Genomic DNA, 72089 nt, shown 5'->3' with positions numbered 1-72089 from the left:
ATTGAGGATACTCAAATAAGTTCAAATATGCATAAAATGAAGAGTTAAAGAACTTCCCTTGATTGTATTTGACCATGGGTTGAGGTTGTTTCATGAGCAAGGCATTGTGGTGCACAAATAGATTAGGGTTTCTTTTGAAGAACAAGGCCTCAAACCCAATGACTTGCTTTGATCAAAATGATGAATTGAGATGCTAGGGAGGCATATTTGATGGATGAGAGCTTTGGGAACCATTACCATGCTTGTTTTCATCTTTTCTTGGGTATGTCTTTGTACCAATGACCTCCTAGAAGCTTTTGACCTTGTGATTGCTCAAGCTACAAACAAAAGATATTAGTGACATATTTTTGTGCTTTTGGTTAGTAAATAAAAATGGGAAAGCAATGATATACAATTCAAGCATGCTTGGTGATCTCAAACCATTCACAAGGAGTCCTACCCAAAGGCAAGGGATCAAGATGCTTAATGATCCTTGAGGCTATGCAATGCAATGTTATGATGCCACGAGGGATCTTAGGGACAAAATTGGGGTCTTACAGATGCCCCTATTTAAGGTCATTCTAGCCGGAGAAGCGAAGGTTAAAATCTTCGTCTCGACGAGGTAGAATGGGCTTAAATAATAACAAAGAGACGAATTTTGGTCCCTAAGAGACCTCATGATGCAAATGTATGTATGTAAAGGGGTAATACTTTGTGGAGGGATATGTGTCCACAAAGGAGTAAAGACAAACAGGAGACACTGACAATCCACATGAGTGATACCTCCCATGGGTCAAAAACCTGGGGACCCTTATGGGGATAAAAAAGAAATGCGTGAGCAGGGCACGACTCAAAGTTGGGGAGCGGAATTCCATAGGGAATAAACCAATGGAAAGACTCGAACTGACTCGAAGAGACCCGTATTGGGGGATATGCCAATACAGCGAAACTATCCACAATGGATACTTCGGATAGAAATCTGGACGAAAACAATCCACTAAGGGACCTCGCTGGGGATGTCTAAGACGACTCTCCTGGGGAAGCAGCGAGATGAGGGTTACCGGTTAATGGGTAACAAGCTCAACGAGACATGTGATCTGAACACCGGTATAAGGGTGAGAGAACAACATGCTCGGGAAGAATGAATATCTAAGACCGGTATAAAGGTGAGAGATATCAAAGCTTCAAAACATCTGAGGAAGACCTAAAAGGTATATTTCAACTCAGGAAAAAAATCTGACTCCACAGGGGACAAAAGTCATAATAGAGAGCAGAAGGAAGGAACACCAAGGATATCAGTTACTGGGCATATAATAGGTGACCAACCAAGGCGTGAATTGGGGAATATTCCCAAGACACTCATCATCTGAAAGAGGGCTAAAAGCAAACACGATTAAGGGATGGACATTCGATTCCAAAACAGGGATACGAATCTTACTCAACAGGGGAAGAACAAAAGGTTTCGACCACAAAGCGCATGAGATATATTATCTATTACCGTCAGAACGTAGATAATACACTCGCATGGAAGATTATCCACAACCGGTTACTGGGTTAATAAAGGATAAATCGACCGAAAAGAAGAGGCATCAGGATACCAAAACTAGGTATATAATGATGACCAATTCAGGAGAGAAACAATCGTCATCAACAACAAAGGGTAAACGAGAGATGACTTGCTGGGGATAAATTGCATAATCAAGGCAATTATCCAGGCAAAAAAGGGAATATCATTATCGAATATTGGATGAAGATAACCGCCAAGGAGGGGATTACACCTACCGGATACTGGGTAGGAAACCACGGAAAAGTAACCGTCATCGATTATGATGAACCAAAGGTTAACTCTGCAAAGGGGAGAAAATAGGGTTTACAACTACCGGTATCAGGGTAGAAAACCACAGATTCTGCCGGGGATAAGATGAATGATTACTAATTATTGAGCAATTATTCATTTATACCGCGGGGAAACAAAGGAAACAGCTTCGAGGGGCCAATTTAGGATCAAACCAAAAAGGCAAACTGAATCAAGACTCGTCCTAATGAGGATACAACTCAATAGGGAAACCCATCCCAATATATGTGTTGGGGGGAAACAGAAACTACCATCATCCACGAGGACATAGCTCGGTGGGGAATATGGAAGAAAGGATAGACGCTTTCTGCCTATGGAGCTGACTCTATATGGAGAGATCAGACACCCACATCTGCTTGGGGAGATCTATATCACCAATTAGCAAGAGACAACAAACAAACGATATATGGCAAAGAATGCAACATGAACATCTAAATGTTATGATTTATGCATGCATATGCGTGGTTTATGTATGATGAATGCTGACAAACAGACATGTCTAACACACACAGGATCCAGGAATCAACCACCCGGTACTACCCCTCAAGAGGGAAAACCAAAATCACCAGAGAGCAAGTGATCTGCCGGAGCTCGGAGATACCAAGAAACAACAAAATCTCTGCAGGGGAGGAATCAATAGTCAACTCGGCTGGGGATAGGAGTTACAATGCAACCACATCCACCACATGAGCAACTCTACTGGGGAGTCTACCCGGTGGATACAGGGATTCTAGAGAATCAACCTGTTGGAGATCAAACCACCCTTGGGAGAGCACTGAGGATCTCTTAAGTACCCTTTCGTCATTGTGAATGTTCACTTTGTTTAAAAACAATTTATAAAAAATTTGATTGTTTAAAACAATGATATTTTCTCAGTTAAAGCATGTGAAACATTTGTTGAATAGAAACAAATAAGAGGGCCGACAATTGGATAACAGGCTTAAATTTATTTGATGGAATGGTAGTCTGCAAATGGCAGGACTCCATAGATCTTTACAAGTTTGAAATTGGTGATATATATTGGAAACGGTCTACATTGAACATAATGACCGTTTCTCCACCAATTCCGAATCCGATGTATTTGAAGCTTTAGTTGATGATGACTGAGCGAGCGTCTCTGACAGATGACGGTTGTAGAACAAAGTCTTGTCAGGATGCAGTTACTTGCCAAATCCCTAATTTTTGCCTAGATTGCCCCAGGATGAGGTACTCAATCTAGCGGGACAAATATATATATTTTTTATGTCTCTAACTTTTGCCTGGACCGCCCTTTCGGGTTTTGAATCCACCGAGATGCTCATTTTTACCTAAGCCGCCCTTTCGGGTTTTCAACTTAGCGAGCTATTCTGTTTTTATTTTAGGCGAAGTATTTCTTGACTGCATCTGAATTCACAGGACGAGTGAAATCCTCCCCATCCATAGTTGTAAGTATCAAAGCACTGCCTGAAAAGGCTCTTTTAACAACATATGGACCTTCATAGTTTGGAGTCCAATTGCCCCTGGAATCGGGCGCGAAAGACAAGACTTTCTTGAGCACAAGGTCACCTTCTCGGAACACACGAGGCTTGACCTTCTTATCAAAAGCTTTCTTCATTCTCTGCTGATATAACTGACCATGGCACATGGCAGTCAACCTCTTTTCTTCTATCAAATTCAGCTGGTCATAACGACTCTGAACCCATTCAGCATCAGTCAACTTGGCTTCCATCAAGACTCTCATTGATGGGATCTCTACCTCTACTGGGAGTACAACTTCCATGCCATAAACAAGAGAGAAAGGGGTTGCCCCTATTGAAGTGCGGACATATGTACGATATCCATGTAAAGCAAATGGCAACATCTCATGCCAATCCTTATACGTGACAACCATCTTCTGGATAATCTTCTTGATATTCTTATTAGCAGCTTCAACAGCCCCATTCATCATGGGTCTGTAAGGAGAAGAATTATGATGTGCAATCTTGAACTCACTACATAGTTCTTTCATCATCTTGTTGTTCAAGTTAGATCCATTATCAGTAATGATCTTATCTGGCACACCATAACGGCATATAAGCTGATTCTTGATAAACTTTACGACCACCTGCCTGGTCACACTTGCATATGACGCCGCTTCAACCCACTTGGTGAAGTAATCAATTGCTACGAGAATAAATCTGTGTCCATTAGACGCTTTCGGCTATATCATGCCAATCGTGTCAATTTCCCACATGGAGAAAGGCCATGGTGATGAAATCACATTCAGAAGTGTCGGGGGAATATGAATCTTGTCCACATAAATCTGACACTTGTGGCATTTCTTCACATACTTGCAGCAGTCAGACTCCATTGTCACCCAATAGTAGCCTGCTCTCAATATCTTTCTAGCCATGGCATGTCCATTGGAATGAGTACCAAATGAACCCTCATGGACCTCAGTCATCAACAGGTCTGCTTCGTGTCTATCCACGCATCTGAGCAGAACCATGTCAAAATTTCTTTTATAAAGCACTTCGCCATTGAGGTAGAAACTGCCTGACAATCTCCTCAAAGTCTTTATATCTTTCGCAGATGCCCCAGGCGGGTAAACCTGGTTCTGAAGGAAACATTTGATGTCATAATACCATGGCTTATCATCTTTCGCTTCTTCTACTGCAAATACATGAGCTGGTCTGTCTAAGCGCATCACAATGATATTGGGGACTTCGTTCCAAAGTTTTACCACAATGATCGAAGCTAACGTAGCAAGAGCATCTGCCATCCGATTCTCATCTCGAGGAATATGATGGAAGTCAACCTCAGTAAAGAACGTTGAAATCCTCCTCGCATAATCTCTATATGGAATGAGACCAGGCTGATTCGTTTCCCATTCACCCTTAATCTGATTAACAACGAGGGCCCAATCACCATAAACATCAAGATGCTTGATCCTAAGATCAATGCATTCCTCCAATCCCATAATGCAGGCCTCATACTCAGCCATATTATTCGTGCATTTGAAGGTTAGCCTTACTGTAAAAGGAATATGTGTGCACTGAGGAGTAATGATTACTGCCCCAATACCATTCCCATACTGATTTACAGCGCCATCAAACACCATACTCCATCTGGAACCAGGCTCTGGCCCTTCATCGAGTGTAGGTTCATCGCAATCTTTCATTTTCAAATACAAAATTTCCTCATCCGGGAAGTCATACTGAACTGACTGATAATCCTCGATCGGCTGGTGTGCCAAGTGGTCAGCCAAGATACTACCTTTGATAGCCTTTTACGCTCGATACTTAATATCATACTCTGATAACAACATCTGCCAACGGGCAATCCTCCCAGTTAATGTAGGCTTCTCAAATATATACTTGATTGGATCCATTCGGGATATCAACCAAGTCGTATGATTTATCATATACTGGCGTAAGCGCTTAGCAGCCCAAGCTAAAGCACAACATGTCTTCTCAAGCATTGAGTATCGAGACTCACAATCAGTGAACTTCTTACTTAAATAGTAAATAGCATATTCTTTCTTTCCTGATTCATCTTGTTGACCAAGGACACAACCCATTGAATCTTCAAGAACAATCAGGTACATGATCAATGGTCTTCCTTCCACAGGCGGAGACAGGATCAGAGGCTCAGACAGATACTCTTTAATACTGTCAAAGGCTTTCTGGCAATCCTCGGTCCAATCATGAGACTGATCTTTCTGGAGGAGCTTGAATATCGGCGGACATGTGGCAGTCATGTGGGATATGAATCTGGAGATGTAATTCAAGCGATCAAGAAAACCTCGGACTTGCTTCTCAGTTTTGGGCGCAGGCATCTCTTGTATTGCTTTGACCTTTGCAGGATCAACCTCAATACCTCTCTCACTAACAATAAAGCCCAATAACTTGCCAGAACGGACTCCAAATGTACACTTGTTGGGATTCAGACGAAGCTTATACTTCCTCAAACGCTGAAACAGCTTCAACAGGTGCTCTACATGTTCAACCTCCGTTCTTGACTTAGCAATCATGTCATCAACATATACCTCAATCTCCTTGTGCATCATATCATGAAACAAGGTGGTCATAGCTCGTTGATACGTGGCTCCGACGTTCTTCAAACCGAAGGGCATCACTCGATAAGAGAATGTTCCCTAAGGTGTGATGAATGTTGTCTTCTCCATATCCTCGGGTGCCATCTTAATCTGATTATATCCGGAAAATCCGTCCATAAATGAGAAGACATTGAATTTAGCTGTATTGTCTACCAACATATCAATATGTGGTAAAGGGAAATCATCTTTCGGACTAGCTTTATTTAAATCTCTATAGTCCACACACATCCGAACTTTTCCATCTTTCTTAGGCACAAGCACAATATTGGCCACCCATTGAGGATACGTAGAAGTCACCAGAAACCCTGCATCAATTTGCTTCTAAACTTCCTCTTTGATCTTCACTGCCATATCAGGATGAGTTCTTCTGAGCTTCTGCTTCACAGGCACGCACTCAGGCTTCAAGGGTAGGAAATGTTGCATAATATCAGTATCTATACCGGGCATGTCTTCATATGACCAAGCAAAGACGTCGACATATTCTCGTAGCAATTCAATCAACCCCTTCTTAACAAATTCTTCCAGGAGTGCCCCAATCTTTACCTCTCGCACACATTCTTCAGACCCCAAGTTGACTGTCTCCAGATTCTCGAGATGCGGTTGAATGATCTTCTCTTCATGCTCAAGTAAACGGGTGATCTCGTCAGGAATCTCTTCAACGTCATCTTCCTCTGCCTCAAATACAGGGAATTCAAAATTGGGAGATGGCGTTGGATCATTATGTTCAATGGGTCTAGAAATCAACCTGCATAATGATTTTGGATATGAAAAGCTTTAGAATTCAAACAAGGCAAATCATTATGCAGATGAAAAGATCAATTTTATTCTATTTTTTAGGGTTTTATGTGATCACCAATTTCATGCAAAAAAACGAAAAGGGAAAATAATTTGGAAAAACAAACATTTAACATGAATTTATTGAATGAAAATATCATTGTATTTATGTTGCCAACAATGTCATCACTCCTCCTTTTGGCATGGGAGAAGGGTTTTTTAACAAAGTGATCATTACGTTGACTTGTGGACAACTGTAGGAATATCCACAGTGACCCAATTGTTGCAGATCCCTCCAGGGATAATGAAATTGTCAGAATCCTTTGCATCCTCTTCTAAGACAGCAGCAGCTTCCTCATCCTGACCAGTGTGGATAAAACCTCCACTCTTGAACAATCCTTGCGCGTTGAAGACCCCAGAAGAAAAGCCAATGCCAGCCCGGGACTTATTGTCTTCTAACTCGATCATTTTTCCTAAACCAGCAGTTGCACCACACTCGATGGCCAACTTTGCATCTTTGTAGGAAGCAAATGAAGGAGTTATCTTCTCAACAGGCTCAGCTATAGATAAAGCTTGGAAAGGAGTTCCAACTTCATCCTCAGCATCTATGTATGAGAATGATGACAAGTGGCTAACCAGGAGAGCCTTTTCTCCCCCTACCACTACCAGTTTCTTATTCTTCACAAATTTCAGCTTCTGGTGTAGGGTGGATGTCACGGTGCCAGCCTCGTGAATCCATGGTCTGCCTAAGAGACAACTGTACGATGGGTGTATGTGCATGACCTGGAAGGTGATCTAGAAATCACTTGGTCCAATTTTGATTGGGAGATCAACTTCCCCAATCACAGTTTTACGCGACCCATCGAAGGCCTTCACAACTACTCCACTCTGCCTCATGGGAGGCCCTTGGTAAGACAGTTTTGAAAGAGTGGACTTTGGCAATACATTCAGGGATGACCCAATGTCCACCAGCACATTGGACATGGCGCCGTCTTTACAGTTCATGGATATGTGTAAAGCCAAGTTGTGGTCTCTTCCCTCCTCAGGAAGATCAGAGTCACAGAAACTCAAATTGTTACAAGCGGTAATGTTTGCAACAATGCTATCGAATTTCTCTATTGTGACATCATGATCTACATATGCCACATCCAAAACTTTCTGCAGAGCCTCTCTATGTGGTTCTGAATTCAGAAGTAATGATAACACGGATATTTTGGATGGCGTTTGTAGAAGCTGGTCTACAACATTGTATTCACTCTTCTTGATGAGCCTCAGCATCTCATCACAATCTTCTTTCTCATTTCCACTAGGGCCAACAGAAGTAGGAGCTTTTAGTAAAGAGGAGGGTTTAACAGCAAGTGCCGGATTCGGAGAATTCACCTCCTTCCCAATCGGGCGTTCAACAAAATCAGCATTAGCCTGCGGCTTCGGCGTTGATGAAAACACACGACCACTACGGGTCAAACCACTTACATCAGCAATATTCACCACAGATGAAGAAGGCAAAGGCACTTCTTTCCCACTTTCTACAGCAACAGCATTGTAACGAAAGGGAATCGCTTTTTCAAATGAGTATGGTACAGGACCGGCATGCTTAATGATCAGAGAAGGAGAAACCTTCTGCTTGCTACCATCATACTTAATGGTAACATGCTCGGGCATCCGGAACACCGGGGAAATTACATTGACCTCTGACTCATCTTCGTCAACATTCCTATTCTGAAGAATCTCAATAACTCATTCGTCTAGCATTTCCTGAAGATCTTTACGCACTTGGAGACAACCCAATCGGTTAACAGGGCATACGCGGCATCTATCATGATCGTACTCATAGTGACTGTACTCGCATAGAAAACGATGCATCTCAACCAGAGATTGTCGAATATGACTAACATATTTGACCTTGTATTTGCCAGGGCAACCTTGGACCATGTTGACAGATTTCCCATGCTCGGGCAATGGGTTCTTCTTCACATTAGGACCTACGTCCTCAAAACATAGAATGCCACACCTCACAAGGTCTTGAACCTTGGTCTTCAAAGGATAGCAATTCTCCACGTCGTGGCCGGGAGCACCAGAATGGTATACACAATGTAATTCAGGCTTATACCACCACTAGGGGTTAGCAGGTATAGCCGGTGGGTCTCTCGGAGTAATCAACTTCCTCTCTATCAAAGAGGGATATAATTCTGCGTACGTCATCGGAATAGGATCAAAAGTGACCTTTTTCCTCTCGTAACTCGTGCTGGCTTGATTACTATTTCGAGGCTGGTAGGCCTGCTGTTGCGAACAGTGATGTTGTTGTTGATATTGTGGATTTTGTTGCTGATTGCTGCTATGTGGTTGGTACTGTTGATTGTCTCTGAAAACAGGTGCTATATGAGCCACCTGGTGCTGGTTACTGGCGGGATGTATAGTCTTTCTCCTCACCGAGGGTCTTCTTAGTTTCACACGGGAGGTCACAACATGTGCCTCTCCATCTTTCTTCTTCGCAAACGCCCCATATCGTTTGGAAGAAGAGCCTTCATCCCTTGGTTAGACGTCCTTCTCTAACCCCTTCTTCTAAACACATCCCCATATTCACCATCTCAGTGAAATCCGAAGGAGCGCTAGCAATCATCCACTCATAATAGAATGAACTCAAGGTCTTCAGAAAGATCTTGGTCATTTCCTTCTCTTCTAGCGGAGGCACGATCTGTGTTGCCACTTCTCGCCACCTCTGAGCATACTCTTTAAATGTTTCTTTGTCCTTCTGGGACATGGCCCTCAATTGATCCCTATCGGGAGCCATATCCACATTATATTTATATTGCTTGACGAAGGCCTCGCCAAGATCATTGAAGGATCAGATGTTCGCACTGTCTAACCCACGTACCATCTCAGGGCAGCACTGGACAAACTGTCCTGAAAGTAGTGGTTGAGCAATTGGTCGTTGTCGGGGTGAGTCGACATCTTCCTGGCATACATGACCAGGTGGCTGAGAGGACAAGTGTTTCCTTTGTATTTCTCAAAGTCAGGGACCTTGAATTTCACAGGAATTTTCACGTTGGGAACCAAACACAGTTTGGCAGCAGACTTGCCGAAGAGATCCTTTCCTCTAAGAGTCTTCAATTCCTTGCGAAGCTCACGAAATTGATCGTTCATAGCGTCCATCTTCTCATAGATATCTGGGCCTTCATACGGCTCAGAATGATAGATGGTGTCGTCTACCCTGGGCATGGTGTCACATTACGCGAAAAACCGGCGAAAAAACGAAAACAACAGAGCCGCCACCGTGCGTTATTTATCCCAAAGGAGGGAAAGGAAACGCTCGAAGTAAACCTGGAAAAGACATGGTCTCGCGGCCAAAGACAGATGAGATCGGGAGTCGGTTATGCAAAGGGAAGGTATTAGCACCCCTACGCATCCGTCGTACTCGACGGGATCCACGCTCAGAAATAAAGGATAAGGTTGCTAAAAACTGATCAAACACCACACAAGGCTGGAAGGAAACACAAGAAAACAAGAGAAACTAACTCGGTAGGATATCGCATCCTAGGCCTACGTAGTCTGTCAGGTACAGACATCAGAGTCGACGTAGTTCGGGACAGGGGAAACGTGCTCGCTAGGATGTCGCATCCTATGCATACGTATCTTCTCTGACTGGAGAAGAATTAGAGCACTCGTAGCTCGGCTAACGCACGCCAAACAAAACCACACAGGAAACCGACTGCCAATCGTTGGACTTACGTCAGACTCCACACACACAGGCAAACATGGAAACCGAATGCCAATCGCTGGACTTACATCAGACTCCGAACCAACAAACACACACTGGAAACCAACTGTCAATCGCTGGACTTATGTCGGACTCCAAACACACACACAGAGGTTGAAAAAGAAAAAAGGGCGCCCGGAGAGATGAGCTCATCTCCTGCCTACGTACCTCATCTGGTATGAGGATCAGGGCGACGTAGTTCCCCTACACAGGGAAAAAGGACTAGCCTAACCAGAGACTGGGAAATGACAAACTAGAAGGGAGACTGACTCGAGCCTAATAGTTATCATGCAAATCCACCATGGTCCTAGGTTGAGGTTTCTATCTATCTTGCACAGGGAGCAAGCTATCCTAAACAGCACAAGCAAAGTCATACAAGCACAAAAAACAAGCACACACACTATATGCACACAATTGGGCTCATACAAGGTTAGGCTGTGAGACACAAGCCAATTGGAATCGGGTGTAGTTAGCTCTTAACCCTAACATTGAGAGTTAGGGTGAAGCAGATGAAGTGGGAGATGAGGGTAAGACCTCATAACTCTTATCCCTGGCCCGAGAGAGCTTGACTCAAAGTAGAAAGTGTGGGAGTTCAGAATGTAGGAACTCTTCACCACAAGTGATTGACTCTATAAGATCTTGGGGTTAGTATTCACAATGCATCAACATATGGTGTGTGAGCAAAGTGGATGACACACGGAATAACAGGAGATGGATTGCACATCTCTTTTGTCTGCCAATTGCCTCATAGGAGGACTTTTCCTGCTTGGCACAAAAGATAAACAATCACAAGCATTGCCTCTTAAGGAGGACTTCAGACAGGTGCCTGCCCACATAACAGGACAGGTCTTCCAGACTACATGAAGTCAGAGAGTTATACCTCAATGGTTAAGCAACCAAGCAAAGCAAAAGCAAGTTCAAAAGAACTCAAAGCAACTTAGGTACCTGAAAAAAATCTAAACCAATCAGTTTACAAACCAAACAAACAGACAAACAACAGTCATCAGGCAATAGTACACAGTCAGTCAAAGCATCAAGCAACAATGAGCAAAGCACAAGCCAATAGGCACAACACAAATGATTTGGCCTCAACCTACAAAACAACATAAGGTTAGCCAACATCAATCAACTACTCAATCCAAATGAGTGAACCACTTCAGCCATGGTAATGTGCTTCTTAACCTGAAATCCACAATCCAAACAGTGAGTCCAAACCACTAGGTCAAAGCCTAGGGTCAACAGAGGGTCAAACTTTCAAAACAGAACATGAAATTTAACATGAATCAACTTCAATCACATCTTGACACATTCTAAAAGGTCTCATATCATTATCATTAACCAAAAGCATTTCATGATCAAGTGAAGTTCAAGGCAATTTTAAAGCTCAAATGTGATCAACCAGAATGAAAAATCTCAATTAAATCAGAAATGATTCAAATAATTCCAACAAAAATCAAGCATATTCAAGGCATCTAACAAGATCATCATACAAAAAATCAGGACAATTGGAGATCATTTGGCATGGCAAACACATCATACAAGTTGAACATCAAAAGGTGTGACACAAATTGTCACACCAACTTAGCACATGCATAAAACAGCAACGGAACATGGGAAAAATATCAAACTAAAGCCAAAATGTCCAGCAATGTGTCTAGATTCATCATGCAAAATTTCACATTCATTGGATGAAAAACAAGCATTTCACAATGAGATAAGCAAGGCAAGGTCACAAGTAGACATATGATCACATAACCGAGCACCAAATAAAATCCAGCCATGCATAATTTTGGAAATTATGATGAAAAAATAATAGACAAACAGAGGAACAAGTGGCAAAAAATTGGGTATTTTTTGGATCAATTTTCAATTTAATATAAACTTTTGAAGTTTGGAAAACAATGTTGAAATAAAATGGATAATGCATATGGAAATTGGAGGGAAAGATTAAATGGATTTAAGTTTGAAAATATGCAGCATGTGATACGCGTATGGTGCACAGTGAAACGCGTATGATGCACAGTGATACGCGTATGGTACGCGGTGGTTTCCACCATCTTCTTCGCGAAGACGGCGGAGTTACAGTGATGAACATCAACTTTTTTTTTCCAGAACTTTACAAACTATATACTGTTGGAAAGGTCTTTTCATGTACATTCCAAATATCATAAAAGCTAAGCCTAATTCCTAATATATTTTCTGGATCGAAGCAAAGAAGTTTCTAGATCTAAACTTTAATTCAACATAACTTCTTCATTTTTCATCCAAATTTCATGAAATTTATATCAGAATTCTCAGTGATGAAAGCTCTACAAGTTTATGTACATAAAACAGAGAATTAAAAGGTTCGAAAATGTGACCTCTTGAAGAACAGTGGCTGAAATCTACAGATCCAAGGCCATGCAAGCATGCAAATCCACTCCTAACCACTTATTATGAAGTTTGATGATGAAATTGAGGCTTGGAAACATGTAGATCTTACTTAAATCTCAAATGCCATGGTTATGTTCTTGAACTCCACATGCACAATTCCGGTCCAAACTTGATGATCCAATGCTTGATCTCTGCTAAATCAACACTAAAGAACTAGAATATGGAAGAAGATTCAAGGTTTATGTGAGAAAATTTTGAATTAAGATTGAGAGAAAAATTTGGAGGGAAAAAGCTTTTGATCTAAAAATGGTGAATTGTGATTAACCCCTTGAAATTCTGTTATGATTTGGTTTATATATGCTCTACTAATCACATCCAAATTAGAATTAGGCATGAGTTAATTAGGATTAATGAAAATGAGAGGTGTTTTGCAAATTTGGAAAAGTGTGGTGCATGGCCTAATTTGGACGTGAATAGTAACATGCAAGCATCCAATTTCACTCAAAATCACCTAATGAACACAATGGAAATGGTATTTTGTTCATATGATGCGCCAATTTTAAATTCTTCAATTTCCCTCCAAAAGTCACTTGAATTAGCACATGAGCATATGATTAAATTTCATGCAATGCAAGATGGTATTTGAAAAGCATAGGTCAAGACAAGAATTTTGCAAAAAGAATGGATTCATTTGGAATTTTGAGTCAAAAGTTATGGCACTTTGAAGTTCCATGCACCCTTGGTGATCATTTGGCCATATCTCCTCAACCATTCATCATAAATTCATGATCTTGGACTTTTTGGAAATGGGAGAAAGAGATCTTCAACTTTCATGTTGGGAAAAAATTCATTTGAAGCTTCTTTGATGATGCGAGATCAAGTTGAATTTGAATAAAAAACTTTCCATTTTTGGAAACTTTCAATTATAGGTCACTTTCCATTTTTGGAAAGTTTTGATTTGACCTCAAATTCTTCAAGATATGCATTTGACATGATGAATAAGTCTCTTTTGAGCATGAATGAGATGTTGAAAACCATTTCTCCACCTCCTAGCCCTCAGTTGACTTTCTGTTGACTTTTATGGGTCCCGGATGACCTGAAACTGCATTGTGGACTTTGAGCTTTCAACACTTGGCCAAATTGCTTCCAAACGACCCTCGAGCTCACATAAGCTCATTGGAACACTCATAGGGCCTTTTTCATCATGAAAATCCCTTGCTCTCTTGCATAGATGATTCCCCTGATCAGTCTTGACTGATGAAATGCAATGGACTATGCAATGTGAATGCAATGTTAATAACCTAAAAATAAAATGAATGTACAAATGGGAGGTGCAAATTTGAGGTGCTACAGCTGCCCCTATTCAATCAGCTGGGAACCTGAACGGATGATTGCAACGACTGTCAGACCTTCAAGGTAAACAGGGATTGAATACCGAAGAACCGTAGAAATTTGCACCCTGCGGGGATCCAAGAAAGGAAAATTCACCAACGGACGCTTCCACTAGGATCTGATATTTGTCACTGAACCAGTCAAGATGCTTACCAACGACTCCACTGGGGATTTTGATTCTTTTTAGAAAAAGGAACTACAACCATACATCAACAGGTGATGAATAGGAGAAAGAGGTACAACTAGACGCCAACGGACGACTAGGAAAAACTCGACGTTTATCGACACCAACGGAGAGGTGACCAGACATCAACGGATGAATGGGAAGACTCGACCAGACGTCAACGGACGAACGGGAAAAACTCAATGTTTATCGATACCAACGGAGAGGTGACCAGACATCAACGGATGAACGGGAAGACTCGACCAGACGTCAACGGACGAACGGGAGAAGCTCGGCGTTTATCGACACCAACGGAGAGGTGACCAGACATCAACAGATGAATGGGAAGACTCGACCAGACGTCAACGGACGAACGGGAGAAGCTCGACGTTTATCGACACCAACGGAGAGGTGACCAAACATCAACGGATGAATGGGAAGACTCGACCAGACGTCAACGGACGAACGGGAGAAGCTCGACGTTTATCGACACCAACGGGGAGGTGACCAGACATCAACGGATGACCTGGAAAAACTCAACGTTTATCGATACCAACGGAGAGGTGACCAGACATCAACGGATGAATGGGAGAAAGAAAGTGGTGAGGTGTTACCGGTTAGTAGGTAACAAGCTCGGGAAGAATGAATATCCAAGACCGGTGTACGGGTGAGATATATCAATCAACCAAAAACATCTGAGGAAAACCTGGAAAAGGTGTACTTCGACTCAGGAAAATCTGACTCCACAGGGAACCAAGGTCGCAATAGGGAGCAGACAGGAAGGAACACCAAGGATACCGGGTTGTAGGCATAAAACAGGTGACCGACCAAGGCGTGAATTGGTTTGTGTTCCAAAACACTCATCATCCTGAAGAGAGCGAAAGCAAACTTGTTAAAGGATGGACATTCGATTCCACAAGGAATACGAATCTTACTCAACTGGGAAGGATAAAACTTCGACCGAAGAGCGCATGAGATATATTATCTATAGCCATCAAAACGTAGATAACATACTCGCATGGAAGATTATCCATAACCGGGTTGTAGGTTGTTAAAGGATAAATCAACCGAAAAAGAAAGGCATCGGGATACCAGACTAAGTATGTAAAGATGACCAATCAAAAGGGGAAACAACAAACATCACCGGCAAACGGTGAATGAAAGAGGACCCGCTGAGGATAAAATTGCTTACTCGGAGCAATTACCCACGAGGAAGGGGAAGACCCGCTGGGGATAAAGTTGCTTAATCAAAGCAAATATCCGAAAGGGGAAAGGAATATCAATACCGAAAACTGGATAATGATAACCACAAAGAGGGGATTACATCTACCGGTTAGTAGGTAGAAAACCACGGAACAGTAACCGTCATCAATTAGGATGAGCACACGGGTTGACTCCACAAAGGGGAGAAAAGAGGGTTTACATCTACCGGGTAGTAAGTAGAAGACCGCAAAGATAGGACTTACAACTACCGGTTCGTAGGTAGAAGCCAAAAAATTCCGCTGAGGATAAGATGAATGAGTGCCGGTTAGTGAGCAACTATTCATTTATACCACAGGGAAGCACAAGAGACAGCCAATTTAGGATCAATCCAAAAAGGCAAACTGAATCAAGACTCATCCTAATGAGCAAAGAACTCAATAGGGAAAACCCATCCCGTTATGTGTGTAGGGAGGGAACGGAAACAACCGTCATCCACGAGGATATAACTCAGTGGGGAGCGCAGAAGGAAATGACAAACACTTTCTGCTTAAGGGGTTGATTCTATATGGAGAGATCAGACACACCCACATCTGCTAGGGGAGGATCTACTGGGGAGATCTGTATCACCAATTAGCAGGAGACAACCACCAACAAATACATGGCAAAAGATGCAACATGAGTATCTGAAGGTTATGATTATGCATGTATGCATTATGCATGAGGAATGTATGATGAATGCTGACAAACAGACATGTTTAACACACATAGGTCCAGGAATCAACCATCCGGTGTTACTCTTCCAGAGGGAAGGCCAAAATCACCAGAGAGCAAAGAAAGCCTACTGGAGACTGGGACATCAGGGAACAACATCATCCTGCAGGGGAGGAAGGCCACAATAGGCTTCCGGAGGGATCATCAATCACAACCGGATGAAAGAGTTCAATATACAGGCATACACGCCACAACAACAACTCATGCTGGAGATCAGAGATACCAAGAAGCGACCAGATCTCTGATGAGAATAGATAGGCATTGATAAAGCTCATCATGCCAACAACTCCGCTGAGGAATCTATCCGAGGGAATGTCAGATTACTGGGATGTCAATCCACCAAATACCGAATCTTCCAAAGACAAGCACCCATGTCGGGGAGAGGAGAAGACTGCTCTGCTGGAGAGACGAAAGTTGAAGTCTTCAATAAACACTCTGCTTGGGAACTGGCCCACAAAAGTGTTCCAACAGCAAACTTGCTGGGGATGCCCCACAATAGGGCTCAAACAGCACCCTACTGGGGATGCACCACAATAGGGGCTAACAGGGACTTGGAGGAAGAATGTTGCACTGCCGGGGACATGAAGATGAACAACTTCAACCAACACTGCACTGAGCAACCTCGCTGAGGAGAAACCATAAGAGGTTCTACAGGAAAAAGATACAGTTATGCTCGAGATACGAACAAATGTCTTACCTGTTGGTAATCATACCACCCTTGGGAGAGCACTGCGGATCTCCTAAGTATCCTTTCATCATTGTGAATGTTCACTTTGTTTAAGAATAATTTTGTGAAAGATTTGTTTATTTTGAAAACAATGATACTTTATCAATTAAAACATGCAAAACATTTGTTGAGTTGAAACAAATAAGAGTGCAAATAATTGGATAAAAGCTCAAATTGATTTGATGGAATGGTAGTCTGCAAATGGCAAGACTCCATAGATCTGTACAAGTTTGAAATCGGTGATATATATTGGAGAGGGCTACATTGAACATAATGACCTTTTCTCTACCAATTCCGGATTTTGATGTATTCGAAGCTTCAGTCGACGACGAATCGAGAATTCCTGGCGGATGACAGATGTAGAACACGACTTGTCAGGATGCAGTTACTTGCCAAATCCCTAATTTTTGCCTAGATTGCCCCAGTGTGACGTATTCAATCTAGCGGGATGCAAATTCTCTTTTTTTCAATGTCTCTAACTTTTGCCTGGATCGCCCTTTCAGGTTTTCAATCCACCGAGACGCTCCTTTTTTTCCTAAGTCGCCCTTTCGAGGGTTCAACTTAGCGAGCTATTCTGCTTTTTAGGCGAAGTATTTCTTGACTGCATCTGAATTCACAGGACGAGTGAAATCCTCCCCATCCATTGTTGTAAGTGTCAAAGCACTACCTGAAAAGGCTCTCTTGACAACATATGGACTTTCACAGCTTGGAGTCCACTTGCCCCTGGAATCGGGCGCGAAAGACAAGACTTTCTTGAGCACGAGGTCACCTTCTCGGAACACACGAGGCTTGACCTTCTTATCGAATGCTTTCTTCATTCTCTGCTGATATAACTGACCATGACACATGGCAGTTAATCTCTTCTTTTCGATCAGATTCACTTGGTCGTAACGACTCTGAATCCATTCAGCATCAGTCAACTTGGGACTTGAGGGTGCTATTATTCTTTTGTTTCTTTCTTTTTTTTTCTTTTGATTTTGATTTTGATTTTGATTTTGATTTTGATTTTGCACCCTCCTCTTTCTTTTTCTTTTTTTTGATTTTTTTTTTACATTTGTAATGCCCCAGTTTGACTGTTTTGCTGATTCTCGAGATGCAGCTGAGTAATCTTCTTTTCTTGCTCAAGAAGTCGGGAAATCTCGTCAGGAACCCTTTTCAACATCATCTTCCTCTGCTTCGAATACAGGGAATTCAAAATTGGGAGATGGCGTTGGATCATTATGTTCAATGGGTTTAAGAATCAACCTGCATAATGATTTTGAATATAAAAGCTTTTGGAAATCAAACAAGGCAATTATTATGCAGATGAAAAGATTGCTTTTATTCTTGTTTTTAGGGTTTTTTGTGATCACCAATTTCATGCAAAAAGCGAAAAGGGAAAACAAATGGAAAAACAAATGTTTAACATGCTCTTATTGGATGAAAATATCATTGTATTTATGATGCCAACAATGTCATCACTTCTCCTTTTGGCATGGGAGAAGGGTTTTTTTTAAACAAAGTGATTATTACTCTGACTTATGAACAACTGTAGGAACATCCACAGCGACCCAATTGTGGCAGATCCCGCCAGAGATGACAAATGTCAGTATCCTTTGCATCAGCAGCTTCCCCACTCTGATTGACGTGGATAAAACCTCCACTTTTGAACACCCTTTTTCTTTGAAGACCTCAGAAGACAAGCCAACGCCAGCCCGGGACTTGCTGTCTTCAAGCTCGATTAACATTGGGACCTAAGTCCTCAAAGCTCAGAATACCTGATCTCATAAGGTCCTGAACCTTAATCTTCAACTGAAAGCAACTATCCACATCGTGGCCAGGAGCACCTGAATGATACACACAATGTTGATCAGGCTTATACCACCACCGAGGGTTGATAGGTATAGCCGGCGGGTCTCTGGGAGTAATCAAGTTTCGCTCTATCAAAGAGGGATACAGTTCTGCGTATGACATAGGGATCGGATCAAAAGTGATCTTCTTCCTCTCATTACTCGTACTGGCTTGATTACCATTGTGAGGCTGGTAAGCCTGCTGTTGAGGACGATGTTGTTGATGCTGATATTGCTGAGCTGGTCTTCTCTGCTGTTGTTGAGGTTGATTTGCTGGAATAGTCACAGCAGCAGCCTGACGATACTGTCCTCTGTTCACATTCCTCCGACGGTGCACATCATTCGTTTCACTCTCTCCCCTTCTGGGTGCCCCAGAGGATGGCTTTTTAGAACTCGAAGAACTTGAAGAGCCAGGATCTTGTATCTTTCCTGCTTTGATAAGACTCTCTGTTCTCTCTCTACAGATTACAACATCTGAAAAGCTACTGAACGGGCAACTTCCCATGCGGTCCATGAACACACCCTGCAGGGTCCCGATGAACATGTCAGTCAGCTCTCTCTCCAACATAGGAGGTTGCACTCTTGCAGCTAACTCACGCCATCTCTGGGCGTACTCTTTGAAGCTCTCACCAGTCTTCTGACACAAGCTCTGCAGTTGGGTTCGGCTCGGAGCCATGTCCATATTGTGCTTATATTGTCTCAAGAAGGCTTCACCCAGATCTCTCCAACTTCTAATGGATTCTCTTTTCAGCTCCATGTACCAGTCCAAGGACGCTCCAGACAAACTGTCTTGGAAAAAGTACATCCACATCTTCTCATCGTCAGTGTATGCGGAGATCTTCCTGTAATAAGCCTGTACATGAGTGCGAGGACAGGAAGTGCCATTGTATTTGTCAAAAGATGGCGCCTTGAATTTGTAAGGAATTCTCAATCCATCAACCAGACCCATATTGGTAACATCAAAGCCCAAAGAGTTCTGACACTCCATGGCACGGATTTTCTCAGCAAGGGCATCCATTTTTCTATCCCTCTCCTTCAGTTCTTACAACTTCGTCATCCTCACTGAGGAGAGTGAACATATCTTCCTGTCTGTCAACTAACGGAGCAGGATGGCGAACAGGAGCACGGGTTGCTCTAGCATTAGCAGTCTCTAGAGCAATAGGTTGTCCGTTGATTCTAATACCCCTCAACTCATCACCCACAACATAGTTGTTGACGGGAATAGTAGCAACAACGGCATTGTCGTTAACAGGGATCCCTTCTGGTGAGGCACGGTAGACGGGTGGAATCACAACTTCCTGTCTCTGGGCTAAGGCATGCAGCTCCTCCTGCCCTTGCATAACACCCTGCATCATGCTCATGAATTGGGCCATGTTAGCCCTCATCTCTGCCAACTCAGCTTGAACTTGGTCCATGTTTCTCTATTGATTCAGTCTCGTAGCGTAGCGGTGCGGACGACGATCAGCAATCCTGCCTCAAACAGGAACCAGAGTGAGAAGCCTCTCCCAAGCATGTCTGTAATGCAAGAATGATATGTGCATGATATGTATGATATGGGTACTATATTTTATCATGAATGATCCTGAGAAAGGATATGGACATGCGGGTTAACTTTTTTCTTCTTTTTTTCATCATCATTTTTTTTTTGCATTATTTTTTCGAAAATAAACATGCTATGATGCAAATGATGCAACTATGACTGGTTGGGTTGTGCATCCCACGACACAGGTTCAAAGCTTCGGCTTGAATTCGGAACCACAAAGTCATCTGAGACCCAAAGTCATCTGGAACCCATAAATCTGAACCAATAGTCACCAACAGGACCACAAGTCACCAACAGGACCACAAGTCACCAACAAGTCACCAACAGTACCTGTAATAATGATCATTCCCTCCCCACTCACGGGTGTAATCTAGGCCAGGGTAAGGTCGAGAGAAACGTAGCATAAATAACCCTTTCATAGAATATCATCATATACACACCCGAAGTATGTAACGATAGTACCCCATCAGAGTCTGAACTGCTCGTGATATCAAGTTCCGCTAAGTGGCGCAATACCACCCGCTTCCCATGAATCACTCTATTCCTAGGTGTCCTAGATTTCACTCATAGCCTGGGTATTGGGCCTTTTACCTCATGTAACTCCCACCCCAACAGAGAGACAACACAGCCAGCACAGATGAATAAATGGTGAATGCAAACATAAATGCAAACATAAATGCAAACATAAATGCAAACATAAATGCAAATATAAACAAATAAATGCAATAAATGAAACAGCAAAAGCAACCAAACCCTATCCTACAGAGCGCTAGGAGTGACTCGCTTAGGGAAGATGGACCAACAGGAGGTCAACTTCTCTTTGTCCCCAGCAGAGTCGCCAGCTGTCGCATTACGCGAAAAACCGGCGGAAAAACGAAAACAATAGAGCCGCCACCGTGCGTTATTTATCCCAAAGGAGGGAAAGGAAACGCTCAAAGTAAACCTGGAAAAGACATGGTCTGGCGACCAAAGAGAGATGGGATCGGAAGTCGGTTATGCAAAGGCAAGGTATTAGCACCCCTACGCATCCGTCGTACTCGACGGGATCCACGCTCAGAAATAAAGGATAAGGTTGCTAAAAACTGATCAAACACCACACAAGGCTGGAAGGAAACACAAGAAAACAAGAGAAACTAACTCGGCAGGATATCGCATCCTGGGCCTACGTAGTCTGTCAGGTACAGACATCAGAGTCGACGTAGTTCGGGACAGGGGAAACGTGCTCGCTAGGATGTCGCATCCTATGCATACATATCTTCTCTGACTGGAGAAGAATCAGAGCACTCGTAGCTCGGCTAACGCACGCCAAACAAAACGACACAGGAAACCGACTGCCAATCGCTGGACTTACGTCAGACTCCATACACACAGGCAAACATGGAAACTGAATGCCAATCGCTGGACTTACATCAGACTCCGAACCAACAAACACACACTGGAAACCAACTGCCAATCGCTGGACTTATGTCGGACTCCAAACACACACACAGAGGTTGAAAAAGAAAAAAGGGCGCCCGAAGAGATTAGCTCATCTCCTGCCTACGTACCTCATCTAGTATGAGGATCAGGGCGACGTAGTTCCCCTACACAGGGAAAAAGGACTAGCCTAACCAGAGACTAGGAAATGACAAACTAGAAGGGAGACTGACTCGAGCCTAATAGTTATCATGCAAATCCACCATGGGCCTAGGTTGAGGTTTCTATCTAACTTGCACAGGGAGCAAGCTATCCTAAACAGCACAAGCGAAGTCATACAAGCACAAAAAACAAGCACACACACTATATGCACACAATTGGGCTCATACAAGGTTAGGCTGTGAGACACAAGCCAACTGGAATCGGGTGTAGTTAGCTCTTAACCCTAACATTGAGAGTTAGGGTGAAGCACATGAAGTGGGAGATGAGGGTAAGACCTCATAACTCTTATCCCTGGCCTGGGAGAGCTTGACTCAAAGTAGAAAGTGTGGGAGTTCAGAATGTAGGAACTCTTCTCCACAAGTGATTGACTCTATAAGATCTTGGGGTTAGTATTCACAATGCATCAACATGTGGTGTGTGAGCAAAGTGGATGACACACGAAATAACAGGAGATAGATTGCACATCTCTTTTGTCTGCCAATTGCCTCATAGGAGGACTTTTCCTGCTTGGCACAAAAGATAAACAATCACAAGCATTGCCTCTTAAGGAGGACTTCAGACAGGTGCTTGCCCACATAACAGGACAGGTCTTCCAGACTACATGAAGTCAGAGAGTTATACCTCAATGGTTAAGCAACCAAGCAAAGCAAAAGCAAGTTCAAAAGAACTCAAACCAACTTAGGTACCTCAAAAAAATCTAAACCAATCAGTTTACAAACCAAACAAACAGACAAACAACAGTCATCAGGCAATAGTACACAGTCAGTCAAAGCATCAAGCAACAATGAGCAAAGCACAAGCCAATAGGCACAACACAAATGATTTGGCCTCAACCTACAAAACAACATAAGGTTAGCCAACATCAATCAACTACTCAATCCAAATGAGTGAACCACTTCAACCATGGTAATGTGCTTCTTAACCTGAAATCCACAATCCAAACAGTGAGTCCAAACCACTAGGTCAAAGCCTAGGGTCAACAGAGGGTCAAACTTTCAAAACAGAACATGAAATTTAACATGAATCAACTTCAATCACATCTTGACACATTCCAAAAGGTCTCATATCAATATCATTAACCAAAAGCATTTCATGATCAAGTGAAGTTCAAGGCAATTTTAAAGCTCAAATGTGATCAACCAGAATGAAAAATCTCAATTAAATCAGAAATGATTCAAATAATTCCAACAAAAATCAAGCACATTCAAGGCATCTAACAAGATCATCATACAAAAAATCAGGACAATTGGAGATCATTTGGCATGGCAAACGCATCATACAAGTTGAACATCAAAAGGTGTGACACAAATTGTCACACTAACTTAGCACATGCATAAAACAGTAACGGAACATGGGAAAAATATCAAACTAAAGCCAAAATGTCCAGCAATGTGTCTAGATTCATCATGCAAAATTTCACATTCATTGGATGAAAAACAAGCATTTCACAATGAGATAAGCAAGGCAAGGTCACAAGTAGACATATGATCACATAACCGAGCACCAAATAAAATCCAGCCATGCATGATTTTGGAAATTATGATGAAAAAGTAGTAGACAAACAGAGGAACAAGTGGGAAAAAAATTGGGTATTTTTTGGATCAATTTTCAATTTAATATGAATTTTTGAAGTTTGGAAAACAATGTTGAAATAAAATGGATAATGCATATGGAAATTGGAGGGAAAGATTAAATGGATTTAAGTTTGAAAATATGCAGCATGTGATACGCGTATGGTGCACAGTGATACGCGTATGGTACGCGGTGGTTTCCACCATCTTCTTCGCGAAGACGGCGGAGTTACAGTGATGAACATCAACTTTTTTTTTCCAGAATTTTACAAACTATATACCGTTGGAAAGATCTTTTCATGTACATTCCAAATATCATAAAAGCTAAGCCTAATTCCTAATATATTTTCTGGATCGAAGCAAAGAAGTTTCTAGATCTAAACTTTAATTCAACATAACTTCTTCATTTTTCATCCAAATTTCATGAAATTTTTATCAGAATTCTCAGTGATGAAAGCTCTACAAGTTTATGTACATAAAACAGAGAATTAAAAGGTTCGAAAATGTGACCTCTTGAAGAACAGTGGCTGAAATCTACAGATCCAAGGCCATGCAAGCATGCAAATCCACTCCTAACCACTTGTTATGAAGTTTGATGATGAAATTGAGGCTTGGAAACGTGTAGATCTTGCTTAAATCTCAAATGCCATGGTTATGTTCTTGAACTCCACATGCACAATTCCGGTCCAAACTTGATGATCCAATGCTTGATCACTGCTAAATCAACACTAAAGAACCAGAATATGGAAGAAGATTCAAGGTTTATGTGAGAAAAATTTGAATTAAGATTGAGAGAAAAATTTGGAGGGAAAAAGCTTTTGATCTAAAAATGGTGAATTGTGATTAACCCCTTGAAATTCTGTTATGATTTGGTTTATATATGCTCTACTAATCACATCCAAATAATGAAAATGAGAGGTGTTTTGAAAATTTGGAAAAGTGTGGTGCATGGCCTAATTTGGACGTGAATAGTAACATGCAAGCATCCAATTTCACTCAAAATCACCTAATGAACACAATGGAAATGGTATTTTGTTCATATGATGCGCCAATTTTAAATTCCTCAATTTCCCTCCAAAAGTCACTTGAATTAGCACATGAGCATATGATTAAATTTCATGCAATGCAAGATGGGATTTGAAAAGCATAGGTCAAGACAAGAATTTTTCAAAAAGAGTGGATTCATTTGGAATTTTGAGTCAAAAGTTATGGCACTTTGAAGTTCCATGCACCCTTGGTGATCATTTGGCCATATCTCCTCAACCATTCATCATAAATTCATGATCTTGGACTTTTTGGAAATGGGAGAAAGAGATCTTCAACTTTCATGTTGGGAAAAAATTCATTTGAAGCTTCTTTGATGATGCGAGATCAAGTTGAATTTGAATAAAAAACTTTCCATTTTTGGAAACTTTCAATTATAGGTCACTTTCCATTTTTGGAAATTTTTGATTTGACCTCAAATTCTTCAAGATATGCATTTGACATGACGAATAAGCCTCTTTTGAGCATGAATGAGATGTTGAAAACCATTTCTCCACCTCCTAGCCCTCAGTTGACATTCTGTTGACTTTTATGGGTCCCGGATGACCTGAAACTGCATTGTGGACTTTGAGCTTTCAACACTTGGCCAAATTGTTTCCAAACGACCCTCAAGCTCACATAAGCTCATTGGAACACCCATAGGGCCTTTTTCATCATGAAAATCCCTTGCTCTCTTGCACAGATGATTCCCCTGATCAGTCTTGACTGATGAAATGCAATGGACTATGCAATGTGAATGCAATGTTAATAACCTAAAAATAAAATGAATGTCCAAATGGGAGGTGCAAATTTGAAGTACAACATTGTCAATCATATACAAGAGGAAAGGAAAATAATCATCCTATGGATCCCTAGAAACAATCATCTAATGCTCGGGACACAGGAAGATAGGATGCGCGAAGCCTCTTCACCTCCCTCTCATAGGCTGCCTCCATATTTGCCTTCTCTTTGGCGAGTCGATCGTACTTCCTCTTCCAGAACCGGGAAGACTGAGGAAGTAGAGAAGTCCATGCATCATTAGGATCATCAATAACCTGATGCTCAAGGAACTCTATCAAAGCATCCTTCTCCTTAATCTGTTGAAGCAACTCTTCACGTTCACGGATCCAGGCACGTGATAGGTCTTCGTCTCTCAACTCCTCTACTCCTTGATTAGGGAGGGTTGACGGCCCAGCCACAATCATAGGTGTAGGTCTCGGATACTCGTAAGGCATGAGATATTCAGAAGCTCTCCTCCTTACCCAAGCAGTGTAAGGCTCCAAGGCGATGCAATTCTTAGGACCCAACTCCTTTCTTCCTTTCTTATGAATCTTGCGCCAAGCGCGGACCATCCTAGCTTTCAAGCCTTGGGGATCTTTACCCGCCTGAAAGAACACACCCTCTAACAAAATGTTATTAGGTTTATCCTTTAGGGGGAACCCAAGCTGACGACGTGCTAAAACAGGGTTGTAGTTAATCCCACCACATGTACCAAGAAGAGGCACATTGGAGAATTCACCACAAGAGTCGATAATCTGCACACCATCATACATACGGTTGTACCAAGAGATATCATCATTAGTGAGAGACATAAGTCTCGTGGACCATGTAACACCCCGAATAAAATAAGAGAATTATTTAAATTAAGTTAATAATATATTTATTAATTTAATTAAATAAATTGAATTATTGGATTATTATTATTATTATTATTATTTGGAATAATAATTAGTGGAAAATATATAAGTTGGAATAAGAGAAAAGGGTTTTCATTTTTGGTAAAGAGTTTTCACGTGAAACAGAGAAGCGGCTGAAAAGTGGAAAGTGGAGAAAGGGCAAAGAGGAAGAGCTAGAGAGCAAAGGTTGAAGAACGGAAAAGCTTGAAGCTTAGAGATTGCCGGATTATCTCAGGTAAGGGGGGTTTATCGTCGTTTAATGGGTATTATAGATTAACATGTCATGGGTAGTGATAAACCGTTGAAGTGACCCTAATTGGGATGTTGAATGCTGAAATATTGTGATGAATAAGTTGTATTAAAGCTGTAATTGAGTCCGTAATTGTGTGGGTCGTGTTCCCCCGAACGTATAGCTTTTTACAGAAATTGAATCGGAGGTCCGGAAGTCCTCCTACGGCGGAAAATGCGGAGAACTCTGCATTCTGCCTTGTGTTAGCGCAGGAACTGCTGTTTTATCTGCGTTAACCGGTTAACCCAGGGCGTTAACCGGTTAACACTGTTATATTTTGTGAAAAGGTGCTGTTTTTTCCTGCGTTAACCGGTTAACCCAGGGCGTTAACCGGTTAACACTGTTGCGTTTTGCCAGAAAGTGTGTTTTGTCCTGCGTTAACCGGTTAACCCAGGGCGTTAACCGGTTAACACTGTTGGAAATTAGAAAAAATTGATATTTTAATGTTGTGAACCTAATTGGTGATTGGCCTATTATAGTTAATTGTGATGAGTAATTTTGTTGGATTTATGTTATGAAGTGTTGATACAAGTATGTTGCTGAGTTGTTCCGTGTACGGAAAGTTGTTGAAAATACTGAGTTGTAGGCTTGGTGAGCCAAAGTTGATTATAAGTTGATGTTGTTGAAAACATTGTTGTATTGCTATTATTATTATGTTGTCGACAGTTTAAAGTCGTGTATGCCATGTACATCCATATGCATTAAGTCGGAGCTTTGCTCACACCACGTTGGCCTGGATTGGCAAATTTTAAGTTGAAAGTTGAAGGCTTATGCCTTGATGCCCAATAAACTGGCAATGATTTTAAGTTGGGAGTTTTACTCCGAATGGTACCACATGCATGACGAGTCGAGTCTCATTAGAGTTGCACTTTGTTGGCTTGTTGTGTGGATATTTAATTTAATTGAGGAGTGGAATTGTGTTGATATTAAGTATGATGTTTGAGTTGATGTGCCGTTACTGGATGTATGTTACGATTAGGGTGATGAAATGTGTGAATTTACTTAGCATTACGTGATGATTTATAATGCTTATTATATCGATTGAGGAACTCACCCTTACAACTATTTTTCAGGTAACGAACAAATGAGTTGAGTGGAAGCTAATGCTTGGAGTCTAGTGTAGTCTCCTAAGTGGGTCATGCTCTGATAGATGTAACATCGGGAGGGAACAATTTTAATATTGTTGTTGATGATTGTTGAACCAGTTTACATGTAGTATGTTGCATGTTTTGAATGATCGATTTGATCTCTATCCGCTGCGTATTGTGCCAATGTTTTATGTTTTGAGTTAATGAAAGAGCATGACAGTTATTATGGTGTGAAATGTTGTGTGACACTCTTGATTGCATATTTACTCTGATTGATATGTGTTATTTTAATTATATACTCGGGGTATTTTAGAAGGGTGTTACATTAGTGGTATCAGAGCAGGTCGGTCTGTCCGGCCAGTTGTCGTGTCGTTACTGTCTAACAATTGTGTATTGTTACTAATCTAACTTTTAAGTTGTGTTGTATTGATAAGTTGAAATGGCTGGAAGGAATGACGCTGCAATGGCTGCCGCAATGCAAGCGATGGCACAAGCTGTGCAGAACTTGCCAAATGCTGGTGGTGATGCTGGATCACGTAGCTTGGCGACTTTTCAGAGAGAGAATCCGCCGGTGTTTAAAGGGAAGCATGATCCAGATGCAGCCTTGGGATGGTTGAAAGAGATTGAGAGAATCTTCCGTGTTATGGATTGCACTCCAGCTCAGAAGGTTCGGTATGGTACTCACATGCTAGCAGTCGAAGCTGATGACTGGTGGCTAGAGACTCACGAGAGGTTGACCGTGGCAGGTGAAGTCATTACTTGGGATGTATTCCGTAGGGAATTCATGAGAAAGTATTACCCGGAAGATGTCCGTGGTAAGAAGGAAATTGAGTTCCTTGAGCTGAAGCAAGGAAACATGTTTGTCACTGATTATGCGGCGAAATTTGTGGAGCTGTCCAAATTTTATCCTCATTACACTGGTGCTGGTGCTGAATTTTCAAAGTGCATCAAGTTTGAAAATGGACTGCGCTCTGAAATTAAGAAGGCTGTTGGGTATCAGAAGATACGCATTTTTACTGAATTGGTTGATAGCTGCAGGATATTTGAAGAAGACAATAATGCTCATTTCAAGATTGTCAGTGACCGCAGGGGCAAGCAACATCAAAACCATGGAAAGCCGTATGATGCTCCAGTGGGAAGAGGGAAACAAGGAGCTGCTCCGGCTCAGAGGACCAGTAGGGGAGGTGCTCCTGCTGGTATAGTTTGCTTCAAATGTGGTCAGACCGGTCATAAGAGTAATGTATGCACTGCTGAAGTAAAGAGATGTTTTCGTTGTGGTAAGACTGGTCATGCAATAGCTGATTGCAAGCACAAGGAAATGACTTGTTTTAATTGTGGCGAAGAAGGGCATATTGGAAGTCAGTGTCAGAAGCCAAAGAAATCTCAGACGGGGAAGGTGTTCGCATTGACCGGAACTCAAACCTCCAGTGAGGACAGACTTATCCGAGGTACGTGTTATATTAATGGCTTTCCTCTTGTAGCTATTATTGACACAGGTGCGACTCATTCCTTTATATCTTTGGATTGTGCTGTGAAACTTAAGTTAGAGATATCTGAGATGTTTGGTAGTATGGTAATTGATACTCCTGCAAAGGGTTCAGTGACTACTACTTCGGTTTGTTTAAATTGTCCTTTGAGTATTTTTGGTAGAGACTTTGGGATGGACCTAGTGTGTCTTCCACTAGTGCAGATTGATGTTATTCTGGGTGTGAACTGGTTGGTGTTTAACCGAGTTTCTATCAACTGTTTTGATAAGACGGTGGTCTTTCCTGAGATTGAGGAGGGAAAGAGTTTGTTTCTATCAGCAAGGCAAGTGAATGAGGAAGTAGCTGATGGGGCAGAGTTGTTTATGCTGTTAGCGACTTTGGAGGCTAAAGATAAACTGGTGATTGGCGATCTAGCCGTGGTGTGTGATTTTCCTGATGTGTTTCCGGAAGAGGTGAATGAATTACCGCCAGAGCGCGAAGTGGAGTTCTCGATTGATTTGGTACCTGGTACTAGGCCGATATCGATGGCTCCGTACCGTATGTCTGCTGTTGAGTTAACTGAATTGAAGAGTCAGTTGGAAGATCTGTTGGATAAGAAATTTATTCGTCCGAGTGTGTCACCGTGGGGTGCACCAGTGCTATTGGTTAAGAAGAAAGAAGGTACTATGAGGTTGTGTGTGGACTACAGGCAACTGAATAAAGTGACGATCAAGAATCGGTATCCTTTGCCGAGGATTGATGATTTGATGGATTAGTTGGTTGGTGCAAGTGTGTTCAGCAAAATAGATTTGAGATCTGGGTATCATCAGATCCGTGTGAAAACCGAGGATATTCAGAAGACTGCTTTCAGAACAAGGTATGGACATTATGAGTATTCTGTAATGCCTTTTGGTGTGACTAATGCGCCTGGAGTATTTATGGAGTATATGAATAGGATTTTCCATCCGTACCTAGACAAGTTTGTTGTGGTGTTTATTGATGATATTTTGGTGTATTCGAAATCTGAAGAAGAGCATGCTGAACATTTGAGAGTGGTTTTGGGAGTTCTACGAGAAAAGAAGTTATTTGCTAAATTGTCCAAGTGTGAATTTTGGTTAGGAGAGGTAAGTTTTCTGGGTCATGTGATTTCAAGAGGTGGTGTTGTTGTTGATCCTTCTAAGATAGAAGCGGTATCTAAGTGGGAAGCTCCGAAGTCTGTTGCTGAGATTCGAAGTTTCCTTGGTTTGGCTGGTTATTATAGGAAGTTCATTGAGGGATTTTCTAAGTTGGCGTTACCATTGACGATGTTGACTAGGAAGGGGAAAGCGTTTGTTTGGGACTCAAAATGTGAAGGAGGTTTCCAAGAGTTAAAGAGAAGGTTAACTACTGCTCCTATTCTGATATTACCGAGTTCGTCGGAATCATTTGAAGTTTACTGTGATGCTTCATTGTTGGGTTTGGGTGGCGTGTTGATGCAGAATAAGCAGGTTATAGCTTATGCTTCAAGACAACTGAGGGTTCATGAGAGGAACTACCCGACGCACGATTTAGAGTTGGCGGCTGTGGTGTTTGTTCTGAAGTTATGGAGGCATTACTTGTACGGGTCAAGATTTGAGGTTTTCAGTGACCATAAAAGTTTAAAGTATTTGTTTGATCAGAAAGAGCTGAATATGAGACAGAGAAGGTGGTTAGAGTTTCTGAAGGATTATGACTTTGGTTTGAATTACCATCCGGGTAAAGCAAACGTAGTGGCTGATGCATTGAGTCGGAAATCATTACATATGTCTATGCTAATGGTTAAGGAATTGGATTTAATTGAGCAGTTTAGAGACTTGAGTTTGGTGTGTGAGAGTACTCACAATAGTGTTAAATTGGGGATGTTGAAGTTAACAAGTGGTATTCTGGATGAGATCAGAGAGGGTCAGAAATCCGATGTGCTTTTGGTTGATAAGTTGACTCTAGTGAATCAAGGTCAAGGTGGCGAATTCAGAGTTGATGAGAATGATGTTTTGAAATTTGGTAATCGGGTGTGTATTCCGGATGTTATCGAACTTAAGAAGAGTATTCTTGAAGAAGGACATCGTAGTGGCCTGAGTATTCATCCTGGAGCTACGAAGATGTATCATGATTTGAAAAAGTTATTTTGGTGGCCGGGAATGAAAAGAGAAATTGCGAGTTTTGTTTATTCCTGTTTGACTTGTCAAAAGTCAAAGATTGAGCATCAGAAGCCGTCTGGGCTAATGCAACCGTTGGCTATTCCAGAGTGGAAGTGGGATAGTATCAGTATGGATTTTGTTTCTGGTTTACCGAGGACAATTAAGATTTTTGAAGCTATTTGGGTGATTGTTGACAGATTGACAAAGTCGGCTCATTTCATTCCGATCAGAATGGACTATCCGTTAGGGAAATTAGCTGAGTTGTATATTGAGAAAATTGTAAGTTTGCATGGTATTCCGTCGAGTATTGTTTCGGACAGAGATCCTAGATTTACATCGAAATCCTGGGAAGGTTTGCAGAAGGCTTTGGGAACTAAACTGAGATTGAGCTCTGCATATCACCCGCAGACTGATGGTCAGACTGAGAGGACGATTCAGTCATTAGAGGATCTTTTGAGAGCTTGCGTTTTGGAAAATGGAGGTGCTTGGGATTGTTATTTACCTTTGATTGAGTTTACCTACAACAATAGTTTTCATTCGAGTATTGGTATGGCACCGTTTGAAGCTTTGTATGGTAGGAGATGTCGGACACCTTTATGTTGGTATGAGTCCGGTGAGAGTGCTGTGGTTGGACCGGAAATTGTTCAACAAACTACGGAAAAGATTAAGATGATTCAGGAGAAGATGAGAATTGCTCAGAGTCGTCAGAAGAGTTATCATGACAAGAGGAGGAAATCACTTGAGTTCCGAGAGGGAGATCACGTGTTTCTTCGTGTTACTCCGATAACTGGGGTTGGTCGAGCTTTGAAGTCAAAGAAGTTGACACCTCGATTTATTGGTCCTTATCAAATTTTGGAGAGGATAGGAGAGGTAGCCTATCGTATCGCTTTACCGCCGTCACTTGCAAATTTGCATGAGGTTTTTCATGTGTCTCAGTTGAGGAGGTACATTCATGATCCGTCGCATGTGATCCAAGTAGATGATGTACAGGTGAGAGATAACCTGACTGTTGAAATATCGCCTATGAGGATTGAGGATCGAGAGTTGAAGCAGTTGCGGGGTAAAGAGATTGCCTTAGTGAAAGTAGCTTGGGGAGGACCAGCAGGTGGCAATGTGACTTGGGAACTGGAGAGTCAGATGAAAGAGTCTTATCCAGAGTTATTTGCTTGAGGTATGTTTTCGAGGACGAAAACTCTTTTAGTGGGGGAGAGTTGTAACACCCCGAATAAAATAAGAGAATTATTTAAATTAAGTTAATAATATATTTATTAATTTAATTAAATAAATTGAATTATTGGATTATTATTATTATTATTATTATTATTTGGAATAATAATTAGTGGAAAATATATAAGTTGGAATAAGAGAAAAGGGTTTTCATTTTTGGTAAAGAGTTTTCACGTGAAACAGAGAAGCGGCTGAAAAGTGGAAAGTGGAGAAAGAGCAAAGAGGAAGAGCTAGAGAGCAAAGGTTGAAGAACGGAAAAGCTTGAAGCTTAGAGATTGCCGGATTATCTCAGGTAAGGGGGGTTTATCGTCGTTTAATGGGTATTATAGATTAACATGTCATGGGTAGTGATAAACCGTTGAAGTGACCCTAATTGGGATGTTGAATGCTGAAATATTGTGATGAATAAGTTGTATTAAAGCTGTAATTGAGTCCGTAATTGTGTGGGTCGTGTTCCCCCGAACGTATAGCTTTTTACAGAAATTGAATCGGAGGTCCGGAAGTCCTCCTACGGCGGAAAATGCGGAGAACTCTGCATTCTGCCTTGTGTTAGCGCAGGAACTGCTGTTTTATCTGCGTTAACCGGTTAACCCAGGGCGTTAACCGGTTAACACTGTTATATTTTGTGAAAAGGTGCTGTTTTTCCTGCGTTAACCGGTTAACCCAGGGCGTTAACCGGTTAACACTGTTGCGTTTTGCCAGAAAGTGTGTTTTGTCCTGCGTTAACCGGTTAACCCAGGGCGTTAACCGGTTAACACTGTTGGAAATTAGAAAAAATTGATATTTTAATGTTGTGAACCTAATTGGTGATTGGCCTATTATAGTTAATTGTGATGAGTAATTTTGTTGGATTTATGTTATGAAGTGTTGATACAAGTATGTTGCTGAGTTGTTCCGTGTACGGAAAGTTGTTGAAAATACTGAGTTGTAGGCTTGGTGAGCCAAAGTTGATTATAAGTTGATGTTGTTGAAAACATTGTTGTATTGCTATTATTATTATGTTGTCGACAGTTTAAAGTCGTGTATGCCATGTACATCCATATGCATTAAGTCGGAGCTTTGCTCACACCACGTTGGCCTGGATTGGCAAATTTTAAGTTGAAAGTTGAAGGCTTATGCCTTGATGCCCAATAAACTGGCAATGATTTTAAGTTGGGAGTTTTACTCCGAATGGTACCACATGCATGACGAGTCGAGTCTCATTAGAGTTGCACTTTGTTGGCTTGTTGTGTGGATATTTAATTTAATTGAGGAGTGGAATTGTGTTGATATTAAGTATGATGTTTGAGTTGATGTGCCGTTACTGGATGTATGTTACGATTAGGGTGATGAAATGTGTGAATTTACTTAGCATTACGTGATGATTTATAATGCTTATTATATCGATTGAGGAACTCACCCTTACAACTATTTTTCAGGTAACGAACAAATGAGTTGAGTGGAAGCTAATGCTTGGAGTCTAGTGTAGTCTCCTAAGTGGGTCATGCTCTGATAGATGTAACATCGGGAGGGAACAATTTTAATATTGTTGTTGATGATTGTTGAACCAGTTTACATGTAGTATGTTGCATGTTTTGAATGATCGATTTGATCTCTATCCGCTGCGTATTGTGCCAATGTTTTATGTTTTGAGTTAATGAAAGAGCATGACAGTTATTATGGTTTGAATGTTGTGTGACACTCTTGATTGCATATTTACTCTGATTGATATGTGTTATTTTAATTATATACTCGGGGTATTTTAGAAGGGTGTTACAGACCACCATAGACATCCCTTGTTCTCCTTGAAAGCGACCGTCTGCGGTAAGTGAGAAATAAACCACTTATACAACAAAGGCAAACATCACACAATGGCGCCACCACCCTTTGCATTCCTCATATGCAAAGAGAAATAGGCATCACCCAACAGGGTAGGAACGGGATTAAGAGCAGAAAAGATCCTAATAGCGTTCACATCCACAAACTTGTCGATGTTGGGGAACAATACCAATCCATAGATGAGAAGTACAAATATGGCCTCAAAGGCATCCTCACTCATGGCCTTCCCATAAACAGTAGCTTGAGCAATGAGGAACTCAGACGGGAGACCTTGAATTCCACCTTTGGTAGTCATATGAGCACCAACCAGAGATTCATCTATGTGCAACATGTCAGCTATCTCTTGAGAAGTAGGAATACTCTCTAAGCCACTGAACGGCAATTGATCCATGATAGTGTTGGTGTAAGCCCTAGAGGCCAATACTTTTGGTACTTGTATCGAATAATAAAAGGCTTTTTCTTTATTATGGTTGATTAATAAAGTCCCTGGAATAGATAGTCCGTTTAATGTATTAAGTGTGACTTAATCATGAGAACACATTAAACATAAGGACATTATTCTTAAAGTATCCGTAGTCAAGCTTTAGTATGAAGTGGGATAACATTAAAGCATTAAGACTATTATGTTTGTAGACTGATGATCACATCTCATGGATCATGGATAAAGAGTTATCAAGTCTTAAACATAGGTATGAATATTAGGAGTAATATTTATACCGGATTGACCCGCTATGAGAATACTATATAGAAATTTATGCAAAGTGTCATAAGTTATTCTCATGGTGATAATAGTGTATTCCACTCTTCGACCTGAAACCACTATGGATCCTAGATGTAGAGTCGAGTGCTTTATTGTTGATCCAACGTTGTCCGTAACTGGATAACCATAAAGACAGTTGATGGGTACTCCACGAAGCATGATGAGGGACATGAGTGACCTAGATGGAATTTGCCCATCCTGCATAACAGGATAAATGTCTACGGGCCCAATATTGAACTGGACAAGGATGACACGGTCTATGCCTTGTGTTCAATATAGACATAAGGGCAAAAGGGTAATTATACACATAAGTATTATCACAGAAGGTTTTGTCAGATCACATGACATTTTCGTGTCTTGGGTAGCAGTGATGTGTTGCTAGATACCGCTCACTGTTTATTATGTTAAATGCGTGATTTAATATAATTGCCAACGTCACGAAAACCTACAGGGTCACACACAAAGGACGGATTGATGAGAGATAGAGTAACTAAGGAATACTGTAAGGTACGGTGCCCTTAAGTGAATTATAGAACATCGTAAGGTACGGTGTACTTGAGTAGAATACGAAATATGGTAAGGTACCATGGGCTTAAGTGATTTTGGGCATATTATAAGATATGGGCCAAAATACACTTAAGTGGGCTTTTTAGCTTGAAGCCCACACAAGTGGTTCTATAAATAGAACCCTTGTGCAGAAGCATAAAATGGCGGTTGCATTATTTTCGTTTTCTCTCACTCTCTCTCTCTCTTTCTCTCACTCAAAGCCTTCATTCGTACCAGCTAGCACTGAGATTGAAGGAATCTGTTCGTGTGGACTGAGTAGAGACGTTGTCATCGTTCAACGTTCGTGATCGCTTCGTGGATCTGCATCAAAGGTTTTGATCGTCACAAGAGATCTGCACCAAAGGTTTCAATCATCATAAGAGGTAAATATTCTATCACTGATCATGACCATTCGTAAGGATCTCTAAAGGAGAAAATTTTAATTTCCGCTGCGTTTTGGACCGCAATTCTCCTTCAGATAGGTATACCCACGAGATAAGCATACTCCTCAAGGGTAGGCAAAAGCTGAAAGTCCGGGAACGTGAAGCAACGGTACAAGGGATCATAAAACTGTACCAATACACTCATCAACCCTTCATCCACCTGAGTAGTCAGAAGAGGAAGAAGCTTCCCAAAACGAGCTTTGAAACCTAAGGGATCTAATACATAGGATGTCAGATTCCTTAACTCTTTCAAATCTGGTTGTCTGAAGCTGTACTTCTTTGTATTCCTTCTTTGTCTTTCCATGTCTGAAAATTTTGCAAATAAACCCCTTAAGTTCCTTGAAAATTTTCTTCATTATTGATGATATGGATGCAAATGAGTGCATGAATGCATGGATGCAACAATCACACTCAAGGATCAAGCAAAGCACAACAATCAAAGGTCATGGGATGGATCATATTATCCTTAATATCAATCATCCATTTTGGTGGATTATGGTTTACACCTTATCAACACCCAAGTTCCATTGATATTAAGGATATATGGACGGATCAACCATGAATCAAGGGTTTGTTGCAAGTCACGAGCATGGGGTTTAGGTTAAGTACCACCCAAAGGGAATGTACTAGGGTTTAAACCTGCCAAACATGTTTTACAAGAGGTTCTCATAGTCATCATCCCATCTTTCGGATATTATCGGAGAAACGACTACTCGTATTCCAAGAATATTCTCAAGAGAGACTCTTATGAGTGTAGTATCGCGTAACAATCGTATCAAATCTTACACTTGAACGACTTTCGCACTACATCCTAAAAATAGGCCAAGATGGGCTTGGTAAACTAAGGTCCTTGGCTTCTAAGGTCTATATTGGAAAGAGTAATGTCTAACCACAACTTACTTGTGTGACATTATTGATCCCAACATGACCTCCACCAAGTGAATGGACTTGCAAGTCAACTTGCTAAGGAATAACTCCACACAAGTCAACAAGACTATGCCATTCTCCTATCCTAGGTGCACTCGAGTCCGGGTATAGAACTCATCTCACAAAGATCACCAAGCATACAAGGAAATAATATCAAGCAAATCAACCATTACATACAATACAGTAATCCCAAATTGCACAAAAATATGTCACAAAACAATACAATACAACAAGCATGAAAAGTTGGCAAAACCCACTAGGCAAATACTCCCCAGCAAAGTCGCCACTTTTCTGTAGCGGGGTATTCGTTACCATTAGAGATATTGACTAAATCCAAGGTAAACCATACAAGTCGAGTCGCCACCGCACTTCTATTTATCCAAAGGAATGGTTAGAAAGCGAACAAAAACCTAATAGTTTTAACAAAAACTAGTAAAAGAAACAGAGATCTGGGTAAAGGGGTTGGTTATGTAATAGGAAGGTGTTAGGCACCCAAAACATCCTAGGTACTCCTAGGGAGCCCTTTTCACACTTGTGAAGGTTGTTGTCTTGTGAAAATTTTGTTTGTGCAAACATGATTGAAGAGATGAGAGGAGAATATACAAGTTATTTACATTTTGTGTTTGGATGGATAAACCCATTGCCTACGTACCATCTTATAAAAAGATTAGGATCAAAACCTCGTAGTTCGGGGTAAAAAATCTCAAAAAACAAATTGGTGAATTGATTGGTCCAAAAGTCTTAAGGTCTTTTGTTATCAAAGGGAGAAAACTCAACCAAACCACAAATCCACCATGTGAGGATAGCTTCAACATGCTAGTGAGGGGTTAACCCTATAATAAGCATGGAAGACTCATTGTCCATCACTAAGGATATAGGTGAGTATTACATCTACCACAAAGATAACTCAAACCTAATAGCTAAAGGTTATGGAAAATTTGATTTAAGAAAGTGGCCATTGGAACCACAAAAGAAATTGGAATGGGTTATATTTACCAATTAGAAGTATATACAAAAAATGGTCAAAGTGGATTAAAAAGTTCAATTCAAAATAAGTATTATGAAAAGAGGGTTTGAAGATCAAAAGCATAAGGCTTAGGTTTCTAATGTTGAAAACAAATGTTAAATGTTTGCACAAAAGTTTTGGCTTGGGTTAGAGTGGAGAGAAGAAGAAGAAGGGCTAAGTCCTAAGTAAAGCAAAAGAGAAAGGGAAAGAAATGAACCACATTAGGAGTTCCTCTCTTGAGATCATATAGATGATCCAAGTAGCTTCCATCCTTTGGAACAAAGCAACCACAAAGCAAATATTTCAAGCAATCAAACACAAGGTCATGCTTCCAAGAATCCTCCAATGGCTTTTGCATCTCTCTTCTTAGATGAACATGGCAATGGTCCTCCAATTAAGCTCAAATGGAAACTTCTAGCACAAAAGCACACACATCAAAAGTTCCATGAAGTAAAACAAGAAAGGACAAGAGTGAGTTTAGAGATTTGGTCCTTCTAATCCATCTTCACCATTAAGATCCTTTTATTCCAATTTTTGCATAAGGAAAGGTCCTAGAATCTAAGTCCAATTCTCCATTTCTTTGCATAGGGAAAGTCTTAGAAACTAATTCCATTTCTTTGCATTTGGTCCACAACAATCAAAACAAGAACACAAGCACAATAATATATACACAATTATGTGCTCAAGTGAGCAAAAGGCAAATGGCATTAACATAAACATGTGCTCAAGTGAGCAAAGAGAAAAGCAAATGGATAATATGTGCAAGAATAGTAAATTGCATAAAAGTAAATTGCATAAAGTAAATGTTAATTGTCAATAGTTAGTGTTAGTAGTTAGTGTGCCATAAGGCAAATTTAGCGCTATGTTAAGCAATCGTAATTGGACTTATGTAGAAGTCACAACTATCTGAGGCCGGTCAATAATAATGTAGGCAACAAACACAAGTTAGGAGTCTTGATTAGTGAACCAAGTCCCAACAACTTGCCATGCCAAAAAGGAGAAGAGAATTGATCTTGAATTGGTTTAAGCCTTTTGCATGATTTAAAAGACAACCTATCCTTAATGCAAAGCCATTCACTTGATCAATTGATCAAGATGAATTAGATTTGAATCAAGGAAGGTTAAATCCCTCTAATCAATGCTAATTTATCAACCTTCAACTCATTGATCAAAAAGAAAAAGAAGAAGAAGAAGAAGGAGATGAATAATGGAGAACGGAAATGGCAAAATTAAAATGCATTAAATGAAATACAATGTACCAATCCTCATATATTGACCAATGACATTGAAAGATAAAGTCAAACAATCAAAATCAGAAGTGAGATGAAGATTGGGAGTCAAGAAAAGAATAAAATACTTTTGACATTTTTTATATTAAAAATAAACTTGAATTAAAAATAAAAGAAAAGGTCAAACTTCAAAATTACTTCAAATCAACCTTGAAAGGTCCAAGTAATTTATCCTAAGTTCAACAAGGTCAAACAAAGTTTGACAAAAAATTTCAGCATTTTTAAAAGTCAGAAACTATTTTTAATCAATTAAAAATGAATAAAAATAACCTAATTGAACTAAAATCTCAAATAAATCTCAAATCAATTCAAAAATTGATGAGAATATTTTTCATAGATCCATCATCATTCAAATAGGTTATGAAAATATTTTTGTATTTTTTGAATATCAAAACTATTTAAAATGAATTAAAAATAACCAGAAAAGAGAAAATTCACAAAAAATATCAAATGACAAAGTAAAAAATATTAAAAATCAGAAATAGAAACTAGAATTTATTTGGGAAATAATGCAATTGGTCCCATAATTTTTGGATTAAAAATGAAGAAGATATTGATTTTTGAAAATGATTGGATTTAAAGAAATTAAATCAGAAATTCAAAAAATGGAAAAAACCACAAGCATCTGATCAAGCCTCATTAATTGACGTGGCTGATCAGACGGATGTGAGATGCGCGCGTATGAAAGGCATGAGTCAACAGCGAAGCATCCAACATTGTTGAAAGTCATAAGATCCAAATGACACGATTCAATCTGGAAACAAGATCAAACGGTCTGGATTTAAATTGGACATGGTGGAGCCACCGGAGCCACCGTCTTCTCCGGTGAGCTTCTAGATTCCGGCCAAAATGCAGAACTTCAAAAGGCAACCAAAACGTGCGATCTATACATCAATAGAAAGCTGGGATGATGTACATCATCCCTATACCATCCATTTTCATTCTAGATCTCTATGATTTGAGAAATCAGAAGTTGAAAAATCTGGTGTTCATCATGAACTCAATGAATTGCAAAAATTAAAAGCATAAACATGATGCCTCCATTGAGAGGACTTCAGCCAACACAAAATCACAGCCAATAGGTCCAAGGATTAGGAGAATCGAAGAAAATACCAGTTGGAGTTCAAGTTTGAGTTCTGGTGATTTGTGCTTGAAACCTTGCTTGCTTTATCAAAACAGAAGTTCAATGAAGTGTATGGTGAAGGTCTAGAAGCATTAGATCTATGAATACAACCAGATGAAGCTGAATTCGAGATCTGAAAATTTTAAGAGAAATGAAACTTGCTTCTTTAGTGATGGTTAGGGAATGAATTCTGCAGCATTTCAGGTTGAAATTGGGGTGTGAAATGGAGGGAATGAGGTCTCTATTTATAGAGAAAATGGCAAGGAAATGGTGGAATGATCCGTGTGCATGAATTTGGATACCACCTTCATGGGCTTGCATGATCTTGCACAAGGCCCAAAAGCAATGCCAAATGAACTCTGAGCAATAACCAAAGGGAATTGGACGTGTAGCTTGCAAGGCAATGGCTCGTGTAGCAAGATTTCAAGTGAATTCTCCAATTGTACCTAAACAAACATCCCTTCGAAAGTACCATTTAGAAAATCCAAGCATAGGCATATGGGTAATGGTTGGAAAGGTATTTGTATGAGGAATAAATGCTATGTTGGACAAAAACTCATTTGGAGTGTGGAAATTTATGAAATTTGGATTTAAAGTGTGATGTGCAAAACATGTCAATGCAAAGTTTCTAAAATTGGCCAACTTTCAAGCCCTTCTGTTTTGATGATGCAAGCTTCAAATGGAAACACCTCCAACACTAAAGTTGTAGATCTTTTCAATACAATCAAAATGTACTTAAATTTTGCATCATTTGGATTTTTGATGAAGAAGTTATGGGCACTTGAAGTTGGACTTTTTTGCCTTTCAATGCATTTGGTCCAAAGTGACCTATAATGTTTTGCATTATCACATGTGTTTCCTTTGCGATTTTGAAATTTTGTTCAACATAACATTTTAATTAGACATCTTGAGCTTTCCAATGAATTTGATCCCACCTAAAAATCATAAAAAATGAATGAGTTATGTCCTTGGGAAGTTGACCCAAAATTAGGGTTTTAGTCAAAATGACCTATAATGTATTGGAATGGCAGATGGTTTTCCAAGCTTCAAACAAAATTTTGATGAACATGAAAGTTGTTCATATTGTCCTTAAGAACATTTTTGCTTTTGGAACCATCTCCATTTGACTAACACATAAAACGTTAGGTCTCAGTGCATTTCAAAATGGTCAGATGAACTGACTGATCAACTTTTCAAGTCCACAACTCATACCTTGATGAATTGATGATTGAGGATACTCAAATAAGTTTAAATATGCATAAAATTAAGAGTTAAAGAACTTCCCTTGATTGTATTTGACCATGGGCTGAGGTTGTTTCATGAGCAAGGCATTGTGGTGCACAGATAGATTAAGGTTTCTTTTGAAGAACAAGGCCTCAAACCCAATGACTTGCTTTGATCAAAATGATGAATTGAGATGCTAGGGAGGCATATTTGATGGATGAGAGCTTTGGGAACCATTACCATGCTTGTTTTCATCTTCTCTTGGGTATGTCTTTGTACCAATGACCTCCTAGAAGCTTTTGACCTTGTGATTGCTCAAGCTACAAACAAAAGATATTAGTGACATATTTTTGTGTTTTTGGTTAGTAAATAAAATGGGGAAAGCAATGATATACAATTCAAGCATGCTTGGTGATCTCAAACCACTCACAAGGAGTCCCACCCAAAGGCAAGGGACCAAGATGCTCAATGATCCTTGAGGCTATGCAATGCAATGTTATGATGCCATGAGGGATCTTAGGGACAAAATTGGGGTCTTACACCGTGGGAAGTTGAGGAGGAAGTATTGAAGAAGGAGGTTAATGAAGAAAAATCGCCGATTGAATTGAAAATGTTACCTTCTAATTTGAAGTATGCATTCCTCGACGAGACCGCCGGTTATCATAAGCAATCTTTTGTCAAAGAATGAAGAAGCCCGTTTGATCAATGTTTTGAAAAAGAATCAAGAAGCCATGGGTTGGACTCTTTCCGATCTCAAAGGAATTAGTCCTTCCTATTGCATGCACAAGATCTTAATGGAAGAGGACTTTAAGCCAGTAGCTCAACCGCAACGCCGCTTAAATCCTACTATGAAGGAAGTTGTTAGAAAGGAAGTTGTTAAGTTGTTGGATGCGGGAATGATTTACCCGATTTCGGATAGCCCGTGGGTTAGTCCTGTACATGTGGTTCCGAAGAAAGGTGGCATTACCGTGATTCGAAATGAAAAGGATGAGTTGATCCCGAAAAAAGTGGCAACGGGGTCGCATATGTGCATTGATTATAGGCGGTTGAATACCGCAACTCGAAAAGATCACTTTCCACTCCCGTTCATGGATCAAATGCTAGAAAGACTTTCTGGGCAACAATACTATTGTTTCTTAGATGGCTATTCCGGGTATAACCAAATCGCGGTTGACCCGGCATATCATGAAAAGACGGCTTTCACATGTCCTTTTGGAATTTTCGCATACCGTAAAATGCCCTTTGGGTTGTGCAATGCACCAGCGACTTTCCAAATATGTGTGCAAGCTATTTTTGCCGACCTTATCGAGAAAACAATGGAAGTCTTTATGGACGACTTCTCCGTATTTGGTGGTTCCTTTGGTCTATGCTTGGACAACTTGGAAACGGTTCTTGAAAGATGTGTGAAGATAAATCTTGTTCTTAATTGGGAGAAGTGCCACTTCATGGTGACCGAGGGGATAGTGCTTGGCCATAAAGTCTCTTCAAGAGGACTTGAAGTTGATCGTGCTAAAGTTGAAGTGATTGAAAAGTTGCCTCCTCCGGTGAATTTGAAGGGAATCCGAAGCTTTCTGGGGCACGCCGGTTTCTATCGGCGCTTTATCAAAGACTTCTCAAAGGTAGCTAGGCCTTTGAGTAACTTTCTAGCTAAGGATCGGGTATTTCTTTTAAATGATGAGTGTTTACAAGCTTTTGAAATTTTAAAGGAAAAATTGGTTACCGCTCCAATTATAGTCGCTCCAAATTGGAATTTAAATTTTGAGCTCATGTGTGATGCGAGCGACTATGCAATTGGAGCGGTATTAGGCCAAAGAAAAGAGAAATTTTTTCATGCGATACACTACGCAAGTAAAGTTCTTAATGAGGCTCAAGTTAACTATGCCACCACTGAAAAAGAATTACTTGCGATAGTGTATGCGCTTGAAAAATTTAGGTCCTATCTTATTGGTTCCAAGGTCATAGTGTATACCGACCACTCGACGATTAAATATTTGCTCACCAAACTGGACTCGAAGCAAAGGCTCATCCGTTGGATCCTCTTGTTGCAAGAATTTTATGTTGAAATCAAAGACAAGAAAGGATCGGAAAATTTGGTGGCGGATCATTTATCTCGCTTAGTTAATGTGGAGGTTACCGCTTCCGAGAAGGAAATCCGGGAAGAGTTTCCTGATGAAAAACTTTTCAAAGTTCAAGTTAGGTCGTGGTTTGCGGACTTTGCGAACCATAAGGCTAGTGGTTTGGTGCCTCCCGACCTAACTTCGAACCAAAAAAGGAAATTTCTCTCGGATGCTAAGTACTACGTATGGGATGACCCATACTTGTTTAAATTGGGTGGTGATAACCTTTTGAGGAGGTGTGTTACTGGCGATGAAGCGCAAAGCATTCTTTGGCATTGTCACAACTCGCCTTACGGCGGACATTACAATGGGGAAAGAACGACCACTAAAGTCCTTCAGTCAGGATTTTATTGGCCTACTATTTTCAAAGATGCAAATGCCCATGCGCAAAGTTGTGATAGTTGCCAAAGAAGTGGTGGGATTGGTAAGAGAGACGAGATGCCTCTCCAAAACATCCAAGAGGTTGAAGTATTCAATTGTTGGGGTATCGACTTTGTTGGACCATTCCCACCCTCATATGGTAATGAATATATGCTTGTGGCGGTTGACTATGTTTCTAAGTGGGTTGAGGCGATTGCCTCACCTCGGGCGGATGCTAAAACGGTAATAAATTTTTTGAAGAAAAACATCTTTTCCCATTTTGGAACCCCCCGTGTGTTGATTAGTGACGGAGGGTCGCACTTTTGTAATGCACCGTTAGAAAATGTTTTGAAACATTACGGTGTATCACATAGAGTGGCGACTCCGTATCACCCACAAGCAAACGATCAAGCCGAAGTCTCTAATCGTGAGATTAAGAGAATTCTTGAAAAAACCGTGTCGAATTCTAAAAAAGAGTGGTCGCAAAAGTTAGATGAAGCTTTATGGGCATACTGTACCGCTTTTAAAGCTCCGATTGGGCTAACTCCTTTTCAATTGGTATTTGGTAAAACTTGCCATTTGCCGGTCGAATTGGAGCACAAAGCTTTGTGGGCTCTGAAATTATTGAACTTTGATAAGGATTTGGCCGGTGAAAAAAGAAAAGTGCAATTGCTTGAGTTGGAAGAAATGCGCAATGCCGCATATCACTCGAGTTGGTTGTACAAAGAAAAGGTGAAAGAGTATCATGACAAAAAGCTTAGGAAGAAGGAATTTGTGCCCGGACAGTTGGTCCTTTTGTTCAATTCTAGGTTGAGGCTATTCCCTGGAAAATTGAAATCTAAATGGTCCGGGCCATATCGTGTCAAAGAAGTCAAAAATTATGGAGCTGTTGTCATTGAGGACTTGGAGAAGAAAAATAGTTGGACGGTTAACGGCCAACTTTTGAAGATTTATCTTGGCGGTCTTGTGGATCGCGAGAGATGTGCAATCTGCTTGGATGCTCCTTTGTGAGCATCTCGAATCGTCGAGCTTATCCGACGTTAAACAAGCGCTTGTTGGGAGGCACCCCAACATTGTAAGTATTTACAGCTTTGTGTTGTGTGGTATTGGTGTTCAAATTGATGGAACCTTGCTGAATTTTGATGTGCAGTGCTGTTTTGAAAAAAACAGATACTGTCATGTTCGCTAGCTGCTCGCTAGGCGAAGCCAGTAACGAGCAGTTCGCTAGCTGCTCGCTAGGCGAAAGCAGTAGCGAGCGTGGCAGAAACCCATTAAATTTTCAGAGGGCCACTCATTTTGGCCCAAAACCCATTTAAATTGTTTTAGTCTGAACCTCACGAACTCACTCTCACTCTCACACTTTTCACTTCCATCTCACACAATTTCTTTGAGAATCATCATTGTGCAAACCCTAATTGTTGCATTTTAGAATCAATCAACCTCTTCAATCAGGTTTGTTCTGTCTCCATTCCTTTGTGTTTTCAATGTTGTAAATTCTGAAGAATGAGTCATTAGGGTTGAATGTAGGAGATTGGGTTGAATTTTAGGTTTGCATGTATGTTTAGAACGATTCCTAGCATGTTAAATTACTTTGTTTTTGGAATGGGTATCATTAGACTTTGGGTTTTCTGAAATTGGATTGTTAACAATGGAGAACTCAGAATCCCCTAACATTCGCTAGCATCCTCGCTAGGCGAATCTGTGGCGAGCATTCGCTACCACTTCGCTAAGCGAACCCGTAGCGAATCTTCGTTGGGTCCTCGCTAAGCGAAGCAGTAGCAACCATGACAATATTTGGTTTTTCTGTTTTGATCTCTAATCTGTTTTGTGGTTGTGTGATGTTTCTTTTCTATGATTTTACAGATGGCATCCAGGTCAAGTGCTTCAAAAAAAAGAAAGGTCGGGAGTACTTCCTGAACTGTGCCAATTCAATTTGACACCGACAAATTCGTTGGGCCGAAGCAAGCCGCACGTTATGTGGCGTTGGAGAAAAGGAAGATCTTACTTGAGAAGAGGTTTTTGATCAATCCCGAAGGCGATTATCGGACATTTGCAGGGTTGATACATAGCAAGAAATGGGACAGGTTGATCTCTCCACTCGAAAGCTATGATATTGAGATAGTGCGCGAGTTCTATGCGAACGCGCTGCCGAATGACGACGAGCCTTTCACTTGGACTACAAGAGTGTCAGGACGTCAGGTCGCTTTTGATAGGGATGCTATTAACCGAGTGCTTGGTGAACCGCTCCATCTGGAAGTTAATGAGAGGGATGCATACCATAGAGATCTGAGGCTCCACATGGACACTGATTTTATTTCTGCAGCCCTGTTGTTTGAGGGAAAGTCAGTTGAGGTGAACCCATCTGGGGTTCCGGTGAGGTACCATCGGGAGGATATGATTCCCTTGGCTCAGCTGATCTTGATGATGGTTCTGACTAACATTAAGCCCAAGTCACACACGTCGACCGTGCCGATCCCAGTGGCACACTTGGTCCACTGTATTCTGACTAATGTACATATCGATGTGGCGCGAATCATTGCGATTGAGATGAAGTCTGTGGTTGAGAGCGGGCTGAAATCGGGGGCACGAGTTAACTGCCCCTTGCTTTCCCTTGTCTCATCATGGCTTTGTGCCAATAGTCGAGGGTGAAGCTAGCCTCCCGCAGTCAGGTAAGGATTTCGTCCGCAATCGATGATCGATATGTGGCCAAGTACTGTAAGCCGAAGAACTTCCGAGGTAGTACAACTGCTGATGATACCGGGGCTTCTGATGGTCCTAGTGCTTTTGCTCATAGGTTTGATCCTTTCCAGCAAGCTGTTTGCAATTACAATTGGGATTGGATGGCGACGACTCAGCGAGCCATGATTGATATACATGACTCTATGCAGTTATTACAGTTGCAGGTACGTGACCCTTCTGGAGAGCATCCTATGATGATGCGTGAGCAGTTTCTGCAACATGCTAGTTCGCCTGAGGACAAGCCTGTTTTCGTAGAGGGGGCGGGTGTTGGTGCTTCTGGTGCTGATGTTTCTGGTGGCGCTGATGATGATGATGATGATGGTGATGATGATGATGGTTCCGGTAGTGAAGAGAGTTCTGGGTCCTATGAGGACTAAGTTTTTTTTTTATGATATGTTTTATTTTCTTGTATTTTCAGATATTGGGTATTTTGGTTATGTACTTTTTGGGGTGTTTTGTCCCCCACGCACATTTTAACATTTTGAAGTTATAATTGTTGTTTATGTTTTAAATTATTGTGTTTGGTTTGAATTTCTTTTGTTTAATAAATTTTTGGTTGTTGAGGGTCAAACCTTCTAGAATGGTTGCTCCTCAAAGAAGTATCCAATGAAGGTGCATCCGAGCTTGGATGGCAATGATAACAATAAACAAGCAAATAATGCTAAGGTACATGGTTACCTCCGGTTAGAATTTTAGAATGCATTAAGAACTTTACTCTTTTCGTAATTGAATATTGTTCTTTTTGCAACATAATTGAATGAATGATTCACCTAGGACTTAGAACCACAAATTGTGAGGAAACCTCCATTGTACACTAAAATGTTGGATTCTAATAAACTGTGTTAATTCATTTGATTCATACTTTGTCTTTTATTATTGTGAATTTGAGAAAGCAATTAGAAATGATCAAGGCGCTTGTTTTCTTTCGAGCACAACCAGTTCCAAATACAACTTACCCGTGAGCAGAGAGTATTCGTAAACCCCTTTGAGCTTAAACAGTTGAATCTCAGCTTGAAATAAGGCGAGATGTCAAAATCTTTTTTTCTTGAAACCCTGAAATTTTTGATAATTGTTCTTTTGCCGTAAAAAGTCAAGAGCATTCACTTGGGGTGAGTAAAAGATAAGTTGGGGAGAACGAAAATGAGAATCGGTAGGTGCCACAACTCTTGAATAACCGAGCAAGCATTGAAAAAAAAATTAGAAAAGAGAAACATTTGTTTTGTGAATACGATGTGAAAAAAAAATTATAGAGAAAATGAAAATGAATGCTTGCTTGGAAGAAAAATAGTGAAAAACAAAATTGAGTTGTGAAATAAGAGTTGTGAAGGTTTCAAATGAGAAACAAGTGGAACGAAGTTGAGATGTGTGAATAGCTTGTACAGTGAATGTATCTTTTGCGTCGGCAAGTTCGTTTTCAATGGCCTTAGATATGACCCTTGTTTGTAAACCTGACCAAGCTACAACCGGAAAAGACCTTAGTGATCTTCGTGCTTCCGCATTTTCATTTATAATTGTTAAACATTGTATGAATTGAATTGACTTTTGCATTGTTTGTTGGAGAGTGAAATTGTCCCCGCGGTTGCAAACGCATAATTTCTTCAATCCTTATTCGAAGAGGAGAGATAGGGTGATTCATTCAGGATAACATTGTTGTGGATTGATACATGTTTTGCGTTGCTATAAGGCTTTAGTTCTTGTGTATTGTGTTATTCTAACCATTGGGAACTTGTGTCTGGTTGATTCTCTTGTGTTTGAGCCATTTTATCCGATTTCGGAGAAATCTTTTTCTTTAAGCAAATCCTCTTGTCCTTCAAGAGGCATACTTTGCTTGAGGGCAAGCAAGAATCTAGTTGGGGAGAGTTGTTAGATGCCCAAGTTTGCTTATTTGAGCTATCAAATATGGGCATCTTTCACTCCTTTTTGTCGAAAAAGTGTTCGAAACCGCCCTTGCTTTTGTTGATTTGCAATACTATGGAAATGATCTTGGTACCTTTAATTTGTGTGTTATTGTGCAGGAATTAGGCATGAAAGAGTAGAAAACTAAGGCACAAGAAAGATGGCAAAGGAACCTAGAAGGAAAGCAAACATTAGCAAGCTCGCTAGGCGAGTGAGGTAGCGAAGTATTCGCTAGGCGAGCACTCATCGAGATGCCAGCGAACACTCCCAGACTTGGACAGAACCAAAAAGATCAAGTACTCGCTAGGCGAGCATCCAACGAGCAAGCAACGAACAATTCCAGTAGCAAAACCATCAAAACTCGCTGTGGCGAGGGAAGTAGCTAAGTACTCGCTAGGCGAACATCCAGCGAGCAGGTAGCGAGCAATTCCAGTAGCAAAAACATCAAAACTCGCTGGAGCGAATGAGAGAAGCGAGGGCTTCGCCTAGCGAAGGATTGTTCGCCTAGCGAACATATGCAAACTTTTCTGGGATGACTCCTCTGGACGCAGGCTATTCTGGTGGCTTATTTTGGGGCTCGCTAGGCGAACCATTCTGCTCGCCTAGCGAGCATGACAACTCAGTAACCAGTACTATAAGTAGCATGGGCTACTTTTTGGAACAACATCTTTTTATCTTCATTTTTCTTGGGATCATCTTTTTACTTGTTTTTGGCTTAGAGGTGATTTTTGTGCCCTAAAAACCATATTTTCTCATTCTTCTTCTTTTCTTGACAATATTTTACAAAAAGAAGGTGGATTCCCATCCAATCTCGATTCTTCGACTCGGATGTTGATCAACCTTCGTCTGAAACTTGTTGTTCAAGCTACCATGAAAATGAGTAGCTAAGTCTTTAATTTTGTCAAGGTTAGATGTAGATGATCATAAGCTTTGTATGTATATGGGTTGATCTTCATTTGTAAACTCTTTGATGATGAATGTATGGCGAAAACTTTGTTTTATTGATAACTCTTTGTGTTGGTTTATGATTGAAAGGTGTTTTCCAACTCTTGACCTAGGTTTTCATCCATCCTTGTTCTTTAGCTAGAGATAGTATTGAATGAGTTTGTTCACTAAAAAGTTAAACCTAAAAGTTGTCATTTTGATAGATTGTGTGAGAAATCAACAATGGATCAAAATGGGAAAAAATACAATGTGTGTTAGAAATAAACACATTGGGAGGACTTTGCGAATGTGTTTATCATCTAATGGAGTTTATGAGTTTTGTTTGATCGAACATATGCATGCAAAGTGATCGTTGAACCCTAATTTTGACAATCTTTCTCAAATCGTAAAACCAAAACTTTTACCACAATTTCTTACTTTTTATGCAAGATACCGTAACCGAAAACTAAAACCCCCTTGTTACTATAAGTTAAGAACTTAACAACTGTCGAACAGTGGCAATATCACATAATCTCTGTGAGACGATAACAAATCCCGATACTCTAACCCTGTTACAACACATTACTTCCATTGATTTATTCGTTGAACCAGATTGTCACCAAATCTGAATTTCGGATGGTTTCTCCACACCGACATATAGGTGTTCAAGAATGGGCTATTTCTTTGAAACTTAACCATGAAATTAACTTCTTCGTCTATGTACCCTCTTTAAGTTTCATTGACCACTTTCAAGACTTTCACCATAATAATTGCATATAAGGATTTGTTGCACTTGTTTTACTCGATGATATTCTCTTAAAGAGTGCGCCATTTTTTTTGTCAAAGCATTGAATTGTGTCTTCATCTCTTTGCGACTAGATACCAATGCATTCTAAGTAACAACTGATTCATTTCTTTTTTCTTAAAGATTTATCGCATAATGCACGATATTCATTATGGGACATATTCTCGGTCAATGTTTTAATGTTTTTTTTTTTGAAGATTTGGTTAATATGGTGTCTCCAAGTGAAGTGTCCAAGAGTATTATAGTGTATCCACGAAGCCTTTTTAGAAATGTTGTACATGAGCCAAATCATTAAGGTTATGTGAAAAACAACATTTAATAATTAATATATACATTTTCCATATGCCGTAGAGAGATTCAATCTCTAATTTGTCAAATCTATTAATGACATCCATCTTATACAAAAACTTTTTGATCAAGTAGAAACTCTCGAGAAGCCATTTTTTGAGATCCCCTAAGTAGTTATCATCCCACTCAATAATGCCATTAAAAATGGACAATACAATCATTGTGCCAATAAAAACTACAATGTGATAAGTAATAAATTATTGTATTCATAAAAATTATGTTAACTTCGTAAAAAAGATAAGATCATTGTTCATGTGATTATAACAAAGAGTTGTAAGAGTAACTGATGGTGTGCAGCGGAGTGTCTAAGTCTTAATGTTTTTTGAATTTAATTTCTATTGGCTAGTACTCGTGATAACAAAAATTGTGTTTTAAAATATGGATTTTCTCCTTAGAAATGTTTTGTACTTAAGTTAGCGTTATTTATTTATTTAGCTTGCTAAAACGAAAAAGGATATATTTGATGTCGCATCATTATGTGTAATATCTTGAAACAAACTGACCATCTTTATTGAATTTCAATGACAGAATAAATAACCTCAGGTTAAACAACCATCCCACAATTTTAGGTTGATTCTAACTGACCACTAGCCCACTCCTAAACGTGCTGACTTTGACTAATTCTAATTTAAAGGGAAATAATTGACTATATTAATTAATTAATAACCTAATGCATAATAAGTTGCAGCTGGAAATATTCTAACATCCTCCCCTGAACTGAAGCCTCTTCATCCAAGATCTTCAGTTCACTTCCTCATGTTTGAACTCTGCTAAGTCACGCATGCCGAGCTTTCCTCTGAGTCTCTGAAAAATATCCAACTTGACTGCCTTAGTCATTACATCAGCAACTTGTTCATGTGTTCCACAGTGCTCCAATTCTATTATGCCATCTCTAACTAAGTCTCTTAGAAAGTGAAACCTTACATCAATATGTTTACTCCTTCCATGGAGAACAGGATTCTTAGAAAGCTTAATTGTGGAACTATTGTCACACCAGATCTTTGTACCTTCCTTCACACTTGATGTCCATCCCATCACCTCCAGAATTCTCTTCAACCACACACACTGAGTAGCACATTGAGATGCTGCAACGAATTCTGCCTCTGTTGTGGAGAGAGTGACGACAGGCTGCTTCTTAGAAGCCCATGAAATAGCTCCTCCTGCTAGAAAGAACACATACCCACTTGTACTTTTCCTATCATCCACATCACCTGCATAGTCATCGTCTGTGTAACCCAATAGACATTCATTCCCAGCATTTTTCTTGTACCATATACCATAAGTGAGTGTCCCCTTCAGATACCTGAGAACTCTCTTTGCTGCTAACATGTGTTGTCTTGTTGGGGCTTGCATATATCTACTTAGCAAGCAAACTGTATACATTATATCAGGTCTTGTGGTTGTGATATACAACATACAGCCAATGAGCTGCTTGTATTGAGTTGCATCAACAGAGATACCATCACCTTTTACAGATAACTTAACACCGGGTACCATCGGATTATGAACAAAATTGCAGTCCAGCAACTGAAATCTTTCCAGAATCTCCTTTGCATACTTTTGTTGACTGATAAATATTCCCTCCTTACTTTGAAATACCTCCACACCCAGAAAATACCTCATTTTTCCTAAGTTTGTCATTTCAAACTCAGCATTCATTGATGACTTAAACTCTTCCAATAATGAAGTAGTATTGCTAGTGTACATCACATCATCCACATATACACTTACCAGCAACACATGAGCTCCCTTCCTTTTGATAAATAGTGTGTGCTCGTATGTGCACCTTTCAAAACCAGCCTTGAGAAAGTATTTCTCGATTCTACTGTACCAAGCTCTTGGAGCTTATTTTAACCCATAAAGTGCTTTCTTAAGCTTATAAACCTTTGATTCCTCCCCAGCAACCACAAACCCTTGTGGTTGCTCCACATAAACATCCTCGGCAAGCTCACCGTATAAGAAAGCACTTTTCACGTCTAGCTGACAAACAGGATAGCCATGGTATGCAGCAAAAGCTAGGAAGACTCTGATTGTGTCCCACCTAGCCACAGGAGCAAAGACTTCAGTGTAGTCTATACCTTCCTTCTGAGCGTACCCTTTCACAACCAATCTTGCTTTGTATTTATCAACACTACCATTCTCCTTCAACTTTGTTTTAAACAACCACTTCACCCAATCTGCTTCACACCTGATGGTAGCTCAGTAAGACGCCATGTATTGTTATTCTCAATTGCTTGAATTTCTTGCTTCATAGCAATTCTCCATTTCTCCTCCTTCACCGCATCTTCAAAAATTAAAGGATCCTCTGCTGAAGCTAGCATTGCACATAGATCTGTTTGACTGAAACTCAGATCATAGTCTTCCAAATACGAAGGAAGTCTCCTTTGCCTCGGTTCCAAATCTGTAGCAGTCACATTTGGCTCATTCTGCACAAGGTGATCCTCCGCTTCATTTGTAGGATTCTGATTACTTTCCTCCTCGCTGTCATCTGCATCTAAATCACAAACTCTGCTGAAGCTAGCATTGCACATAGATCTGTTTGACTGGAACTCAGATCATAGTCTTCCAAATACGAAGGAAGTCTCCTTTGCCTCGGTTCCAAATCTGTAGCAGTCACATTTGGCTCATTCTGCACAAGGTGATCCTCCGCTTCATTTGTAGGATTCTGATTACTTTCCTCCTCGTTGTCATCTGCATCTGAATCACAAACTCTGCTGAAGCTAGCATTGCACATAGATCTGTTTGACTGAAACTCAGATCATAGTCTTCCAAATACGAAGGAAGTCTCCTTTGCCTCGATTCCAAATTTGTAGCAGTCACATTTGGCTCATTCTGCACAAGGTGATCCTCCGCTTCATTTGTAGGATTCTGATTACTTTCCTCCTCGCTGTCATCTGCATCTGAATCACAAACTTCATCAATACATCCTTCCCATATCAGTGTTGTTGATGAAGAACTACTTTCAGGCTCACTATCCCATCCCTTCTGCTCATCAAAGCTAACATCTCGACTAACAACCACCTTTTTAGTGTTGGGATTGTACAATCTATATGCCTTTGATTCTTGAGACATTCCAAAAAAGAAACCTCTCCAACTCTTATCATCAAGTTTCTTCCTTTGCTGATCTGGAACATGTACAAAAGCAACACATCCAAAAACTTTAAAATGCTCGACTGAAGGTGGATTACCTGTCCAAAGTTCTTGAGGAGTCTTATCCTTGTTAGCAATTGTGGGACTTCTGTTGAGAATGTAGGTTGTCCAGGAAACTGCTTCAGGCCAGAAAGTAGTAGGTACCTTGGTATCTTTCATCATGCTTCTGACCATATTCATAATGGTCCTATTCTTTCTTTCTGCTACTCCATTCTGTTGTGGAGTGAGAGCTGTAGTGCGCTGCCTTCTGATTCCTTCTTTAGCACACATGTCTTGGAACTCTGTACGAGTAAACTCTCCTCCTCTATCTGTTCTAAGACATGTAATGGCAGACCCTGATTCCTTCTCAATTTGAGCCTTGAATTTCTTGAAAACATCAAATGTTTCTGATTTTTCTTTCAAGAAAAAAACCCATAGCTTTCGACTAAAATCATCAATCACTGTAAGAACGTACCTCTTTCCGCTGCTTGATTGAGGAGTGATAGGGCCACATAGATCTGCATGAAGCAACTGCAACCTCTGGGTGGATTTCCACTTGCTTTGCTTTGGAAAAACCTTTCTCTGCTGCTTCCCTACCATACAAGTTGAGCAAATTTCAGAATTTCCGGTTAGCTTAGGCAGACCTGTAACCAGCTTCTTCTTCTCTAAATTCATTAAATTTTGATAGCTTAAGTGTCCAAATCTACGATGCCATAGAGTCAACAAATCTTCCTTGTCACCTGTAATTTGCAAACATTGATCTAAGCTGCTTTTCTCACTTTTCTTTGGCATAGTGTGAAGCACAAACATTCTGTTTGTCTTCATTTTGATTTGTAGTAAAAGCCCTTTCTCCTCATGAAAGACTTTGCATACATTGTTCTTGATAAGAAAGGTGAGTCCTTTCTCCTGCATTTGGCCAACACTAAGCAGATTTGTTGTCAAACCGGGTACATAGAAAACATCCTGAACCACAAGCACCTTTTGTTCTATTACCAACCTTGCACTGCCTTTGCCTACAACTTCAAGTTTGTCGCCATTTCCCAACTTGACAGATCGCCTGAATTTCTCATCAAGAGTGACAAACCATTCCTTGGTTCCACTCATGTGATTGCTGCACCCAGAATCTAGAAACCACCAGCTCTGCTGACTCTCAAAGCTTTGATCTCCATAAACCATTAAGCTCACTTCTTCATTCCTGCTTTGCACTTCTTCAATAGTTACCATAAGGAGCACTTCCTCTGTCATATCATCATGATGATATCCTGCATTGGAATAATTTGCTTGAGCATTCCAATCAGGACATTCATTTTTGAAGTGTCCAAGTTTGTGGCAATGGAAACACTCCACTGTATCACGATTCCAGGGCCTTGCTCCTCTACCTCTTCCTCTGCCCCGAAAATTTCCTCTACCATTGCCTCTTCCACCTCTTCCACCATAGTCATGAGTAGCTTTTAAGGCCTGATCATCTTCACCACTCTTCCTGTTGAATTTCTGTTCATGTACCAACAATGAACTCTGAAGTGCATCAACCGTTAGGGTGTCCATATCTTTTGATTCTTCTATAGAGCAGACAATATAATTGAATCTCTTTGTTAGGATGCGAAGAATCTTCTCAACCACCTTCACATCATCCATTGTTTCACCACAACTCCTCATAGCATTTGCCACCACCATGACTCTTCCAAAATAGTCATTCACTGACTCACCATCTTTCATTTCCAACACTTCAAAATCTCTCCTAAGAGTCTGCAGTTGTGCTCTTTTGACTCTTGCATTGCCTCGATATTTGTTCTTCATAGAATCCCACAATTCTTTGGCAGTACTCTTCTTGGTGATCGTCTTCAGAATAGTCTTGTCGATTGAATTATAAAGATAATTCTTTGCTTTGAAGTCCTTCAGCCTCATATCCTCCAGCGCCTTTGTTTGAGCCGGAGTAAGCGTATCTCCCTGCGCCGGCTCAGTGAAACCATCGGTGACAACTCCCCAGAACTCTTTAGATCTGAGCAAGTTCTCCATCAACAAGCTATAGTGATCGTAATCACCGTCGAACTTAGGTAGGCATACCTGTGCAAAATGACTATTCTCAGTCATGATGAAAATCCTCTCAATCACTTTTTTTTTTAGGTTACAGTTTGTTCCTCGCTCTGATACCACAATGTGTAATATCTTGAAACAAACTGACCATCTTTATTGAATTTCAATGACAGAATAAATAGCCACAGGCTAAACAACCATCCCACAATTTTAGGCTGATTCTAACTGACCACTAGCCCACTCCTAAACGTGCTGCAAGCACAAACTAATAGACTTTGACTAATTCTAATTTAAAGGGAAATAATAGACTATATTAATTAATTAATAACCTAATACATAATAAGTTGCAGCTGGAAATATTCTAACACATTAACCAAAGCTACTTGTAAATTTGTGCAAATTAAGTAATATTTATGAAAATGAATCTATTTACATTATAACTTTAGAGAAATTATATTATTACATCTCATTTCTACACCTATACCGTATTTCAATGTTGATCAATACGATAAATAATAAAATATATATATATATATATATATATATATATATATATATATATATATATATTTAATTTAAATTAAATGATATTGATATAAAATAATTTGATTGACCAATTTTATAATTTTATTAACCAACTTTATTTATTGCTAAATTTTTTTTTAGTATCTGGACGTTTATTAACCAATTGCATAACTTCATTAACCAATTTTTTACATTTTATTAACCGAGCTTGATTTACTACTAAAAATTATTTTTAATATCGGAGCGTTTATTAACAAATTAATTACTTCATTACCCAACTTTTTATATTTAATTGTCCAACTTTTTAAATTTCATTAACTAACTTTATTTCAATATTTAAAGTCATTATTCACGTGCACTTTTCACACACTATTCATAAAAAAAAATTAAAGGTATTGGTGTAAAAAAGGGTGTCAAGATAGCATTGCTCATATGAAAATTAAAGGAACATCAATGTTATCTTGACACCATTTTTTTACTCCAACACATACACTGTATACATTGTTCACCGTATTTATACGGTGAACAAAGTTTTGTTTAAATAAAAATATTTTTTATGAATAATGTGTGAACAATGCGTGAGCAGTGTCTGTGAACAGTGCACATGAATAGTGACGTTAAATATTGAAATAAAGTTAGTTAATGAAATGTAAAAAGTTGGGTAATAAAGTGATTAAATTGGTTAATGAACACTTAGATATTAAAAATAATTTTTAATAGTAAATCAAACTTGGTTAATAAAATGTAAAAAATTGATTAATCAAGTTATGCAACTGGTTAATAAATGTCCAGATACTAAAAAAAAATTAACACTAAACAAAGTTGGTTAATAGAATATAAAAAATTGGTTAAAGAAATTATGAAGTTGATTAATCACATTATTTTATATCAATATCATTTAAGTTAAAAATAAATAAATAATAAAAAATAAAAATAAAAATAATTTATATTTTTAAAAAATATATATTTATATATTAATTATTATAATATTTCACTGTTCACCGTCAGGCACCGAGCCAGAAATATTTACAAGTGGGGGCAAATAAATTTTAATTAAATTATTGTATGATTAATTTATTTTTGATGTTATTAAAAATATATATTTTTATGATGTAATCAAACTTTTATTTAATTTTTTATATTTTATATTATTAGATATTTAATTTTTCACAAAGTTATTGTTGAAACGGGAAAAAGAATATACATAGACAATTTAAAATAATTTTACACTGTCAATCAATTAACAACTTATATTCCGTCAAATCAGACTTATATTTTAAAATTGTATTTATGACATAGCATATTAATGAACTTTTATCGAAGAATAATATAAAACTATTTTATAATTTCAATATATCATCTTTAATCTCTATTAAAAAATTATTGCTCATAATTTTTATACAAAAAATCAAAAATTAATTTTCAAAATAAATACATCATTATTTTTTTTAAATTGTTGATATATAATATCAAAAATAAATATATCAATAAATACAAAATACTTTTATCAATATTTTAAAAAAATATATTAATTTAATAAAAATATCTTTAAATTATATTTAAAATAAATATTAAGTTATTAAAATATTATTATTTAAATAATATAAAAAAATTAATATAATTAACCTTAAAAAATAAGTGGGGGAACAGCCACCATTGCACAATATGTGCCTCCGTACCTATTCACGGTATTGATGAAGAGTAAAATACATAATATCATTTCTCTTCAAGGAAATTTCAAATTCATATCTAATTCCAATCAAATTCATATCTAATTTCAATCAAAACCTATCTATGTTTGCACTGTTTTTTCCAAAGAAGAAAAGTTTAACTTCAAATAACTTTTTCTAAAAATATTAAAAGTTGCAAAGCATAAGAATGCACTGCTATAAAACTAAAAGCATTTCACATACTTTTGTAGAAAAATATAAAATATTCTGTCACAAAGAGGAAGATCGATCAAGTGAAGAGAAAGCCAGTTGCAAAGTGGAAACAAACATTCAAGAGGATCAGAATCCATAATCTACACAGTAAGTAAGTATTCATCTTCCCATTTGACTTCATATGTTTTTCCTTCAGATAAAATGAAATGGTGTATACTATATTTAATATTGTTGATGCTACAAATGATATTCTTGAACATATCATAAAACCTTTCGTTTTATTTAAAAGAATAGAGTATAATTTGTCACCATTTATTAAAAAAAAATCATTATTATTCTTTGATAGATGGTCATTTTTTTATAGATAGATTTTGTTGGTAAATTTTTTTGATTTTTTTAGTAGGTCAGACTTAATACATTGATGTGTCTGCTGTGATCAGTAGCCGATTAATTTATTTCTCTTATAATTATTGTGATTTGTTGTGATCAGTGACAATTTCTTTATTTATATATTGACAGAAAAATAAAAACATTAGCTTAAAATTAGTCGACTTATTTTTTAAAGATAATAATTTATAAAGTGATTTATGCTCTAAAAACATGTGTTAAAACATTCAAAAGGTGAAGTTTTATAGTAAAAAATTTAAGACATTCAACTTTTAAGATATTTATTTCTATATATGTTAGACTTCTTTAATATGTGTTTTTTAAGGCATGTGAACATTTTTCAAAATCATATTCAAACATTTGAATTTTTTTTTTAAATATCCAGAATTTTAAAAAAAAATTCAAAATTAACCCATTTTTCAAAAAAATTACACAAATGGGCAAAATTTGCCCTAATTGTGTACATAGGCGCCACCCTAGTTGGCGCCTACCCTTAATGGGTAGGGCAAGTCGCCACTAGGGGTGGCGCCTATGCCCAATCCCTTTTTTTTTTTTTTTTTTTTTTTTTTTTTTTTTTTTAAATGTTTTATTAATTTTTTTTTTTAATTTTTTTTTTTAAATATTAGATATTTGATAAATATATTTTTTTTATAAATTATATTAATTTATATTAACACTTATATATAAATAAAATTATTACAAGATATATATATATATATTAATTATATATATATTAATTTATATATATATATATATTAATTTAATTCATAAACAATTAATATTATACACATTTAATTAATATATATAAATATTTATTTACAAGATATATATATATATATATATATATATATATATATATATATATATATATATATATATATATTAATTTATATATATATATTAATTTAATTTATAAGTAAATAATATTATTTATAAATTTTTGGGAGAATTAGGGTTAGGTAGACTGGTGTACAACCCAGATCTTTTCCTATAAATAAAGTGTTATTTCCTTGCATTTTCTTCAACACTGTTTCGTACCACCTTCTGTATCAAGTTGAGTTCATGGCATCCCCAAGACCGTCGTCATGGCAGCGAACATCATCAAGGCGCCCGGATCCTGAACCAGTAATCTTAAAAAGGGATGGGCATGTTATTTTCTCGCCTTTGAAACCCCCAATGGAGATGAAATTTTGGAACATCCGTTCGTTGGACCAACTAAAAAGGTCCTTGATGTCTTGGTTAGAGGGAGATTACCAACCTGGTGAAGTCATCAGAAGGATTCAGAGGCTTAGAACAAGGTTCTCATTTGAAACTGGAGAAACGATAAGGAGTTTCGAAAAATGTGGAAAGACCGTGCCCACTATGTTCTACAATTTCCGGTGGCGCCCAACGAAATGAAGCCGACAAGGGAATATGTGGAATGGTATAGAGCAAATACCAATCCAGAAATGATTGTGTCTGACCCGTTCTATTTGGACGATCCCCGGATGCAACAACCATATTTCCAACAACAACAACCACCACAGTATTCCCAACAACAACAACCACCACCTTATTACCAACAACAACAACCACCACAACCATTTTACCAACAACAACCACCACCACCTTATTACCAACAACAACCACAACACATGTCCACCCCCCAACCAAATCAACAATACATACCACAAACTCAATCCCAATACCATGAAGACTACCAACAACAAACTCAACATTCCCACCACCATCAACAGTCCCAACACCTACCACAATATCAATCCCCCTACTTCCACCAATCCCAACAATTCCAACACGGCAATTTCCCAAGCTCTTCCAGTCCTCCACCTAGCCCCGACACGGGTATACAAGAGGACTACCAACAGGACTACTACACACCACAACAAACATTGCACTTTGGCCAACCCGATTCAACCCTAAACTACCAAAGACCACAATTCGAGGGCGCACCCAGCAGTAGTCAGTTTGTCCCACCGAGACAAAGCTTCGAGGGCGCAGAGGGGACCCGTCTTTCCTACAGCACTGAAGGGACTTCGACCGAACCACAACGGCAAGCGGCAAGGGGGCGCGTTAGGGCAAGGGGTGGTAATAGGGAAGCACCACCACCACGTGAACCGTCTAGGCGAGTAACTAGACCTCCCCCGTGCGGATCGTACAAGGGACCGCATCATATGTGATTAATCATATCTTTGTAATATTTGCCTTGTTTATTATTTAAATAAAAATATTTTCTGTTTATTATCTTTATATCTTTATCTTTATCTTTAAAAATATTGTCTATCATATCTTTATACATATATAAATTAATTTTTTTCCAAAAATTTACAAATAATATTAATTACTTATAAATTATATAATATATATATATATATAAATTAATATATATATATAAATTAATATATATATATATATATATATAAATAAAAAAATTTAGACAAAATATATGTGTCAACATAAATTAATATACTTAATAAAAAACATAAATTTATAAATAAAAAAAAATTAAAAAAAAAAAAAAACATTAAAAAAAACATTAAAAAAAAAAAAAAAAAAAAAAATGGATTTGGGCATAGGCGCCACCCCTAGTGGCGACTTGCCCTCCCCATTAAGGGTAGGCGCCAACTAGGGTGGCGCCTAAGGGTAAAAAATGGCCAATTTTGGCCATTTGTGTAATTATTTTGAAAAATTGGATATTTTTGAAATTTTTTTGAAATTTTTGGATATTTAAAAAAAAAATTCCAAACATTTAGTCAAATTATAAAAATATAAACACAAATGAGTTATTGATAGAACCTATAAATTTATCCTTCACGATAATTCAATATAAGTTGTTTTATCTTCACTTAACTCTTTTGACTCATATATTAAATTTGGGTTGAGTTATATAGGAGAATGTGGTAACAACGAAAACTTTAAAATTTAATCATACAATAAATTTTTTCTTGATTTTTTTGAACTACATGAAACAGGAGGAGATGGAATTTAAGGTAAGCGATGATCGCGTGGATCGACATGGTAGAATTGCTGATAAACAAACAACAGGAGGATGGAAGGCTGCTCCATATATCATAAGTACGTAACACAACATTTTTATGCTATCACAATGTAGACATAATGCTTGCAATGTTTATTGATGTTAGAATCACAATGTATACATAACACTTGCAATGTTTGTTTTGCAGCGAACGAGGTGATAGAGAGGGTGGCGTTCATGGCAATAGCAGTGAACATGACTCGTTACTTGGTTGTGGAAATGCATCAAACGGTTCCAGATTCTGCTACTCATGTCACAGACTGGATTGGAGCTGCTTATGTGCTAACTCTTCTTGGAGCCTTTTTAGCAGATGCTTATTTAGGTCGCTTCAGAACCATTATTATTTTCTCTTCCATCTATGCCGTGGTAACTATACTTTACTTATTCATTCACACTTTTCTTACATTCCATTCACACTGTTTGATCATTTATTTTGTATATTATGTTACAGGGAATGTTCATGCTGACAATTTCAGCCACCTTCAACACTTTTCGCCCGCATAGAAACAAAGAAGCAACCAATTTTCAAATGTCATTCTTATTCGTCGCACTAGGCCTCGTTGCTTTAGGCACAGGAGGGATCAAACCCTGTGTATCATCTTTCGGAGCTGATCAATTCGACGAAGGAGATGAAAAAGAAGTCCAGATGAAATATTCATTCTTCAATTGGTTTTACTTTGCCATCAACATGGGTTCACTTCTCGGAATTACGCTATTGGTTTATATACAAGAGAAAGTAGGATGGGGTTGGGGTTTTGGAATACCAACGGTTACTACAGTTTTGTCTATCTTTGTTCTAGCTATTGGTATTAAGTATTATCGTTTTCAAAAGCCAATGGGAAGCCCTTTTACTAGGTTTCTTCAGGTTATTGTAGCTTCCGTAAAGAATCATCGAAGAGGAGTGGTCGTAGAAAAAGAAACTCAACTTTACGAAGTCGAGACAACAAAATCTGATATTATTGGTGCTCGAAAGCTTCAGAGGACTCCACAATACAAGTTAGTTGATACATTACTACTTAAATGTTCAGTTTTTGTTCATACTTTTTCTAAAAGTCACATAAACCGTTAACTCTGATCTATATATAGATCAGATATATCTGTTATTCATTATTCAGTGATTTATGTGATAATTTGCCAAATAATTAACAGATTTTTGGACAAAGCAGCTGTTGTAACATCAAAAGACAAGATTAATGATAGATGGAGTGTATGCACAGTGACACAAGTTGAAGAACTCAAATCAATCATTAAGATCCTTCCGGTTTGGGCAACTACCATTGCACTCTCAATTTCTTTCGCGCAAATGTCATCTTTTTTTATAAGTCAATCAAACATCATGAATCGAAAACTAGGTAACTTCGAAATCCCAACAGGTTCGGTTGTCACTTTTGGTGCCATCAATGGCCTCACGCTCGTCCCAATCTACGAGCGATTCTTTATCCCAATTCTCCGAAAACTTACTGGCCACCACCGCGGTATCACGTCGTTACAACGGATGGGTGTTGGCCTTTTCCTCTCCACCATCGCCATGGCTTCGGCTGCAATAGTTGAAAATACAAGACGCAAAGAGTATCCGCAACTACATAGCATGAGTGTGTTTTGGTTGTTACCGCAGTTTTTCTTAATGGGCGCTTCTGAGGTTTTTACCTATGTGGGACAGTTGGAGTTTTTCTACGATGAAGCGACGGACGGGACAAAGAGTATTAGCAGTGCCATGTTTTTGTGTGAGACCGGAATCGGAAGTTGGTTGAGTACGGCATTGGTTAAGATTATTATAAGTGCAACTGGAGGAGAAGAGAAAGGATGGTTAAGGAATGATCTTAATAAAAGCAAGTTGGATAGGTTCTATTGGATATTGGCAGTTATCAGTGTTATCAATCTATTGGCTTATTTGATGGTGGCCATGCGTTACAAAGGGAAAAAACCAGTGATTGTGAGAGATGAGAACATGGTTGAACTCAAGAATGATCAACACATGCAACCATGAGTACACCTTTCTTCTTGTTAATCTGCTATGTAAAATGATATTTGGTGTTATTTTCTTTATGCATTCTCGAAACTTTAATAGTTTTCTTTGTTACACAAACTTGTCCTCCACATGCTTCTTATGCATCAAAATGATAGATAGCTTTGGGGAATTTTGAGAAATCTTATATGAAATTATTTTATAATATAAATACTTGTGTGACTACTTTGAGGAACTTATCAAAATAAATGAATTATATAGTACATGTTGCCATTTGTTTTCATAAGTTGTGTGAGAGCATAGAGATAACTTATACAAAAGTTAAAGATCGTGTTTACCGGGAAATTGAAAAAATCTCAGGATATATTATGCAAAAAAAAAATTATGAGTTTGATACAATTTTGACATTAAAGTCAAAAATAAAAAAGAAATCGAAAATAATTTTGAAAGGAGTAAATGATTTGAAAGTAAAGAATTCAATTCATAAAGTGGAACGCAAATATATACATTTTAAGAAATTATTCTTTTTTTATTAAACACTTGGATACTTCGAGTTTGTAGAATTTGTGTGAAATTGCGGACCTCTAAAACTACAAGTGAACACTATTTATATACTAGTCCTATCATAACCGTCTACAATGGTCGACACAACAACTTACACCACGTCTTTGTCTCCATGCAATCTTCATTCTTGACTGACTTCCACGTGTTTTGAAATAACTGTCTGATCTTATCCGCTTGTGCTTCGTTCGACTGCGTGAAAAGTAACATCATATTGAAAACTTGGAATTTCACTAAGTCCAAAACTAACAAATCCATGGTCTTCAACTAATTGCTTGGAAATTCGACAAAGGGCACCAACATCATTCGACGAAATCAATTTGTCAAAAACACATACCTGATTTCATGGTCGATGACCATTTCGACCCAAGTAAAATCAAGTCATCAAACAATCTTCAAAAATTATCAAATCCTTATAATCAAGGCTTGTGTCAAAATTCGAGGTAACAAATTACCCCAAAAATGCCATGTTTCGACTTTTCTTTTAATCAGAAAGAGAAAAGTGACATTTTTGAAATGATTTTTCGACATTATTCAAAAACCATTTGCTGACGTCAGCGTCATCATTGCGTTTTTTCTCAAACGTCTGATCAACATGGTTTTTTGCAGAAAAACCATCATTAATCCTACTTTCTAGGAGAGGCGGAAGTTACTTACACCCACTAACTCTTCCACTTCCTGAATAGGAACTGTCTCCGACTACCATGTGAATGTCATTTGTCGAACGGTTGCTGATACAAATTTTTCCTTCTATTCGATACTTTTCGCAAGTGCACAGAATGTATCGAGGCAGTATAAAAGGTTGTCGAATCTACATAGAACTATAGTTACTCTTATCGCTATCTACTGTTGCTCTGTAAATCTAAAGTTAATCAGATTTTGGATGAGAATGAGAATTAAAACAGAAAATAAAGCTTGATTAAGAAAATATTAATAAAAACGAGACCGGAATGTAATTTACAATCACTCCTCTATGACTCAATAAATTATTGGCGTTTGTTTTGATTCTTAAAATATTTTTTGAAATAAAATATCAACTTAAAAACACTGCTCACTTTCACGCAGCCCGTGTTATGTTTCGAAACTATAAATGCTTTACTGTCGCTCACTCAGTTATAATTTGGAAACAATTTTTGAAAATCAATAAATCCTAATTAATCACTAAAACGTTGTCGCTGTTTTTAGAAATTAAATCCAATTTTTACGTTCGGGCATGGGTCTCACACTGTCGCGCTGTTGACCAGTACCTAAGTATTTTCGCTTTCGCGCAAAATCTTTTTTATTTTAAAACTAAAAATAGGAACCAGAAAAAAATTAATATTGAAATTATATGCCAAACTAATTTACCGAGTCCCGTCGAAACAACGGTCCTCACATCCAGACTCTATAAATTTAACCGGATGTGGTTACAGAAATAAACATGCAATTATAAATGTCCAACTTAAGTAGAGACATGATAAATACTTTAAAACAAATGATAGCAAGGGTTGTAGATGAATTAAAGGAGTAAAACAAGAACTTAGAGCAATAACAATGGAAATAAAATGATAAGGCAGGAATAATAAAAGACTTAAAGTAAAAGCTGAAAAGTAAAGCCATTGGAAATTAAAGGAACTTGAAATGTAAAGCTGGAAATAAATTGAGTTAAACTTGAAATGGCGACAAGATTAATTAACTGTTGATCCAAGTACAAGCATAAATCTTACAGAAACTTAAAACTCTGGTGTCTTATTACTCAATGTGAGCAATTAAGCACTTTTACAATAAGTGATTTTTTCTGCTTACTTCATACTAGAAAAACATGGATGCCAAAAATCTAGAAATTAAAGCTATATATAGTGTTCCAAGAGCTCAGAAAATAGGTTTAATTCGTGTAGGAGCAGTTGAGAAAGTCATGGTGAAGTGGGAGAAGATTGAGCAAGTCAGTTTCTATTTTTCTGGACACAAAGTCCATGGCGGGCGCCATGGCCTCATGGCGAACACCAGGAGTCTTAAATGATGGACGTGGCTGGTGGAGGGGTCATGGAGAACGCCATGCCCTGTGGCAAACTCCACACATTTCTGACTTCTATTTTCTTCGTTTTTCTTCAAGGTGGGTGGCGCCCCATGGGTTCCATGTCATGGCGCACGCATGGAGGTCGCCACCAGTGCATTTTCTACATTTCTTCTCCGTTTTCGATCATTTTTGCTTCGTTTTCTCTTGAACTCCTACTTGGGAAATACCTGAAACAAAGACATACTACCAACATAGCACTAAATAAAAACATAATATGGGAATAAAACAAACTAAAATGGTATTTGTGTTCAGTTGGAAATGTGATACATTTCATGGTTATCAAACTCCCCCATAATGAACTTTTGTTTGTCCTTAAGCAAGTTGCTACACACATGAAAAGCTTTGAAAATGCAACATTTATAATGTAAAGACTAAAAAACAATAGCATTCAAATACTCATACTAGGCTACAAGCTCTATTTCAGTTAAGATTGCACCGATAGGTACTAACTTAAACACTAAGGATATCGTAAGAACACAACTCTGCGGTTATGCATTCATAAGCCTCCCTCTTATGCAAACCAATCTGAATCATGTTATCATGCTCAAGCCTAACTTACTCATTCTCTTTTCCATCCTTTTTAATTCTAATTCAATCACATTAAATCTGTTATCCTTTCACACTCATAGTAGGGAAATTTGTTAGTGACTATGATCTTACTATTATGTATTTTTTCTTTTGCGTGCACTTTGGCTCAAATTGCTAACAATCGAAAAGATTAGGTACTGTTAGGCTAAGTGACCAGGTGAGGATCACCTAACTTAGAATGAACCTTCCCTTTATTTATTTTTTCCTTATTTTAAGCTTATGATCATTCACTTATTTGCATCGAGTTCCTACGTAGTGTGTGCTTAGGATGGTGTTGACTGCTAGATAAACTACTTAAGGACTATTAAAGAATGAGAATTCAAGGCTATGAACATAATAAGTACTCAAGTATATTTCCATATTCAAGAGATTTAAGGTGTTAAAATGATACCGATCTTTTACAGTTCTCCCAAGTCTCCACAATTTAACCTCAATTTCATCTGTAGCCCATATACTTTTAAAACATGCAATAAATTTCCAAGTCTTGAAAATAATTTTTTTTAGTATGGCTTAAGAAAATGGGAGAATCAACAAACAGTAAGAAACCACACATAAAGACTCGACAACACATGCATTGACTCGACTAACAACCATTAAACTAAGAATTACATATAATCCTAATAAACATGAAATAAACTAGAAAAAACAATAAATCTAACTAAAAATCAATAAAAGGAAAGTATTAAAGTTCCTCCCCCACACTTGAATCAAACATTGTCCTCAATGTTTTGATAAAAGTGGGAAAAGGAAGAAAGAACCTGGATGAATTCTGCGAAGAAATCAATGCCAGCCACATCCCCGATCTTGGTTCCAACCACTTCGTCCATCATGTCTACCCCGACCATATCCATCGCGCCCATGTTCGCCTTCTATCAGGACCTGTAAGCTAGACAATCATGCAAATAAGGAATTCAACTGGTTGTTACGGTGATCTTCATCTGCTTGTGAAAAGTGAAAGTGCTCTAGCCTCTCCTAGTGGCGGTGCTCCATGGAGTTATGGAAAGTTTGCCACTGTTGGGCCTGCTCTACCATGGCGGTCTGTGATGTCTAAATTTGTTGAATGTTTCCAGCCATGGTGTTTTGTGATGCTCTCATATGAAGCACACGCCCTAGGATTGAGGCTTGGGTAGCCTCCTGGATCAGTTTCACATTATCCGTCATATATGTCCTAAAAGCTTGCATCTAACCCATCTACTTTATCATGGTTGTTTGTTATGTTTTCATTTGATTCATATGTTGCATCATATCTATATGTTGTTGATGCATGGCATAAATCGTGTTGTCCCTCCTAACATTTATAGCATTTCGAGAGCGCATCTTACTAAGTATGTCATCAAGTGTAATACTTGTGGCTCCGGTAGAAGTACCTTCAAAATGGTCAAAAGAATATGGTGCAGTGTGTGCAGGTGAATCAGGAATATGAGGGAATGGTATGGTGGTGGATCATGCACTGGAGAACCTTGCTCTCTCTGATCAAACTCATTATTAGTGTCCCCTCCAACATTGGCATTCTCAGGAATGTCCATGGGCACCGGTCCGACCTTAACACCAACATTCAAATTATAGATCGAATTTGCTATGATCTGCACATCCATGCAGTTCGGGCAAGGTAAAGAGACACTATGGACCTCTATGTTACTAATCATTAGGGAATATCTCCCACCCCTCCTAGTTTTAATCAACTGCATATGGCGGCAGGAAGTAATATCAAAGTAGGGTACATGTAGAGGGTCGAGTATGGCTACCTCGGCTTCTAAGCTTATTGCACAAGCTATTGAGGTAACTACTCCTCCAACAGAGATATGCCCCTTTTTAGCAGTGCCAACTGCTTGCATATGCGCCAACATAAACGGGGCAGAATTGACTCTAGTGGGTGCAAAGACACTATGAATATAAAACAACTATTTTCCATTTATTTTATTAGTGTTATCCCAACCAAAAATGGTTTGTGCCAATATTTAGAGAAAGTATCTAATGGACGTGTTGTGGATGTGAGTTGCATTATTACCCTCAAAACTATAAGCAAGACTACCCATTAATTATTCCCAAAAATACCCATTTTCAAGTACCCAATCAGTGTCTAAAGGTGTTTCGCAAATAAGACCTTCACCATGAGGGAAATGCAACATGTCGGCAATAGCATTATGATCAAATGTATATTCTTTATGAAACATTCTAAAACTAACCGACCCTACAGAGCTAGCAGTCATAATCTGGGTAGTGTTCGAGAGAGAAATAAAAAATTCTAAGGTTAGCCTCATGTGGGTGGGGTCTTTTCTCGCACAAAAATGAGTTAAACTTGTTCTCTCTAACATCCAATGAATATTGTTATATAAGCCTAAACTACGAAGACCAGTTTCATCGGCATACCTGGTCGGAACGATCAATCGGTTGAATAAGGTGTCGTAGAACTTCTTTTGCTTTGCATCCCTAAATTCAATGCCCATATAGTATACATTCTGAGCCGTTTTTGAAAGTGAGAGATGGTGCTTGAGAAGGTAAATTTATGAGAGTAAGAGTGGTGGAAGTTAGAGGTGTGGATGATTTGTGTGAGGTTTGGGTTTTATATAGAAGTTATGTGCTAGAGTTGGGAAGGGGAAATAGTGGAAGTTTAAAGGTTTTTAGAAGGTTTTGGAAATGGAGGAAAGTTAATGTGATTTGGTGGAGGTTTATGAGTGAATTTGAGTGGGTGGAAGTTGGGAGGATGGAAGTTTAAATGGAAAAGGAAAAAAAAGGCAAAAATGCAGATTTTAGGGTGTTCAAGGCTCATGGTGGACGCCATGAACCAATGGCGAACACCGTTTGTTTAAATGGGATTGTTCAGGTTAATGAGGCCCATGGAAAATGCCACACCCCTCCATGGTGAATGCCATGAACCTAAAAGGTGCATTTCAGGTGTTTTTTGGGGTCCATTTTATGTCTTTTGTCCCACTTGAGATATCATGAAGCTTGGTTTTTAATAAAACTTTATTGAAGGAAAAAACTTAAAGAAAAATTATTAGATTGATTAAAACTAAAAACAAAGAAATAAGATTCAAAGAGCATGAAAGAAATTTCGTGGGTTGCCTCCCACGTAGTGCTTTGTTTAATGTCGTTAGCTCAACGGCCCAGGAGTGCAAACACTCATGGTGGTTCTTTAGAAAATGACTTATCGGTCAAACTTTTAATAATCTTCGTTTTTATGGTCAGTTATCAAGCCATCTCTCATATCCCTCACCTTTTCTTTTCTTCTTTCTGTAGGGTGGTTCATTCTACTGAATTTATGGTGGTGGTTCTGGCTCTATCCTGAGTATCAGCTTTTCAGGTTTGAGTTTATTTCTTTCATCCACCGCCTCAAAAGCTAACCTTCCCATTTTGACACTAATGATTTCCCTAGTTTCACGGTCCTCTAATTTTCTTTTTCTATGCAGGACCTCATATAAAGGTGAATTGGTGTGGATATTCTCCAATACCTCTACACATCTTTTGGATTGGGATTCTACCTTAACTTCCGTAAAACTTTGCAGGAAATGAACATGTTGGTTATAGGGAGGAGGAATAACATAAAACGCTTATTTCTCTACCTCTTCGAACACCTCCCTTTAGGATGGTATCAGTGGACTTTTCTCACCAGAACTCTCCTCAACCTCATTATTACTCTTCTTAGGACTTTCAATTTTTTCACTACTGGTAGCTACAATATCCACATGTTTCTCAAGGAAGGGTCCTAGAGGTGTCTATGCAAGCAAGGAGATTTGAGTCTATAATGCCTTATTGTGAGTCGCGAGGGACTCAATCACAATGTTTAGATGCCTAAAGGTTTCATTAGTATGGAGACTTTGTTTTCTAAACTCTTCAATCTGGAGATTTTGTGTCGCCACAAAGCGCTCCATCATAGATTCTAGCCTAGAGAGAGTCTATGTCGCAATGAAATCCTCCATTAATATTTCGAGGTCGGATTTATGAAAATCTTGTGGTTCCTCAAAATACTGAGAGTGGTAATTCTAGAGAAAATCTGGGTGATCCATCTACTTAGGATTGTAGTAATTGGAATAAGAGTGCCTTAGTCTATATGATGCAACAATAGAGTTATGACATTGATTAAATTATTCCTCGACAATAGTGCCAAAAACTTGATGCAAAGTTTTCCTTCTATTCGATGCTCTCCGCAAGTGCATGAAATGTATCGGGGTAGTTTAAAAGGTTTTCGAATCCACATAGAACTATAGTCACTCTTATGGCTATCTATTGTTGCTATGTAAATCTAAGGCTAATAGGATTTTGGATGAGAATGAGAATTAAAATAAAATATAAAGCTTGTTTAAGAAAATATTAATAAAAGAGATACCGAAATGTAATTTCGAATCACTCCTCTAGGACTCAATAAAGTCTTGGCGTTCGTTTTGATTCTTAAAATATTTTTCAAAAGAAAATATCAATTTTAAAACACTACTGACTTTCACGCAACCCGTGTTATGTTTTGAAACTGTAAATGCTTTGTTGTCGCTCACTCAGTTACAATTTGGAAACAATTTTTGAAAACCAAGCAATCCTAATTAATCATTAAAGTGTTGTCGCTTTTTTTAGAAATTAAATCCAATTTTTACGTTCGGGCATGGATCTCACACTGTCGCACTATTGACCAGTACCTGAGTGTTTTCGGTTTGGAGCAAAACATTTTTTATTTTAAAAATAAAAATGTAACCATAAAAACAAATTAATGTTAAAACTATACGTTAAACTAATTTACCAAGTCCCGTCGGAACGACGGCCCACACATTTGGACTCTATAAATTTAACCGGATGTGGTTACATAAATAAAAATGCAATTATAAATGTTCAAATCAAACAGAGACATGATAAATACATTAAAATAAATGATAGCAAGGGTTGCAGATGAATTAAAGGAGTAAAACAAGAACTTCTCCTAAACCAAATGTCAGCAAAATGAAACACACTTCGACTATTGATCCTACTGACAATGAGGGTTAGGACTGGTCAAGTATGACAAGGAGAAAAGAGTAAAAACAACAAGAAGACCTCCATA

General features: G+C 38.9%; 2 protein-coding genes across 4 annotated transcripts; one reads left to right on the top strand and one right to left on the bottom strand.

Moving 5' to 3' along the window:
- Positions 1–51641: 51641 nt before the first annotated feature.
- Positions 51642–52397, bottom strand: LOC127078607 (secreted RxLR effector protein 161-like). Its single transcript, XM_051019047.1, has one exon. It carries the CDS (start codon positions 52395–52397, stop codon positions 51642–51644), a length of 756 nt encoding a protein of 251 aa, XP_050875004.1.
- Positions 52398–58502: 6105 nt separating this feature from the next.
- On the top strand, positions 58503–63959 carry LOC127084092 (protein NRT1/ PTR FAMILY 8.1). Of its 3 annotated transcripts, none has more exons than XM_051024481.1 (5): positions 58503–58622; positions 61828–61930; positions 62041–62258; positions 62344–62888; positions 63042–63959. In XM_051024481.1, exons 2-5 carry the CDS (start codon positions 61834–61836, stop codon positions 63877–63879), a joined length of 1698 nt encoding a protein of 565 aa, XP_050880438.1. In that variant the 5' UTR covers positions 58503–58622; positions 61828–61833; the 3' UTR covers positions 63880–63959. The 3 variants fall into 3 exon arrangements, with proteins under 3 accessions (XP_050880438.1, XP_050880439.1, XP_050880437.1); XM_051024482.1 differs by having other exon boundaries at positions 58510–58618; XM_051024480.1 differs by lacking the exon at positions 58503–58622 and having other exon boundaries at positions 61715–61930.
- Positions 63960–72089: the final 8130 nt, after the last annotated feature.

This window comes from Lathyrus oleraceus, chromosome 5 (genome assembly GCF_024323335.1).
Source record: "Lathyrus oleraceus cultivar Zhongwan6 chromosome 5, CAAS_Psat_ZW6_1.0, whole genome shotgun sequence".
Classification (NCBI taxonomy): Eukaryota; Viridiplantae; Streptophyta; class Magnoliopsida; order Fabales; family Fabaceae; genus Lathyrus; species Lathyrus oleraceus.
Note: the sequence above shows the minus strand (reverse complement) of the source record. Positions and strands in the feature narration are given on the sequence as shown.

Coding starts and splice junctions, on each gene's coding strand:
- LOC127078607 (XM_051019047.1), bottom strand. CDS start 52,397: ATGGTACCCGGTGTTAAGTTATCTGTAAAAGGTGATGGTATCTCTGTT.
- LOC127084092 (XM_051024480.1), top strand. CDS start 61,819: ATGAAACAGGAGGAGATGGAATTTAAGGTAAGCGATGATCGCGTGGAT. Junction 61,931..62,040: donor GGCTGCTCCATATATCATAA/GTACGTAACACA, acceptor TTTGTTTTGCAG/CGAACGAGGTGATAGAGAGG. Junction 62,259..62,343: donor TCTCTTCCATCTATGCCGTG/GTAACTATACTT, acceptor ATTATGTTACAG/GGAATGTTCATGCTGACAAT.